Here is a 72089-nt window from a genome sequence, read left to right as displayed (position 1 = left end):
GGTTCAAAAGATTCGGTTGGAATATAAAACGAAGTGACAGTTTTATTTTAAAAGGCAAACAGACACAATTGTTCATCCTATGAAATAATGAGTAAACATATATGGATAGGATGATAGTGACTAACAGAAGGCAGGTGGACTTTAATGATACATTCTTAATTCTTTTTATATCTTCATGAACATCCTATCCAGCTTTCTGCAAGTCAGCCATGAACACTATTTCCAGAGACAGAATATGAGAACGGACGGACCGCGTTCACTCAGGGTGAACTTATGCCCCACGCTGCTCATCTCATTTAATCTAACCTCCAGCCACGGTTCTGTGGGTCTGACCCCAGGAATTCTCTGGGATGTCACCCAAACTGATAGTTATTTGATAACATGAATTACGTATGTTAAAGATGATAAATTATTAAATGATGGTGACAGAAAGATATGAGATAGATAAATTAAAAATAGCAAAAGCGACCCATTGAGGAACATGCACCTTTTCTAAGAGCAACTAATATTTGTTGTATTATTTGTAGTTAGATGAGCAAATTATATATATGTTGATTTTCATTGTCAAGTTTCAGAAAATTATAAACTTTTCCTTTTATATTTCTCCTGATGAGTATTTTGTTGATAACATAAGCTAGCAAATCCTTCTAGCTATTTTCTGGTTGTAAGTTAAGTACTTTTGCAGGCTATATTGATTTTTTTTTCAGGTCACCAGGGTACTATTTAACAAATGGAAACTCATTCCATAGTGTTCTAAATGGATTTAAGCATTATATATTTGGCAATGATTCAAAGGTATGAAAAGAATAATATCATGGAGATATATACATATAAATTATCCACTAGCACTTATCCACAAGGAAGTATACCTGCTAATCAAAGGAAGGTTCTACATCAAAGTACAATAAGCAGCCTCTCTGTATTGTCTTTGTAGACCGTTAATCGTGACACATAATCACCTCGTTAATAACAGTTAGTGAAAACTCACATGGCTTTCCCATGTTATTGAGGTGATATGATTGTTTAGGGAGCAGTACCCTGACACCCGTCCTTCTCAATTCCCTCCCCCAATTCCTTATTTTCTTTATAATTCATCATTCTTATTTTTATTCAATTACAGTTGTATGCCTTTTCTCCCCATCCCTCCACCCCACCCCAGCCAAACCCACCTCCCTCCCCCACCTCCACCCTCCCCTTTGATTTTGTCCATGTGTCCTTTATAGTAGTTCCTGTAATCCCCTCTCCCCACTGTCCCCTCCCCACTCCCCCCTGGCTATTGTTAGATTGTTCTTACCTTCACCCAATTCTTCCACTGCTGCCCTCTCTTTCCTTTAGGTTCTCTGGGCCAGACTTAACTAAAAAGAATGGGTCCTTGATTGCCACCCTCCTCTCAGACTACCCCCACCCCTCCATGCTAGGCAGGCTCTTCCTAGCATCTTGCTGAGGCATCTCATCTTCTACTTTCCTTCCCTTCTTTAAACCCCGCCCCCCCCCCCCCGTTTGTTTCCCCATTTACTCCGTGTTACTCCAGGCACTTACCCTCACTCGTATCCGACTGGAAGCCATCGCACCAGTCTTTCTCCTCACTGCAAAGTGCAGGCCAGAAGATCGTTAGGACTGGCTTCATAAAATAGAAGTACATTGGTATTTACTTATCTGTTCTCTTCTTCATGATTTCACAGGTAATGGTTAGTTTTATGTGGCAGCTTGGCTTAGCTACGATGCCCAGTTATTGTATCAAAACCTAATCTAAATCTTGCTGTGAATGTGTTGTGTGGATATAATTAGCATCCATAATCAGTCAACTTTAACTACTGGAGATTATTCTCAAAAATGTTAGTCGGCCTCATCCAATCAGTTGAAAGTCCTAAAAAACAAAAACAGAGGCTCTTTTTGAGAAGTAGAAATTTGGTCTCAGGACTACAACACCAACTCTTGCCTGGGTTGCCAGCTTACCTATGGATTTTGGATTTGCCAACCTTCTAAACCAGGGGACTCAATTCCTCAAAATCAACCACTCACGCACACTCTCTATTTACTGTTGGTTGTCTCTCTCTGTAGAACTGGAACTGAAGCACAGGGCCATGACTGTTGCCCACGGCTTCAGCCCTCCCTTCTCTCCCGGTTTCATAACTAGGTCTTAATGGTCTATTGCGCTTCTTTCGGCAGAGAACCCAAAGGAAACAGACTCGTGCCCAATTTGCTTCTCTCCACAACCTTCCCAGTCTGTTTCCCCTCCCATGGGCCAGTGGTGGTAAATGGTGACACCTACTCAGCTGCCACCCCAGACACCCTGCCTGTCTTTGACTCATCTGTGCATTGTCTACATGATTGCAATGACTCCCTCTTCTGTAGCATGGCTTCTGTTTTCCTGATTGAATCCAAATTAACACATTTCTCAAATCGTTCTCAGTTTGAGACAGATGCCCTTCTGTGGAATCTCATATCCCACATGCTTACGTCTATCATAGCAACAGTCACACTGGCTTACAACTGCACTAGTAAGAGTTTCTGTTACCCTAGTATGTTGTAAGCTTCGTATGTTGCTCATTTTGTATCTCCGAAGCCTAGCATAGTGCCTGGCATAGAAAAGCAACCCCAAATGAAAAATGGGCAATGAAAAATATTATGTAATATTAAGTAATAATTAAAGAACAGGTTATACATTTCAGTGAGCATCTGTGATAGCCACAGCTAGCTGCCCTCAAAATACATGTTGTCCATTCCTGATTAAAGATGCTGCTGAGAAGTGGCTGGCCAGACAGACTGTATTTCCTAGCTTTCCTTTCATATAGATGTAGAAACGCAACTAATTCTTCCAATGAGCAGAGGCTTTTGAGAAGTGGGTAAGACTTCTTCAGACTCTCTTTCTCCTTCTTGTGGTCCCGCAACTCTGGGTGGTGGCAGAGCTGTGTGTTGGAAGGAGCGCAGGTGTCTGAACCCTCACATGGAGGAAAGTACCCGCACACTTCATTGTATATGTACGTGAGCAACGAGCAAATGCAGGTGCTTGCTACAGCACAAAAGTACAGAGGGCCTGTTCGTCACAGCAGCAACTACTCTCTATAAATGTAGCAGTCCACCAAAATTTTAAAATCATGAATTTAGGATACGTGACTCAATGGCATTGAGGCCATAGAACTGTGTCCAAGGGCTTAGCCTTTGTACACGTTACCAGCTCAGTCACCTTTACCTAAATTGGCTTGGAAGGTTGAAAACCCCAGATTTTGGTGAGAGCATTTAAGTGTATTCCCATTCTTTCTCCATACGATGTGGCTGTCTTCATGTTGAGAATTAGCTCAGAGTTCAGCTGATTTCATTAAGCGTAGTTGAAAATTCATATTTTGTCATTATCAGAAGTTACCTTGTTTCTAACACGATAGTCACTATACTGATTGGCTGCCTTCTGAAGTGTCATTTTTAAAACTGTATTTGGAAATTGATTCTGAGATATTTTATGTAATTTTTCCATTGTTTTGAAAGTCACTCCTTTATTGAATCATTACCAAAAGCTAAAAATTAATTTTACAAAATTGAAATAAAAAATAATGAACTATTCAGAATGAGTAATTTATTGCAGAGATCATTAACTTCCTTTATCTCTCACATATTTTTCATATCTGGAATATCAAAGGCAGAAGACCAAAAAAATGTTGTCAACATAGTTTGTATGTGAAAAAGTTTGTATAGTCTACAGACACATTGCATTCAATATCTACAAGTGATTTTAATGGTTCTAGTGAACATTCAAACCATATAAAAAGATTTAAGAACAAAAATGTTAGTAGATTAGGAATGTCTTACTTTTTATATAAAAAATTACCATAATGTAATGAATAACTAGCGAATCATTCCGTCTCATCTTTAAACAAAGCTTTTTTTTAATGCCAAGAAAAATAAGAAAGCTTACACAAGTCTGTTTCTTTGAGTTAGTCAAAGATATTTTGTTCCAAATCAAGATGGCCTCATTTCGTCAGCAAAGCTCAGAGGTAGTTTTTAGTGGACAGGCACCCAAAAATACTGTATATGTTTTGGCTAAAACTACCCAACATACACGTTCAGGAAAAGGTCCTGATAACAGAGGGCCAGAAACTGCTCATTTTACAAATATCTCACTTTGCTCCTAACTGTGTGGCTGAAGCCACAAGTGACAGTTCTGATGGACATAGGCAGTTAACTAATGTATTGATGTAGGATAGACCAGGGACCCCGCGCTTCACCACGTTTCTATTGAATTTAAAAGATATAATGCATGTAAATCCCTTAAAACTCTTCTGGCAGCATAAGCGGTCAGTACTGGAAGAGGCCGTATATCATAGAGTTCAAGTGCACACGCTCTGGAGCCAGACTGCCTGAGTGAGTTCCACCACACCCTGGTGGGACTCGGAGCGCGTCCTTAACCTCTTTGTGCCTCTGCTCTTGTTTGGGGGGGGGGGGGGTGTTTGGTCCTTTTTTCACCTGTGGCCCGAGAATCTTAATCCAGCTACTTCATAGGGTGGTTTTGTTGATTAAAATAGTAAATAGATGTTAAGTGTTTAGACCAGCACCTGTCCCGCAGTAACAGCTCCATCAATATTAGCTGTTGTTATTTAGTGTGTGCGTGGTGCTTATAAAGGCTAGATTTTTTGTCCTATTGCAAAGAGGAGTCATTTTATTAATTACAAATGTAAATTCTTGTTTTTTAAAAAACACTTTAATATGCTTCAATGCCATTTTCACTTAGATATTTCCCACTGGTCTTATTTTTATCACAACTTAAAATAAATTGTTCTTTTCTATACATGAAAAATATCTTAAACCTCCTTACATTTAAAAGAAAACATTCCTATCTAGGATCTTAAAAAAAAAAACTGGTTAGATTTACTAATCACATTACATTTTTTAAAGCAGATTATTTCTCCTTAAGGATGATGATATAGAGAATTCATTTCGAGCCTTTAGGGTATAAACAAAGACACTATTCAACTTTCATAAATTCTTTTAACGTGCCAGATGTAAAATCAATTAGCTGTCATAGAAATATGGCCTCATATTTTAAGGACTGCAGCATTCTAATTGCTTGGTCTGCAGGTTTTTTTAATAGTAATATAAGGGGATTTGAACTTAAACATTTTTCATTTCTAGAATGCTCCTGGTTGACTTTTGAAAGTTCCCTAACATAAGTGCACCTAGAATCTTCTTTAGAAATTTAAAACAGGGAAACATGTCTGTAATTTCAAAAGGACATGTCAGGGCTGTCCCTTACCCATTAATAAATAATAAATAAAAGGGAATCAGCAGGATTCATCTATGCTCCCTAAATATTGTTATGAGTGTTTACAGTTGGAAATGTATACCTAGAGATGCTCTAAAACTTATGATGAAAACATTTTTAACAGACTGAACTTGTTCAGTTAGATCAGATGTTGCCCAGAAAAGGGAAGATGATATTATTAAAAACAGTCATAGGCAGTGCTGACGAGATCACAGAGCAGCTACCGAGCGGCAAAGTCCTAACATCAGAAAGGTCAGCTGGTTCTATTGGACAGAGCTTCACACACCCAGTCTGTGTGAACCTTAGTCACATGGTCAGAGAAATAAGATCTGAACAAATTGCTTAACTCATATGGGTACCTCACAACCAACATCTGTTAGTAAAGACTGTTCTAATAAGCAGGTATGTTAACACCAGCTATTTATCACCTCTTCACTATCCCATTCCAGCTCATTTTTAGGCAAAACTCAGAACACACCCTACCAAAGACACTTTTAACCATGTCTGTAAGCTAGAGCAAAAGCAGGACATATACCGGTATTTTTCTTGCTCACATCTAATAGAGCTTGCCAGTCACTTATCTGAAAATTTTAAGGCTAGCTTTGTTTAAAAGGTTGGGGCTTTCTATATTTTATAAATAAAATGTGATCCATATATAGTATACTTCATAATACCCCCATAAGGGGGTGAGGCAAGATATTGTAATTAAAAGCATTAATATGTGCCCTGTGTGGTGTGTGGCTCAGTGGACTGAGTGCCAGCCTGCAAATCAGAGGGTCGCTGGTTCCATTCCCAGTCAGGGCACGTGCCTGGGTTGCCAGCCAGGCCCCCAGTGGGGGGTGTGTGAGAGGCAACCACATATTGATGTTTCTCTTCCTCTCATTCTCCCTCCCTTCCCTTCTCTAAGAATGAATAAATAAAATCTTTACAAAATAAAAAGCATTAATATGACTTCAGCATAAATATATAGATATTCACACTAATTAGAGTAAATAAATAACATAAAGTAACAAAGTCACCAAATAAGTTAACTAACCATGTTTACTTTACAGAACATTGAAAATTTTGGAATTGTAGATAAAGTATTATGGATTAATAATATAAAAATTAATGGAAGTCATTCCTGATAATAAATTATGGTTATAAAACCAGAAATTTAATAAATCAATAATAGAAATACATGAGTCAGAATTTGGATTAGCTGGAACAGCTGGAAAAGAAAAAGGATAATGTCAGAAAACAGACAACAACAAAGAGTGAAGGGATTTCCCAAAAATATCTATATCTATTCAAACTCAAAGCTGATACCTGAGTGGTCTATGCATGGGATGAGACTTCAACCATTAAAAAAAAAAACAAGCAAACAAAAATAATAGCAAGAAAGGATAGGGCTGAAAAAAGATTAAAAAAAGCACACACTGCTGAGAAGACAGAGTTCAGATTTCAGTTTCACTGAGCTTGAGGAGTGTGAAAAATGGCTTTACAGTGAACTCTGGAAGAGACATGGGTAAGGAAAAACGACAATATCCCAAGACTAAGGATTCTGGCCCGACAATAAAGGCCCATTGAAATAGGCCTTCTCTAACAAAGCCTGAAGCAAGCCTTCACAGGAGTGCAGTAGCTGCCAGTAATGTAATGATTTGCTATCACAAAATTCATTTTTTTCAAAGATAATAGAATTCACAGTTTCTTTAATATAACATCCACAATGTTTAGTATATAATCAAAAATGGCTAGACATAGAAAAGAAACAGGAGAATTTAAGCCATAGACCAGAGAGAAGTGGGGTGAGGGGTAGAGATAGGAGCAGACCCAAAGATAACAAAGATGTTGAAATTAGCAGACAAAATAACTGATATGTTGAGATGAGAAGACAATATTTTATAATAACTAAGGTGAATATATTTAAAAATTCATGGGAATGATAATTAGATTGGGTGAAGAGATATAAATTTCTGGGTAGATACAGAAGCTGTAAAAAAAAAAAAAAGAAAGAAAGAAACAGAAATCCTAGAACAGAAAAATGTGATTTCATCTTATGGTTTTATAGCAGATTGTTTACACATACGCAAAGAATCAGTGACCTTGTAATACTGATCCATTAGAAATTATACAAATAAAAACACAAAAAGATCAGAAGACTAAAAAGGAAAATAAAACCTCAAGGAGCTATGAAATTGAATCAGGAGATCTAATACATGTGGAAATAAAGTCCAAATTATGTCAATGTCACTTAGAATATAATGGAAAGAAAAAATAAAAGTGCTATTAACATACTAGAATGATCAACCAAAAAAAGCATTTCATGCATTCATTAAAAACATCTATTGAGTACCTATGGTATACTAGTACTCTAGACTTTGGAGATACAGTGATGAGCAAGAAAGACCATGTATCTGATTTCATAAAATTTACATTCTAACTATGGAAAGTAAACACTGAACTATAATTTTTCATTTTAGTAATAAATTCTCTAATAAAAATTAAATAAGGAGATATCATGGGGAGTTGCCAGTTACTACTTTAAATAATATCCTGGAAGAGCTCTCTGAGGAGGAGACACTTCCACTGCAGAGCAGTCCTGTGACTAGAGGGATAGAGCAATTTGGAAAGAGAAAACAACTAATGGAAAGGTCAGGGTGGAGAGAAGTTTCATATGTGTGAGGCACATAAAGAGCAAGTGTGGTTGGAGAGCAATGAGTTAAAGGGACTTTCATGCACAGTGAGCATACAGAGGCCACGTCAGGGCAGGCCAGGGAGAGGAGCTTGGAATTATCTTTGGGTAAGGGGAAGACAGAAAGATTCCAGTGGCAGAGATGGGTACATGCCACGCCATGATTTATGCTTTTAAAAGATCAGTGTGGGAGGAAGAAATGTAACAGAGGGGAAAAAAGAAACAGGAAACAATGTTGACTGGACAAGGTCAGTAGCCTTGAAGTTCCAATGGGGGATATGGAAAAGTGGGCAGCAAGGGTGAGCTGAAGTTCAAGGCTTCAGCAACTGAGGAATGGTAAACATGAGACGCAGAAAACTGTGGTCTGAGTGGGTTCAGGATAGAAATTCAAAGCTCTGTTTCGGACCTGTTAAGTAAGGTTCAATTCCTGTCAAAATGTACAAAAGGAGATGTCAAGCAGGCAGCCAGTGTATGACAGTCCAGCCCAGGGAAAATGTGAGGACTGTATTTATACATTAAGGGGTCTGTAAGATAAGATGGTTCAATCCATGAATCTAGATAAATTATTTACGGAGAAACGATGGTTAAAGAAGGGACATAGCTCAGAATTGAGTCTTTGGGCACTGTAAAATTTAGAGGTGACGACGGGAGGCATGGGTAGTAAGGCAGAAGCAAAACCAAGAGCACACTGAAAGCCAAGAGAAGTGTTCACGATGGGTTCTTTCATTCGCCCACATGCTTACCAAGAGCTCTCTACGTGACGGTCAGTGACACAGGCACTGGGCATACAGGAGCGGCTACCAAAATGGATAAAAATCGCTGCTCTTGTGGCGGTTATATTCTACAGGGGGAGACAGGCAATAAAACAATAAATATAATCAATTTAAAAATCACATATTATAGAAGATGATTTTGTGTGTGTGGCAGAGTTTTAAAAGTAGAGCATGTGAGCAAGGATTTCCACTGCTGGGAGTAAGAGAAAAAGCAGTTTGTAATTTTAAATAGTGTGGCCAAAACAGGAAACTTTTAATTTTGTCAAAAAGTATCGAAAGGCTTAAAAAACCTGAGGACAGAGTACGGACTTCTGGATTTGAGGTCATTGGTAACTTTCAAAGAGTGGTTTGGGGGTGTAGTGTGGAGAGAGGAGGTTGAGGAAAAGTTTCAAAATGAGAAGGTAAAGATAATTACTGTAGAAAAATCTTTCCAAGATTAGCTTTGAAAGAGAATGAAAATTTGAAGACATTGTTGAAGAAGGATGTGAAGAAGGGAACACTCTGTGAGGTTGGCAGGTACTAAAGAAGGTGGGTGTGCTGATGAGATTACTCCAGTGTTCACAAAAAGAAAATGATGATGTAAATGGAGGACACGTCTGCTGGAGCTTTCCAGAGCATGGCTGCTGGAAAGTGGAGAGCAGATGGCGTCCCAGAGCATGGCGAAGCTGTGCGTGGGAGTTGGCACAAGTCAACACTGAACCATGTGGCACATCTGGGCAGGTTGGCAGGTATAGAATTTGGAGAGAAACGGGACAATTCCATTTATTTCTACGGACCCTACAGGCCATGAATGTAAGCTCTAAATTTGGTTTTGAAAGAATGTCGTGGGAGGTTCATTAGGTGCCAGTCATATATCCTCCTTTCTGGGTTCAAACCCAGAAAGAATAAAAAAAATTAGCCAAAGAGAAAATGAAGGATCAGCTTTATTTATTTGGGCAGGAGGAAAATCAGTGAGATCACACAGTATGTACAGTTAGATAATTGAGTCTAGAACGGAAAGAGAAGCCTGAGATAGAGACAAAGAATTCCTAGTCGGTGGCTGAGTAGTTAAAGATCTGGATTTGAATGAGGTCATCTGAGGAGAAGATCTGGTATGACAAAAAAGTAGACAACTGGAAATAGCTCCCTAAGGAAAGCCTGTATTTCAAGTGCAAGAAGAAAAAGATGCGCTAAGAAATAGCCAGAGTATTTAGTGACTCAGAACTCAACATACTGGATTATAGTTTCAAGTACAAGGAAACATCAATGAAGGTAAGAAGAGATAAATATATGGAAATAAGACGTTAGTGGACTAGGTCTAAATCTGAATTCTAATAAGTCTAATAGTCATGTGGAGGTTGGCCTACTGTTTCAAGAATCTTGACTGTACAGGGAAAGAGAGGGAAATGAGAGTAGCAGAGTGGACTCTTTGCTGCGTAAGTTTGATACACTTTTAATAGTAGAGACTAGTCCGGTTTATTTGCTGAGTGCAATGAAAACGTAGCAGTGGTGGGGGGGGGTGGTTACAGACAGAAAAAAAGAGAGAATCGGTAAAACGAGTACCTCAGAGGGGAACAGGCCCGGCAGCCTCAGCAGAAGGCGGCAGACAGTCTCAGACAGTCGTGCGCACAGCCTGGCAGGTGTTGGCAGAGGAAACAGGGAGCTCTCACCTGAAGTTCTCAGTTTTCTTAGTGAAATTGGAAGCAATGAGAAACAGCTTAACAGAAGGAAAGTAAAATCACATGAGAGTCTTTTCCCCAAGTGGTCTCCCCAGGCCTGGCCAAAACCCAGCACAAACAGGACCAAGAGGTGAACATGTGAATCCATGAAATGACACACTGAACAGAAAGTAACCTACAGAGATTAGGGAGCGTTTCAAGAGGAAAACTGTTACTCCATGGCTGAAAATTACTCCCTCAGCCCCAGCTCCGTGAAGAGTTCAATGCCAAAGATGCTCTGAGGAGAATTCCGACTCTCTAGAAAGCATTTGCAGAGCACAAGTTACGTGACGAACTACAGGCAGACGAATGAATGGCTCGTGGTCAAATAAACCATGCCTTCAGTAAGATTTTAAGAAGGAGAAGCAAAAGGAATTATTTTCCTTTCCTAATCACTAAGACAAGTCTCACCAGATTAGCCACAATTTCTAGCAAGATTCTAATATGGTAAATGCCACACACAAAGGACCACAGGCATTGGACGGTTCTCGTTGACCAACTGAGGAAGAGTGGATTTGATGACTAGCCTCATCCGGGGGAGTTGGTGACTGACCGGAAGACTGCCAATTGGTACTACCCAGTAGGAAAGTCTCTAATTGGGACATGGAAGAGTTTCATTTTCACCCTTACCTATTGCAAACATATTATCAATGACTCAGATGCCATAATATGTAACATGTTTATGGTGGAAACAGAAAGCTAACGAAAGTGTGTATAAGTAAGAAAGAAGGAGAGGAGGAGGGTAGGGAAGAGGAAAACAGATACGGAGAAAAGGTATTAGTAGGTAGAGAGATATATAGACAGAAATACATAGATGGGGATATAAATGCAGGTGTAGATGCAGAGATAGAGATAAATAGATGTAGATGTAGAAAGAGAAAGAGATGTAGATATATGAGGGGGGACCCCCCGAAATGGAATTACCTTCTGGAGGGTGGGCCCCTTGTAGTACAGGCTTCCCTCTCTAAGTCAGTGTTGTAGGAACCCATCTGTATCAGTGTGCCAGTTGGCATTGTTGTGAGAGGCTGCATTAAGCTTCAGTGAATTTCTTTGGAAGACTGTTTCAGTATGTTTGCCCATTTCATGATGGGTGAGTTACAAGCATACCTGCTCACACTGCACTGAGTGTTTATCAGCTTTTGACCAAAAACAGCATGACCCCCATGCCCCACCCTCCCTCTTCACCTGATCTCACCCTGAGAAACTTTTTTTGTTTGTTTCCTTGAATGAAAAAAGTCCTCAAAGGAAAACATTTTGCCGATGTGGACAAGGTGAAACAAAAAAACGGCAGAAGCACTAGAAGGCATCCATATCAGTGAGCTCAAAAACTGTTCTGAGCAGTGGAAAAAACATCGCAATAGGTGTATTGCATCAAATGGAAAGCACTTTAAAAGTGATTGAAGTTTAAACATGTGATAATAAATACACAATTTTTTATGTATTTGGTTTCCCCCTTGTAGACTGCGATAAGGATGGAGATGTATATATAGAATATAGAGACAGATTAGATAGATAGATAGATACATACATACATACATACATAGACAGACAGACAGACAAATAGATGATATTTAGGGTCAGACAGACACAGACAAACAGAATCTGTGTACCCATCTTCACGATTCATTTCCGTGGCCACCATCCTGATTTTCGCCACCACATTTTGTGTGTGAACCAGAGTGCTGTGATCCTATTTTCTTGCTCCCACTATTATGGCTCTTAATTTCGGATAAACGTAAACTCAGAAGGTAAACAGAAAAGGGCTGGTGGCCTAAGAAGGACTAAGGACAAGGTAGACTTAGGTCAACATGGTGGATTTTGGGGCCTCGCAGACACGGGCTTTCATTTTGACTCTCTAGTTACAACCAGTGTGACTTGGCCAATTTACTTAATCTTTCCATGCCTCATTTACCTTCTCTCAATGAAACATATGTCTACTGCAGATATCCCGACTGACAACTCGATGAGATTGCGTAGATGAAATGCCGTGTCATCTGTTCCTATGAAATCACAGCCACGGATACTGAAAAAGCTGTTGTAGGAACTGGCAGTGATTGGCCCCAGGAAGAGGGGATCCAGAGGGCAGGAGAACTGGCTTCAAAAAGCAGTTGTCCCAATACTTGATGACTCCTTGTTCCAAGATTTTTTTAATTTAGTTTACATACAAACATGGCCTATAGAAAATGGTTATTGTATCACAGCACAAAGATGTGGGGTCAGGATGAGAAACGTGTTATTCTGACAGATAGAACTGTGAGAAACACATAAACTGCCGGGAGGTGGTGAGATTCCAGTTATTGGGGACATTTCAGCAGAAGGCGGGAAAATGCCAGAGCTTCTGCCCCAGAGCCGCATGAATCAGGGGAAGACAGCACAGGCGGTGATAAAAGCCCTTCCCTCAACTGACTTTAAAAAAACTCTACAATTACAGTACAGAGGTGGGCAAACGTAGGTTTACAGTTGTATGTGAAACAGTTTATTCTAGTACTATTATTTATTACTTATTGTATTATTTTTCCACACGAACAACTATAAGCCTACTTTTGTACCATCCTATACAATCTTCCTCTCATTTTTGGTAATTCATAATAGACATTAAAATTTAAATTTTACTGTTTTTTTTCCATTGTAATTTGATCATGTACCTAAGACAAAGGGTTGACCGCAGGTACCTTAAACACTCGAGGAATTCTGATGCATTAAAATTTTTTAATATTTCCTCACCAAATACACGCATTTATAGGCACATACACATTAAAGTAATTATTTTAACTATTTGACATATACATCTTTTTCTCTGAAAAGACTGTTATATTGCTGATAAAATCATTAACAGTCCTTTGGCTCTGCTTCACGTTTGGGAAGCCTTAGAACAGATGATGCTACACACCACCTACCGCCTGGACTCTGAGGTCACAAAGAACGCTTGCACTCAGACTCCTACATTTAAAGCCTGTCAATACATATTTTGAAGAGAGTAGAAATTTACAAATCTCTACTTCTTTCTTTTTAAATTCGTTTTTCTTTTAAATTACTGGTCTCAGAGGGAAAAAAATCCCTGCTATGCTTGGCATTTCTGCTTGCTGATCCATAAAAGGAAATTGTGTTGAATTTTTTTTTTCCCAGGCTAAAGAATGGGCAAATCTATAGCTGGGTTTTTTTTCTGTTTACCTTTCTTTTATGACAAGAACGAAGATAATGACCGAAATATATGCAACCCTTAAATGTTGCCAGATAGTCGTCATATTTATATTCCTTGCCGACTGCGCTGTTCCTGGTGATTTAATACTACATTAAAGTCGAACCTGCGAGGACATCATAAACAGCTCTTGTTTAAAGGGCATTGTGAAGGAGAGCCTTTAATCTGATTGATGAAATAAATGGAAAGTAATCTATCCACTATTCAACAGCTTGTTGATGATATGAAAGAATTCCTACTCCAGCAAGCACGGCTTTAAAGAGAAAGACCTCTTTCATCCTGTCAGACTCTCACTTTTAGAAAAAAGTTAAGTTTTTCATCATGGTTCAGGGGAGTCCTTGTAAAACGTTCATTGAAAATTTAAGAGCAATTACAGTGTCAGACAGCTCGAAAAATTGCTTTTACTGAGTGAGAGTTCTCTGACAGATGCATTGTGGGAGAATTGATTCTTTCTGAGGGATAAGTGAATTGTCATTGTGAGGCTCCTCTCATGACATCTAGCTGGATGTCATCTGCTTTGTAACAGAAGATTTGAATCAGACAACTGTGCTCAACACTAGACAGTGTCTAGATTAGTTCTGCAAAGAAATAAGGCTTGCTCTGCATGGCATCCACTGAGCTTTTAAAGATTACAGATGAGCAAGGGGTTTCAAAAAAAAAAGTTAGAAAAATCAAAAACAAAGCTTTATAGCCACTTCAGAAAGCCTGGATGTTTAACTGGTAAGAAGTCTGTCAAACCCTTGGGGAAGCCATAGAGAGAAAAGATCAGTAGGGTGCCTCCTGGCTCCATTAACCTGAGGCAAAGGGGCGTGGGACGCTGCTCTGCCACCAGAGAAACGACACCATTCCGGGGATTATGCGGGATCAGTTCACTGCGCACAGAAGAAGAGAGAAACCAGCGGAGATTCTTGGTGGGCCAGGACTGGAGAGAAAGGGCTTGTCAGGTAATATAACTAGTGATACGAGAGTGGCTTATTGACTGGGAGGTGTCTCTAATAAGATGTCATTGGCCTAGGCGAAGGTGCCAGCTCCCCTCTGGAGGGGGGCTGGAGGACAGAGGTCCAGAAGCACACTGACACCAATCTGCTGCCAGCTCGCTCGAGCCGACGCAGGGGACGTAGCACTCACTCGTTATTTACACGGACTTTCAGGGTGACGGAATATATTTGCTGTGCAAAAGATGCATTTTAATCAATAAAATAACTCCATGTGTCATAAATTTTTACAGCTTCAGGCGTGTTAACCCTTGAATGAGGTCTAAAATAACGCAGCTATGTGATGAAAATATTTAGTGAGACTTGATGTTATAAAAGGAAAAAAGATAATAAAGTTTCGGTGTTCTTAGGTTAGTTCCAATTTGAATTTATTTTATTATTTTATATTTATGATTTATTATAACATTTTACATTTAAATAAATTTATTTTAACATTTATTTTTAACAAGCACTTTTTACATTTGCCTTTGAATATTTCCAATTAAACTTAGGCCGACATGAAGAACACTAATGGGTAGGTAAACCCTGGGTAATTTTGATTTGGAGGTGACAGTTGGCATTGGCCAAAATATATCAGGTTATTTATAGAATGGTTTTTAAAAAATCTTAAATTTTTGTATAATTGTGTTTCCAGTTCCCAGAAATAATTGTACACGTTAAGTCCAATAACTTTAAAATATTTATAGACATTTACCCCAGCTTTAGCAAAATAGCAAAAGATTAACTCTTATTTATCTTTTTTATGTCATTAAAAATTCTTTTAAAACTAACCACATAATTGAGAATGTGTAGAAACACGAACCGTCAACATAACGGAGAAAAGCTGTCTTCCCCAAACAGCAGTCTCCGTCCGTCCTCCTGCTCGGAGCGGGCCTGCCTTTTACGTCTCCCTGGAGCCCTTTATCAATGTTTATTTGAGTCCTCAAATGAATTGATAATGATTCAAAAGGGCAAACTCAAATTCCACGCGTAGAGTGCAGTTGAAATTAAACAACACACAAATCTGACTGCTTTCATTTCTGGTATTTTCCATTTAATATCCACGCACATTTGTTTCACTCAGGGTGGCAAAGTGCATTTAAGTAGTTTGCTAACAACTGAATTATTTCATGTGTCTCTACCCTAAGCAGTAATACATTATTCAGTGAGTTGCATACACGGAGAACAGTATGTTGTCTAGTCAATGATGTTACAATTCAAAGTGTTCGGCGTGACCAATATCACAATATACATTAGATTTAAAGGAACTTACTTGATTGCACGGAATTTTATAAGTGTAAATCTGACAGTGCGATAACGCGGTTAAACCGAATGCCACACACACACAAATGCCGCATCTATCAGATATTTAAAAACTAATGGGCAGACAAAATTCCCTTTTTTTTGCTTTCACGGAGAGTATTCCTATAAGGTGCTTGTATAATGAGATCACTTACAGTTAGCAAGTGGCAGAAATAAAGCGAATATAATATTTTACAATATATTACAAAGGATAAGCGAATTCAAACCTGCAGAAACAGAAACATACCACTGAAGAACGTTATTTGTCTTCTTTCAAATGGATTCAGACATACATAAGTGAATAGAGGTCCTGACTATTAAACACTTCATAAAGAAAAAAAAAAAACAATGTTAGTTGAAAAAATGAAACAAGTGTTTATTCTAATAGACCCATTTAAATTTTCAGAAAATATATAAAATTTGTTTTTAATCTATGACCCCGAATATGTAGAAAGCATCGATACTACCAGTTGAGGGTTTACTCCTTGTAAACGCAATCCCTGTGTCACAGCAGACACCTGAGCCACCCATGTTGTTCCTCACCATCGTTATCGACAACCTGTTGTGTCACACTTGGAAGAATCCTTTGCACTTTCTCAAAGGCGTGCCAGAAAAAGTGAAGTCCCTAACATTTATCGTGAGATTTTGATGGTGACTTCATGTTTAGAAAGACACAAAATAAATGCTGTGCGATATTTATGGTGGGAATGCGTGCCCTTCCTCTAGCCATCGGCAGCCCGAGCTGAATGTGAAGTCGGCCGCCTGTGTCTTTGTTTGTGGAAGCTGGCCGTCTGTGGCCAAGTGTGTTATCTGGTGTCACGTTATGAAAGTCTCAGCAGAGCAGACTTTTTTCTTCCCAATATGTAGAGAAGAATTACTTTAATCTTTTTCTTCTATGAGAAAAGATCAATGTTATCTTCTGTATATACCTGATGAAACACTTATCTATTTTGATAATTAATGAATCCATTTTAAGCACATGTTATACTATCCATCTTTTGCGGTTCAGAAATGGATGACAGTGTGATTATGTCTTTGTGAGATAAGCAAATGTGTGTATTCTTAGATCATCTGGCTTTTAAAATACCAGCAAAGGAAAACTGTGGCAAAGTAGTTATTTTTCTTATTCTGGGCTTCCAATTTGGTAATTCCATCTATGTTACTGAATGAACGGTCTATTATACCAGGGTCCCTCGGTGAATTGTGCAGAAGTTGAAGATACTAATGATTTGTTATTATTTTATCTATTTATATATTGTGTAAAATCTGTGACATAAAACAGTTCTCTGGGCAGGGTGGACGTAGATATGAGCAAAAGACCCAGTCAGCTGTACTTACTCATCTAGCAGAAAGTGCTCAGAATGGAAGACACGTGGGCCTCCGCAGAGAGCCAGTCTTGCCAGCGGTTCCAACGGGCACCGACTCACAGCCATCGACGTTTCCAGGCACACGGCCCTCCGCTCTGAGTGCAGCTAAAATCTCTCGTTGGCCAGCGCAGCTGGGACCTCCATTTTACAGAGGCACGAGGAGCTCTAAAGTGTGTTTAAGAGTTAGAATTATTTCATTCTGAAACTTAGAAACTTTTAAGATGCAGTACTATTTTCTATGCCTATATTTTTACCACACCATGAAGTGCCTAGGACATCTGTTTTGTATATTTAAGGGAATAAAGCCCCCAAAATATCATCCAAATGTACTCTCTCCCCGCCCCGTCCATTTAAGCACTGTCAGATCTAAGGGCTTGAAAACTCTTCTCTAAGGCCACAGAGATGTGTTATCCCTTCATGTGATGTGGCCTGTGCTTGAAGTCAAAAAATATTAACCACCAGAAAGCATTATTATAACAATGTTCCAAAATAGCGTAAAAGTAGATGGTCTAAGAGGTGAAAGTATGTTTAACTAAATATTGTACCAAGAACTGGATGTCAAGGTTTGAATAGGTTGGAGTTAAAATACGCTATTTTAAAAAATATTTTTTTGCCATCTTCTCATATTTTGCAGTGTGTAATCTGGAAACTTCACATTTCATGGTCACACCCAGGGTGTGACACTTGGGTCCACGTCGGCTAACAGAACAGTGTTCACACGAATCAGCTGAAGGCAAAGGCAGAAAGCAAAACACCGCCAGGCTGTCCCTTTGCCTTTCACGTATTATGGAAGTTTCAATGTCTTCCAGGTGGAGGGAGGAGAGGAGAGAACTCAATATACTCCAAGACAGTCACTTTGTTTTTGCTGTTTCAGTTTGGACCTGGTGATGGATTCCTTCCCCTTGAATCAATCAGTTTTTAGTGACATTCAGCCAGTGGAGTGGGAAGTGATTAGAGCAAAAGCAGCTGAAACTTGGAGTGTTCTCTGCTTGCCCCACTTTGTTATCGCCATGTCTCGGAAAGGCATGCTCCCGTCGGGACTTGCTTTCCCAAAGTGACTGAAGAAATGGAGAGATAGAAGGAAGGGGACAGGCCGCGGCGGTGATAGCAGGCTATCTCTGTGGGATATATTTAAAGCTGCAGTGACACTAAACTCTTCCCTTAAAAATGCACTGGTCTTTGTGATGGGTCTAACGGGCTTTAAGATCGTCAAACAGTGTACAATACCCAGAATTCCAAATATCATTGTGAGTTAACTTTTGCGATGAAAATGCATCTCTTATTAAACAGAGTTTTTGAGAGCTTTGCATCACGTGTATTATCATATCAGAGAATGTCAAATACCTATACATAAAGCTGATCACCAAAAACTTAGGTTACGTAGCGGTTCCCCAAGTCATGTGACTTAGACACTTTATTGAAAAAATGTCTGGTGAGACGATATTTTAATGGAACACATGTTGGGAAATAATATCGTGTTATAGGAGCAGATGACAAGGTCTAGCTCTTGCAAGAGGCACGTATACACAAAGCAGCGTGGGGCAGGGGGGCCACTGCATTAGATCCCACTGCAGATGGCTCTACACGTCAGAGAAAATGCAAAGCAAAAGAGCTTTCCAAGGGCTCCACCTTGCTGTGGAAAACATCCTAGAAGTTACTTCTGAAAGACCTGGCCAGCACGGTTTAAATTCTACATTTTATGAATACCAAGTGCCTCTGTGAAGAGGTACTCATATTGTCTCTTCTGCCACTTTTCCCCATCAGGCACTTAGCACCCTATGTGTTAAAACAGCCTCTTTGCTTCCTGTTACTCCCTCATCAAAAAGGTATCTTACCTCACACCTCATTAAACTTCTAATGAGACCGCGTACTTGAAGACAATATATGACCAAGGATTAAAACCAGTAGTGAAGACCCTGAGATCTCTAAGGAAAAGAGAAATCACTGTGGCCTAGAATGCCCAGCAAAAGTCCTTGGGAGAAGTGGAACTTGAGTGGCCGTGACACAGACATTCAAGTGAAAGAACAAGTGGTCAAAAACGTGTGTGAGGGACAGTCCTAGGGGCTCCACGGGCATAAATTAAAATGATGACAGAATGACCCCAGCGTTCTCTTTGGTGTCGATGTCTGATGTTCGCTCACTACAACAATGATGAAAATCTGAACATGGATGACGAGAGTGTCTCTCTGCCACCCGTTTCCCATCTGCCCCCTTTGTTCTAACACGATTCCCCTTCCTGCTTCCCTTGGTGAAAGATCATAATTGTTTTCTGTTACCCCGACCCCTAACTTGAGTCAGGAAGGTGACGTCCAGCGGAAACAATTCTTATCTCTCAGTCTGCAAATGCCTAGGCTTGGACTCCAAGTATGTTTTTACAGCTCTGCCTCTTTCGGCTCCCAGGTTCATGCAAAAGAGGTATGACCATGTGGGCCTGACCCTTTTCATCGGGAGAGATCTACAGAGCATCTCGGCTCATAGGGGGAACTGCCGGACCAACCCCTACCTCAACGAATTCTTTCCTAGTGGTCTGTGTATTTACCGTGTTGCTCTTTCACATGCTGCTCACGCCCCACTGCACCCTGCCGTTGGTTGTTCGAGTGTTGTTGATGAACTACTAGTCCACATTTATTTATGTATTGTTTTTATAATCACAGCATTGCTTTACAAACTACCAGCAATTAAACTGGGTTTAGGAGAACATATAAATTAAGATGGTAAATAGTTTCTTGGGATTTAATCAATTAATTAAGACCTCAGTCATCTTGGTCTTAAATCCCTAAATTTTCTCATTTAGGGAAATGAGAAAATTTTGCTATACCTATTATTTTTGCTATGCCTATTATTTGCTACACACACGTACGCACAAACACACACGCACACACGTACTAGCTGTGTGTGCTATGCCTATTATTCGCTACACACATGCACACACATGCACAAATACGCACACACACATACCAGCTGTGTGTGCTATGCCTATTATTTGCTAAACACACATACACACACATGCACAAACACTCACACACACACACATACTAGCTGTGTAGCTCTCAGACTTCAGAAATTCTCTGGTTTCCAGATTTAGTCTGACATGAAAACAGCAACTTAACGAGAGTTTTGATGGTGAAAGTGGTCCTAATCTATCCCATAATTACACATCTAGTTTCAAACTGGAGGAAAAAGAAAGGCTATAGTTAACAAACTCTGACACTTATTCTTATTTAATACTGGGGAACCTGGTGTTAGGTGGACATATCCACAGCTCATACACGAAAGCTTCACATTAGACGGAAATTTCAAGAGGCAGCAAGCAGCCCACCGGTGCGGTAAGTGATAGAGAAGAGAAACAGAGCGGCAGCTCCAACCACCGTGAAAATGATTTACAATAGGGTTGGTGGCAGCAATGGCAACAACTGTTTCTTATTCCAACCAGTGCCAGGCAGCAAACTGCAGACACTCTGACAATGGAAAGTGTTAAAAAGATAAAAGATAGAGCAGCTTGGCACTTAAGGAGATAAGTGGATGCTGGGAAGAAGGAGCCAATTGCAACCTGATACGTATTCCCTACAGAGCTGCAGTGCGTCACCCACGGGCTTGCCACTCACTGCAGCTCAGGAGCCCCGAAGACGCAGAACAGTGCGTGGAAGGCAACATCGAGCCTGGAAATGCAAAATTGGGAGGTCAGCTCAGTTACTTGACTGAGCTTCGTGGCTTTGGCCCCAAATCGCAAGCCTCAGTTTCCACATGGGTAAACTAGGAATAATCTATCTGCCTCCTATGCATATTTAAATGCAACCACACATGACTGGTACAAAGTAGAAAGCTCATAATAAGCGTTCATGTCTCTGCTTCTTGTTTCTCACCCATCACCAAGTACTGTATAAACTATGGCTCCAAAATGCATCTCAGAGAAAACCCCAAAGCACAAACCCATCCCCTGACACTAATGTGCTCCCGAGAGCCTCCCACGTGTCTAGATTGTTGGTAAAACACAAGCCCCCAGGATCTGATGAGCAAGGATGCAAAGACATGTTTTAGGAAACCACAGAAGCTTTGATCTGGAGACTTAGGATATTTATCTGATTTCTCAGAAGACTTTTTTTTCTTGTCTTTAGGTTTTTAGTTGTGTTCCACACAGGAAAGAATGTCAGGTGAATGACCCCCAGACAAGTGAATTATAACATCTACTTGTTTTGGTTTAATAAAAAAAAATTGCTTGTCTGAAAAATACAACATTGTTTGTTAATTCAGTTTTTCCGGTTATATTTGTATAGAAGGCTCAATAGTTTTGTAAGCATTTTTATACGTCCACTTATAGGTATGTTTTTCAGAGTGTTTTTGGGAGAAAGCAATTGGCGAAAAGTTCAGAGCATGCGGAGATCACTCAGACACTTGGGTAAATGATGGGATTCTTCAGACACATTCCATACATCTGAGTAAGGCCATGCAGTGTCGTTGTTTCCAAGACGCTCACCGGATTGTGCCATTGCCTTTCTGAAACTCTTATGAAAATGAAACATGGGAGGCCGGTTTCTTCATTACCCGGCCACACACAGATTACCGTCTCTCACACAACTGTCCTCGCACCCGCCCTGCAAACACCAAGCAAACACCCTACTCTGCGGCCCCAGCGAGTGCTTGGAGTCCCCTGAACACACTGGCAGCTTTATGTCTCAGTGCTGCTAACACACAGCTTCTTGTTCCTAGAATTCCTTCCCTTCTTCCACCTCTTTCCTTCCTGCCTGTGTTAGTTCCATCTGTGTGCTCCCAGCCCCTTCTACCTATCTTTGTCTATTTTCTGGTTGCCTTTTGACTCTTGCCTGCGATGTCACATTCCCCAAGAAGGCTTCCTAACCCATGTTCAATTGCTAATTGGGTTGAGTGACTTTCCTAGCTTCTCCCTTAATTTCTTACCATTTGCCTTCACTGTAACACTTAGAAGAATACAGTGTGGCTCTGCAGCTCTTCATCGGCCTCCTGCCTATTACACTGTGAGCGATCTGCAGTCCAGGGCCGGGTTTTCATATCTTTACATCCCTAAACCGACGTCTGCGAAGTAGTAGCTGTTCAATAAATGTCTGTTGATTGGAGGAGTGAATCAAGAAGAAAAGAGACTCTTGTTGAATGAAATTAAAGATGTCTCACTTCTTCCTTTTTATTCCTAACCCAATCACACTTACTGAACCAAGTGAAGATGTAAATTACTGCCTGCATTTTCTATTTTATTCGGATAGGCAAATAGGCATTGCCTAAGCACCAGTGTCGCCTCTCTCCTTTTTAACGTGTTCTCATTTCTGTAAGTATGAAGGAGTTTCCAAGACAGTGTGCCCTTGCTCCAACAGTGGGCTGGATGCTTCCAAGTCTGAGGAAGCATACATTATATCTACGGAAGGCGTCACAGCCGAAATAAGAGGCAAAGAGTGTAAAATATAATTATGCTAACCTCATGGACAAAGCTAGGGCCAAATAAAGTAATAACTAATATAAGCAGCTGTAAGTATGTGTCCATCCATCTTTCTATTTTTTTCTATGAAAAGAAAATTACCTTTTAATGAAAAGGGGTAAAATGGTGTTTATTGGAATATAGTGAATGTGTTCCCAGAGATTTTTTAAATCAAAAAAATAATACATGTTTTAAACCACAGATATATGTGTAACTTCATCAACAATACTGAGAGAAGCTCTGAGGTAGGTTTTAAAATAGTGTTTCTGAGCACAGAGCAGGAACTATGGCTGCTGGGAGTCAGCAGAGGGGAAATGGATTGCTAGAGTCACTGTTACCCAGGTAGAGAAAGAGACTTCCATCGATTTAACGTGTCAGGATTCTTACAATACACGTGGCAACATCCTGGATAAAGTCTTCAGTAATGAAAAGTCACGCATGTGGTCTGGGCGAGAGAACATTTGATACGTTGAAAGCAAGACCGTATCAAGGAACGCTTACTTGCTGTAACGGGCAACAGCGTGCAAGAGCCCACACCCAATCTCGTCCTGCTCAATGTCGTAAGGATGGATTGGTTAAGAGTGTGCATTGATTTTGCTTTTCGACCCTTTTTTATCATGAAGGTAGAAGAGAAAACAAAACTATCTATACAGACTTGAAAGTAGACAGACTTGGGGGATTTTAGTGTAGTGTGAACCTAATATGAGGCAACGAAGGAAGGGGATTTCCAAAATAGCTAAACAAAACTGGGTTTGTGATGCTCCCCCTGAGTTAGTTGTCAAGCCCTGTGCTACACTCGTTAAGACTTTCAAACACTGGGGCACACTTACAGGTGGTGATCAGAATGGGAACAGAGTCAAATTTGAAGAAAACAAAAAAGTATTTCCTGGCTCTAGAAGCAGAACAATTGCCTCCCATGCATGAGGAACGGTCTCCAGGAAGGAGGTAGGCAATTGTTCTGTGACAGCCCCACTTGGCCAAACTGAACCCAGTGAGTGAAGGTCACGACAGCCACATGGAGGGAATACATAGAACACACACACACACACACACACACACACACACACACCCCTTTGTAGCTATCAGAACTGTCCAAAGATAAAATGAACTTTCATGGGAATTAGAGAATTCCCACTTAGGGCAGGTTTCAAGTAAAATTGGATAATCATGTATCAGGGACATCGCAGAAGAAATTTAAATATTCGATGGGGTAGAAAATAGAAGAGTTGACTTAGAAGTGCCCTTCAGCCTAGGAAGATCGTGTCTCTCCACAAATCACCGCACTAAGCACACAACTCCTCGTAGTAGCAGCAGTGACCGTTGTAGCCACCGCTTCCACAAAGGGACTCGTTTCTATTTTCCAAGCTCTGCGTCTAGCATTGTGTAATCCTCACAGCTGGCCTACGAGGCCAACAGTATTGTTGCATTTAATTCATGGAAGAGGAGGTGGCGGTTCAGGACGATTTTCTAACTTGCCCTACAACACGTTGAAAGAGTGAGCCAAGATGTAAGCCAGGCGCGCACGACTACAGACAGCCCCTCCCACCCAGGTCTCGGTGCAGCAGAGCTGCGCTAGCTGGAGCTGCGTGGCACAGTAATGCAAAGTCAGAGTCTGTGCAGGAGGGAAACACTCACCTGGCTCTGCCCAGGAAAAAATCCTAGTTTCTCATCAGGCTTCCACGCTGACCTCAGCTCTGCTGCACTCACGAGGGAGCAGGGCCAATGATTGCCCCGGATGCGGACATGAACACGTTATTTACTTGTGTAAGTTCAGCTCCTTTGCAAGTCTATTAATTAACTCCAAGAGTCTTTATAAAAATAACTAGTGAATTGTTACTAGAATATACTACTAAGACCAATGTGGATTGTAAAATTTAATTTTTCTCCTTAATAAAGCTTAGTTCTATTTCAAAGTAATTGTTACAATGGAAGAAGAATCTGTTTCCCTCCTTAACCCCCGCTTTTCCACACATGCCCCAAAGGAAGTACTTCATTATAATAATCATCAAATTTTATCTGCATGGTAATCAGAAAATATTATTTGAGGGATGCAAAGACAGAAATATGGAGAAATTAACTGGTATTCCCTACTTCACAAAGCAAATATTTAACATGTTCAGGAATAACATCCAGGTGTGTGTATGTATTCAACAAGATTTTATGAAATGTCCTCTGTGCTAAAGGATGTGTGATAACCAAGAACTCGAATGTACTCACCTCTGGCAGTGAACCAAGAGAAGCACACACGTGCACAGACACACACACAGGTGAGCCAAGCAAGAGAACGGTAGCGCATACATATGTTACAAATGCATTCGGAGTCATTGGCCTTAAGTAAGAGAATAAGAAAAGATTCTTTAAGAGGATGATTTTAAAGATTTTCTCCATATCTGAAGAAGGAAGGCATCATTGTGGGTGGGACAATAATGAAGTTTTCTAGACCAAGGAAATTAAATAAGCAAATAGTCTAAAAAGTTGAAGATGGTACAAAATGAAATGAAATTAGTTGCATGGTACAGAAGGCCTGATCCCTGATTTTTTTACATTCTATTCCCATTCTTATAAAATTTACTACTATTCATCATGTCCATGATGCACATTGCCCTGGATTACCCACACTTTTATCCTCTTAGCCACTCACAGTCCTGAAAAGAATTCAGCAGTGCTTTTACGTGCAACTTAGTCATGAATGCTTATTCAAACAACAAAAGCATGAAAAAGTAGGACAAATATCATATATTAATATTTTTATTTCCCGGAAAAATATTTTTAAAAGATGAAGAGGGTAAAAAATGAAATGAGGTTAGTTGCATGACAAAGAAAGATCTTAGGTAACTTAGACTTCCAGAGTACTAAAGGAAGTTTATCATTATGCCGATAATTTCTCACCCAGTACTGTAAGATGCACTGAAGCTATCACAGTCATTTTCCTGACCCTCCCTGCTTCCAACTCACATGCTTCTTCAAAAGTGAGAAGTTTGATTTCTGCATTCTGAAACGATTCCTCTCCAGGTACTCTTGGAGAAGTGGAAAGTCCCCCTGAATCACAAATTCTGGAAGTTTACTTCACCATGGCAATACACTGTTAGAGTTCCCCTTTCCACGTCTCACCAGACTGGTTCCAAGTGGCCGCTTTCCAGAAATTCCCTGCCGAGACAGGACCCCTCCCTCTCAAGTCAGGACACACAACTCCAGAACCAAAGTTGCTCAGGAGAAATAATTATTCGGCATCAGCCTCAGACAGACAAGATTGAGCCGTGTCTTTTAGGTTAAGAAAAGAAAGTAACTAGAGAGAAAAGCAACCAAGTGCTTTCAAACCCAAATGATGTCTGAGCCATTCCATGTGCCAGGAAGTAGAGGGGGGCCTGAGGGGCCCAGAGAGGAAATCTCCCAAAAAAGAAAACCTGAAATAAGGGAGTGTCCATGATGGCCCGGATGGGAAAAGGCAGTAACAGAGTGGAAGCCCCCGGGAGCAAAGGGAAAGAAAGTCGATCCTTAGCCAAGGAACTTGGACTGGCCTTCTTTTTTTTTAAGAGTTTATTTATTTATTTTTAGAAAGAAGGGAAGGGAAAGAGAGAGAGGAAGAGAAACATCACTGTGTGGTTGCCTCTCTCGCATGCCCCTTAATGGGGACCTGGCCAGCAACCCAGGCATGTGCCCTGACTGGGAGTCGAACCACGACCCTTTGATTCACAGGCCCGTGCTCAATCCACTAAGCTACACCAGCCAGGGCTGGACTGGACATCTTAACAGATGGGCAGCTGCCCACATTGCTGGAAACAGACCTTGACTGTCCTGCTTCTGTGCTGTTCCTTTCAGCATCTCTGAACTCCTTTCTGTTCCAGGAGTGGGCCACACTTGCTCTTCTCTGGGCATTTGCTGTCTCCTGAGTCTGGAAACGGGCCACTTTCTTCTGGCCTTTGGACTAGTCACCAACGTCACATGTTTAAATTCCACTTTTAGCCGAGAGCTCTCTGGACACCTGCTGCCACCTTCCAAATCTAGGTTTGGGGTTCTGCCGCCGTACCCTGTGCATCCTCTGTAAAGCACCCTGTGAGGGTCACGCAGGGGTCTGTATCTTCTAGTAGACAAAGGCCCGTGACGTCAGAGCCAGCGTCCATTCACCTGCCTTTGTACCTTCACTGCTTAGGACGGCACCCAGTGTAGGGTCACTGCTCAGTAAATAGGAAGCGAATGAATGAGGGAGTATAGGAGCTCCCTTAACCTGGAAGGCTGTGAATGGCTCAGTGATAAAAACAATTATAATGATAATGGCAATGGTACCGAATACTCATTACATTTCTATTGTGTGCCAGGCACCATGTTAAGCACATTAAATGTATTCTGATTGACCCCCAAAACTGTACATGAAAGACCATTATCGTCTCTGTGTTATAGATGAGATCATTGAGATTTAGGGAGTTAGGAGAAATTCCCAATACACACCGATAATAAATTTGGAAGCTAGTGTTTGGGTAAAGGTCAGTATAATTCAGAGGTGGAATCCAATCTTTATTTAATACTAGCTTGAATAGGTGTGCACGCACCTTTGTTCCCGGGCGGTACCTGCTGTGTTCCCTCGGTGGTTTGGTTCCCCATTATGCTGTCAGGGCCCATTTTCATCAGTGGGCCATGAGACCATGAGGGTGAGAATCAAAACCAGTTCACCCCGTGAACAAATGAAAACGTAAACTCTCGTGCACTAAAGTTTAATTGAAGATCAAACCTACAACTTTCTGGGTGTTTTTACTAGTGAGAGGAAGACATCTAGTATGGCTCCTTCGGTGACCAGCTCCCGAGAGCACTCAAGTGGTGAGGACAGAAGGAATCGTACAAGGGTAGACTTGCAGCCAAATCGGAGTGCGAAGGTGAGGAAAACACCTATCATCCGCATGCAACGTTCACCCCGCTGTCGGGAGGGCGCCTGAGATCGGGGCGGGGGGTCTCTGCTGCACCCCTGTCCCTGCCCCCGCCCCCGCCCAGCTCAAGGCTGCTCTTTCAGGGCTGTGGTCAGAGGGGAAGGGCCGGCTCATGGCCCATCTGCCACCTGTCGCCCGCCTGGTAAGTGATAGCCAGAGCCTCCGGACTCCGATTACTGACTCTCTTTGACAAGGAGCATTGTGAACAGAACTTTTTTGTTGTCTTTACAAAGAGATCCGTTCTGGTGATTCTTACTGAAACATACAGAAGAGCTTGGGTATCAGGCTTTCTAAGAAACAGAATCTTCAGGGCTGGACGAAATAGGTAAGGAAAGGAAGAAGAAGCCAGAGGGGAAGTATCTCAGAAAGCAAGTCTCCCATTCCAACCCTCGAGGTTTATGCGCCCGACTATCACTAGCTGTGCTGGCCAATGCCGTGGAGTCTACCCACACGGAGCTCTTGAAAATTCGAAAGTGGCTTGTCCTAATTGAGATGCACTTTAAGAGTAAAATATGCACTAGATTCTGAAGTCTTAGTATGAAAGAAGAATGAAGTATTCATAAATAATTTTTTTTGATTACATATGGAAATAGTGTTTCAGGTATGCTGGGTTAAATAGAATGTGTTGTTAAAATTCATTTCACCCCTTTCTCTTTTATATGGCCACTGTGCACTTTAAATTTACATACATGGGTTTCATTTGTGTCTCGCGTTATGTATGTTAAACAGCTGTGGTTTGTAGGGTTGTTGCATGGATCGGTTTTATGTAATCCTCTTTAATCTCTAAATTTTTGAGGTAAGGAACTTTTAAATCTTTAACGAATTGGAAATAATGCTATCAATCCTCAAAAAAACTAGTTTTATACTTCAAAATATTACACATTTTGTATTTTAATATTCATGTAAAATTTTAACAACTGGATTTGGCAATTGTGAGCTAAAGAGTGGGCACTTGATAGTATCCAGCGTGAAAAAATTCTAGAAGTAACAGTGGCTCCTGATAGCAGCCGCTCCATGTTCTCTGTGAAGGGAACAGTCTCAGACGGAACCAAGACGGAGGTGGAAACAGAAATCTCTGAAGCCACCAGTCTACCCTTTGGCATTGCTGTGATTTCCTCATAAGGTACACTTCGTCCGAGAAGGTGCACGTTAGTGACATAAGTCACCGAGAAATGAAGGGTTTGTGAATATTTACATGTAATGTACATTTAGTTTATAAACGTATGCATGGACCATGTAGTCTCCAGATTCTTAATATTATCATCACATAACTATCTTTTTCAGGGCTGTTGACACTCCTAACTTACTTGAACAGTCCTGGCTTTGCTGGAAGCAGAATTTTCCCTGGATGGTTTAAATCCAGGAGATTTAATGAAGAGCAAGGCTAAGAACAAAATGGAACAAGATAGAAACGCTAGCAGCAGAAAAGGCGTTCTCACCACAGCCAGGCCGATGGAGTAAGTGTGCCAACTAGTTTGACACACGTGCAAAAAGAGCTTGAGCAGAGGAAGAAAATGACCTTGAACTTCCTGTGGTCGGACATGCAGTGCCAGGTAGGGGAGCAGCAGGAAGGGGCACCATGACTCACTCTCCCCACCTTACAATCGGCTCTCTCAGTCGAGCCCAGTTGGAAGCCCCCTGCCTTCAGGAGCAAGGACACAGAGAAGCTGGGCACCGCATGGCAGACAGGGACCGAAGAGGGAAGGATTAGCACATTTACGAACCACTTTTTATCCAGGACCATTCTGTCTAAGGTCTAAATCAGCGTGAGTAGGCATAATGACCACGGGGGAAAACGAAGTGGTACAATCAATCCTAACAGAAGGGCAGTTCATTAAACACGAGACGCTGCATCAGAATGAAGAGCATGAACCCGGAATCAGTTATGTGGTGGCAATGTAATGGAGATCCATGGTAGTCACAACGGCAGAGAAGGGCAGAGCAATAAACGGTAGGTGGAGGGAAACTGTAGTACTTAAGATTCTCTTTGATTACTTTATGAATACAAAAAAATTACAATGTATCACAATGGATGGTAATTAAATTAAAAAACAATTAAGTCTTAATTATATACCTACAAAATGGGAAATGGATAACTTGGTAGAAATTGCCAAAAGATTAGAGTTTAATAATTAGCGAACGGTATTTTCAGCTTTTGACATTTGACATCTATTTTAATTATGTAAGTGATTATTTTGGTTAGTTACAACTCTAGAGGAAGTTTTAAATCTCAAGTATAAAATAGCAGATAATTCTTTCATTACTTCATCACATACTAGTACCCTAAGTAACCTAACTTTATAGACAAATAAAAATAGATTCAAAATGAATTCAAATAGATTCAAAGAAATATATGCATAATACTGTGTTTAATACTAGCCTCTGAGCTCTTCTCCCACTGAATGAGAATGGCCACGCCCTCCCATCCCTCACAGTAAATCGGCGCCCGCCCATTCCACAGAGTCTGCCCTCACTAGGCTCCCCCCACTCCTTCCAACTTTCAGGTGGGTGTAAGAACAGCATCTTAGATTCACATGCGTCCTAGATTGTTGGACTAAAATAAGTGTTTAGATACAGGCTCACATTTATAAATAAGTCATAGGGATGTAAAGTGCACAAGTGTGACTCTAGTTAATAATACTGTATCGCATGTTTAAAAGTTGCGGAGAGAGTAGATCTTAAAATTTATTATCACAAGAAAAATTTTGCAGCTACGTATAGTGATGCATGGTAACCAGACTTATTGTGGCAATTATGTCACAGTAAATACAAATATCGAATCATCATGTTGTCCACCTGAAACTAATATAATATTGTATGTCAATTATATGATGACAAAATTTTTTAATTAAAAAATACAATGAAAACTTAGAGAAGTAGACAGATAACATACCCCTTCTGCCAGTGTTTGGTGGAGGTTTTGTTATCGGTTACAGTTCCTGACCCAGAGAATTATAAGGGAATATACACACCATTTTGGAAAGAAAAGAAAACAGTGGATGGAGAGCTAACGCTCTATTTTGAAAGGTCTAATTTTTGTTCTCACTCTGCTGGAAGGTCCCCATTTTTATCATGGTTTCTTTCAGCTGCCCAGACAGGTACTCGTCAGACCCCGAATTCCCATCTGTTGAGCGCCAGAAGGCTATTTTAACTTGGACGATGTCAGTGTATGGACCAGCGAGTCCCCATCACTCATAGAAGACCTCAGCCGTGCTGTACAGTGTATCTGGTGTAAAACGTCACGGATGTCTGAGGTGCCCACCAGCTGTGAAATGGAACCCTAAATAATACAACAAACCGACCCCTTGTATGAAGGTGTTTAGGATAAGAGTTTTTGCCATTTCTCATATCTATTTTTTAAAAGTCTCTTTAGTTATTTATTCATATCTATAGCCATATTATTTGGCTATATTTTTCATTCAATTTTCTCCAGACTTAACTAACCTTAAAACATTCCAAAAATACATAATACTTCCTAAAAATAAATTTGTGACCATGAGCCAAGCATCTCGAGATTCTTATCTGGCAGGTCTAAAGGGGAGTCCAAGACTCTGTATTTCTAAGAAACCCACCTGACCCCAATCCAGGGGACCCCCATGATCAGGCAAGCCTGGGGAAAGCTAGTTTAGTTAAACAACATATGCCAATATTTGAGTTATATAATTTTAAAGATATACTCTGAGCCACTTCCTTTTACTATTTCTTAAAGAGATCACTTTCTGAAATATGATTTGTGACATATGTACCACGTTCCTGGAAATAAGTATATGCCATTTTCAAAATATGATTGTATAAATGTGCACTCAGTAAGATGAAATTCTTGACCTAACATTTTTGTGTTTATAAACAACATTCTTAGAAGAACAATTTTAAATATTTTTCTTGCATATCACGGAAAAACCTGCAACCGTTCAGAATAGCCACCATTTTATTAAACATGGGCCATATGTAAGATATTCTTACACAATTCTATTTATTCCTCATAAAAAAGTGTGTGAGGTTGTGCTTATTTTACAATGAGGAAAATAATTTCAAAAGTTTAAGTAACATGTCCAAAATCTCACATTAGTCTAGATCAGACACTTCCTGGGCATCGCCCTGCCTCACAGGGAAAAATACCGTAACAAATTAATTTACATATAAACCCAAATCAGTAAGGGATTTTTTCTTAATCTGTGCCTTTCTCTGGGCATGCATTTTCATTATTTAACCATAGTGAATTTGATATTTAACTTAGTTGTATAAATACATAGTTTATGTCTAGGAATAATGACCACTTAGCTTTTCAAAAAGCCTCAGTCATCAGTAAAGAAAAAATTCTGATGGTATCACTGATTATGAATGGCTATTAGGATGGACACACCATAGAGAAAAATACATACTTAAATTGATTCTCGTGGGGACAATGTTACATTCTCTTTCTAAACAAAATAAGAAAGTCCCCAGGGTCCGTAACCAAATCAATGAATTCACAATCATCTATCAAGATGTTTAGAAATACAAGGAAGGAACCACACTGTTTAAATAGTGTCAATTTTAAAAATTGCCATGCTTCTCAGATTTGCTTCTGCTAGTTACGTAACCATTCCCTCCTCAATCAAGTGAACAGAGAGATAGTTTTAATGAACTTAACCTGACAGCAAAAATACTTCCAAAGGCATGGGCTGACTGACATAGTCAGGCTTTCTTGGGGAGGGGGGGGGGAGATGCAGTAAATTTGAGTCTAAAATAATTCTTGAAATTTACCAATTTAATTGTTCTGTTATTGATTTGGAAGATCTTCCTTAGGACTGGAAAACATATTATTGGCATCTAAAATAGCTAATTCTTCTGTATGAGAAATTTCTGGCTAATTTTATACAAAGTGCAAAAGAAAGTCAGTCTTCCTAACTTTTCTCTTCCCTTTCCTTCTCTCCTCTCCTCTTTATTCTGTTTCCAATAAAACATATAAAACTTAGAGAGTTTATTTTGTGGGTTAATTAGGCAGCATTACTAAATCAAATGTGTTTTTTAAAATTTTTTCAATATAAGTGAAATTGCTGGATAAAACACGACTATAAACTATGTCTGTACTCCTTCTAGAGCCAAAGAATTTCAGACACAGAAGAGACTTAAGCATCAAATTAGCTTAATCCTCAGTGAATGTTTACTCCCAAGACATAGAAGCTATCAGTTTCTATAGTTTAACAGGGTTAGTCTTCAGAACACAGTTGATTCTAATACCCTTAATAATTTCAAGAAAATGGACAATTTTAAAGAAAATTATACAAATAGCCAAAACTAATTCAACAAAGACTTAAACATAAAAGTTTTAATAAAATAAAATTATTGGAAAGTGTCAAAAACAGCACAAACAAAAAGCGTTTCAGAGACAGATGGTTTTACAGCTGACTTTCTCTCACTTTTCAAGACATAGATAATATCTGTGCTGCAGAAATTACTGAAAACATAGATAGAAAAGGAAAGTTGCCAAATGTGCTTTAAAAAGCAGGGACTGTTCTGAAAATAAAAGCTGACAAGACAAATGGAAAAGAAATATGTATTATCCAATTCTTTATGACTGTAGACAGGCAAAATCCTAAAGAAACTACAACAAAATGGTCTTTAGTCCAAGAATAAAAATATCCATTATTATGAAATCTATTAATAAAATTTATCACATAGACAAGTTGAATACAAAAATAATATAGTCTTTCCAATTGGATACCCAAAAAGGCTAAAACAAAAACCCAAGAACCATTAACTAGTATAAGTTTTCAATATACAGAAATAAAAATGCTTCCTCAGCCTGATGAAGATGATCAAGCTTGGTCCAACAGACAACGTGAGGCTTAATCCAAAGCTTAGGAAGACACCATTGCCGCTGAACACCGTCCCCAGTCTAACTGGTAAGACTTGGAAAGGAGAATGGCAAATAATTATTTGCTGATGATATGATATTAAATCTGGAAAGCCCAAGCGTTAAAGATGTAAAGCAATGTAACACTTGAACTTCACTTAAAATGGAACATGCATAGAAAAACTTAGAATTGCAGTGTCTACTTTTCTGCCACTTTTTGCTGATTTCCCAAATTTTGTAACGCATGTATACTGCCTAAGCAATGTAAACCAACAGTAACAAAACTGTCTGTACACAATAATGCTAAAGCATACTGGCCAAAGGAGGAAAACTCATCTCCATGATACTGAAACCATTACAGCCTTGTGCACAAACTTGTACGTGTGTATGATGTACACACACACACCTATCTATTCAAACATCTCCGTGTGTGAATTCATACCATATATTATCGTGTTTTTCAGCTTGGAATGTTATAAGCTTCAGACAACATGGGCATCATTTTATATAAATACATATATTTATCTAAATCATTTCAGCAGCCTGGTGTATAGTAGTTTCTTGCATGGAATTGCCACAGATTTCTTAACTGCTGCTTTATGTATGGAATTTAAATGTCCCAGGTTTTAATTTTTACAGGTAGTGCTTCCGTAGGCATTCTCGTCTACACGCACTTCTGTGAGCATTACAGTAATCTATTGCTGCTTAACGAGCTACCACAGAATTCAGCTGCTTAAAATAGGAATTTATTTTATCTCAAAGTTTTGTGTGTCAGGAGTTCACAGGTGATTCCTCTGTTTCACGTGGCACAAACGAAAGTCACTCTGTGGTATTTGGGTGTCAGACGTGCTGGTCTGGGTTCAAAGCAAAGTCCCTCTTATGAATGATGGCACTAGGATGAGGCAATTGGAGGGCTGGGCTCAGTGGGGACTGCTGACAACAGAGCGAGGTCTCCACAGAACTGGGCACCTCTCATAGAGACTCAGAGGTCAAGAAAGGGTGTTCCAAGAGACCCAGGTGGAAGGTGCAGTGAGCGTTATGAACTAAGCTTTGAAGGTCCATCACATCCCATTTGCCATTTTCTGCTGCTCAGGGGAATCCGCAAGAGCCATCCCAAAGTTAAAGGGAGGGGAATTAGACTCTCCCTCTCAATAGAAGTACATAACTGCAGTCACCTTTAAATTAACATGGCGAGGAAATCTACGGTCCTTGAAGTGTAATTGCAAAGTGTAATTGCATGGTCAAAGGGTATGTGCATTTTAAATCCCTTTCCAAAAAGTGTATACCAAACACATTTTAAAGAAGTTGTAGTGTGTACTTTCAAATAGACATGTACATCGACAAATTCCTTGTCTCTGAGTGGCCCTCAGGGGCATTTACTATGTTTTCTTAAGTTGCTCATAAAGAGTCAATGGGTGATGAGAACACACAGCTCAGCCAATGAAACATGACTTCTGATATAAAGTGTCAGAAAATCAGGAAACATCTCTAAGGCAAACAATTAGGGTTTCTCCTTTATCTGCAAAGCTCATTTAAACTCTAAACACAGCTTTTTAGATGGTTGGTAATATGGTTCAAGACTCAATCAAAGGCAGAAAATTGACCTACCCTTCTGAAAGGTAAAGCTTCTACTGGTAGGATTAACCATATTATAATTAGACCGTATGCTGAGACAGTAAATCTCCTTAGTTTTGAATCATCTTTAAATTTTCTCCATGGATTGCTTTGTGGATTGCCACTGTTTTTCCTTCCCTAAAGCTAATAGGTAAGAAGAATTTGGAATCTTCCTCCACTTAGGTGGAGATGCCTAAAACTCTCTATCACGAAGTGTTATTTAGAAATAGCATCTGCTATAAGCAATAGAGAACTCAACTAACAATGACTTAAAACATCACAGTCATTGTTAACAACAGACCTACAATTATGTATTCTCAAGATAGGTCAGCGGTTCCATGATATTTCCAAGGATTCAGTTTCTTTCTATCTTTCCACCCACTATTCTTAGCAGTTGGCTTATTGTCCTCATGGTTACTACTTCACGGGGGGAAATGGTTGTTTTCACTTGAGATAATATTCATATTCAAAACCTTTTAAATATGGAGAATGAGCTCTCTTCTCATATTATTCCTCTTCATAGGAGAGCAAACAACCTCCTTAGAAGCTCCCTGTAGGTATCCCATGGGTTGTACTTGGTTACCCCTTGCTCTCAAGGAGCCTGGAAAGACATTTCCTGACTTCTCAGTCTCAACTTGGGTTGTTAAAGAAGAAAGATTAGTGGGCATGGCTTTCTTTTTATAGCCCACAGTTCTGCCAGACAAAACAGAAAGTGAGTTGAGTCTTGGGATAAAGTTGAAGAAGTCAACTCAAGGGTACTTCTGGAATAAAAACAAGAAGTCTTTGTTGGTTACATATGGTCCAGCCTAATTTCCCAGGATGGGTCCAGCAAGTAATGAAAACTAGTCCTTATTCAAGGTCATCTTTCTTGGAAGTCTAACCAGGGTGGATTTTGGTGAGCTTGCTAGGGGTATGGGAATTTAGAATATTCTCTCTTCCCTGCCCTCATTTCCTCCTCCTCTACATCTGGCCTTGGTATCTGCACTCCATTTGTAAACTTTATAGTTTTTATTGTTGGAGGAAAGGACAAAGAAAACTGTCAGACAGGGAAGCAACACAATGTGGAGGGAAAAACAAGAACTTGGCAGGCTCTGGGAAAGGAATGAAAGCTTATTCCTGGACCTTGCTCTAATTCTGAACTCTGTGGCTCCTGCTTAGTTTATTTAAATCATAGTGTCTGCATCTGTAAGTGAAGAAGTGGCAAAAAAAATTACATTCAGAGCTGTATTATTTCATTATGACTTTGTCACACAGTAGCCAATGAATAATTAAGTTTAAGGAAAGCTGGCTTGTTACTAACTGGAGTTCATTATCATCATCATTATCATCACCATCTTCATCATCACCTTGACTGAGCACACAGTGCCAGGCAAGACGTGAAGTGCTGTGTGTGGAGTATGTCATAAAATCCAATCTTTACAATAACCCAATGCTGTACATTGTATTTTAATCTCCATCTTTACAGATGACACAGTCGAGACTAGCACAGCTTATTTTCCCAGAATTGCTTGGGAATTTACACGGGCAGGAATTAAACAAAGTTGTATTTGATTACAGAGGCTAAATACTCATTACACCATTGATCGACAGAGGAAGATCTCAATGAGCTATGAGATTAGTGTAATTGTTCTGATTTTCAAATAGAACATGTGCGTTAGAATAGTGCCGAAATAAGAATGCACAGGCTCTCCGTATTCTGCTGGCACGCTCTGGCCAGCACGATCTAACTTCTGGGTCTGTGGTCACTCTGAATGTTCGTAAGCAGTTCCCACAGGTGTAGCAGAGACAAGGGCACTCAAGAATGGCCATTCACCAAGTCGCCTAAATATTGATGAGTAATATGGACTAATTTTTTGATAGTTTTCTAACCCCAGTAGTGAGAGAGAAACTGTAAAACAGGAAAAGAGTGGTGAGCCAGCCTGGAATAAAGTCACTGAAAGTTTGTTATAGTCCCCTCCTGCACCAAGTAGACTAAGAGGTGGCCCTAGTCAGGGCAGAATAACAGGCAACAAGTCACATAGAGCAGATACAAGAGGAGGCTTGTAATAGCCTTGGGTTGAGAAAGAAACAGATCCTTTGCCAAAGCAAACTCCTGCCAACGCTGCTTCTACACAAATGGGTTGGCAGGCGGCCTGCACTGCGCTGTTTGGGGCCAGGCTCCCGGGAGGGGACAGTGTGGAACCGCCACTCACATGCTCAGAACATAGAAAAGGCAAGCCTGCTTTTTTCCCTTTTGTTGCTATAGCTGGATAGGAAAATATTTTTGTTTTGTGCACGAGTCTTGGAAGGGTGCTCCAGGCAGCTGTGCAGAGACATTCGCACCTGGACAAGAAGGAAACTGGTCCCAAAGAGGGAAGGGGGCCTGTGAGAAGGAAAGTGTACCCCCGGTTTAATGGCAACGCGGTTTCTTCTGAGGCGGGGCCCCCTGGGAGCAGCTGCATGGAGAAGGACACACCTGAAGCCCAGGGAGCAAACCAGGGAAGGGAACAATTGGTGAATAAAGGTTTGCTTTCCTTCGTGAAACTAGATTGGCAAATATTTGTATTTTCCATGAAAAAACCTGCATTTATTGAATGGTATTTTGAAACATACTGGGTAGGATTATAAGTTTAAAAGCCTTTTACACCCTTCTCTGTGAACACAGCCGTCCTTTTACAGAGAGAACGGGAGGTCTTTCCTAACTTTGAATCAGAGGAGGAGAAAATAAGCAGAGAATGAAAATGACGGTCTCCACGGGCATAAGCACAGTGCAGAACCGGGCAACACCGGCCTTTTGGGGCTGGGTCTCAGCACTGATTTCCCTGGCAAAGCCTTCCTGAAATGAGGCGTGTGGGCCTGTGGCTCAAGCAGCCACAGGTGGGCCTGCAGCAGCCCAGAGAGGAGATGGCAATGCGGAGAGAAACCTGCAGAAAGGTGAGAACGGGCTCTTGCTCCTCAAGGTCCTCTCAATGGTTTGTGTTAGCTTACTCGGAATCTCCTAGTTGGAAAGAGAAATAAGAAATGAGGAGAGAGAGCTCGCTTTCTGGAACGACGACAGCAGTTCTCTCCAGTGACCGAGCTGCTCCTGCCACTGCCGAGGGGGCAAGGGCTGCAGGACCTGCCTGTCCCGTGTGAAGGGCGGCTGTGCCACACTCTGGAAAGGTGAGGCGTGTTGGCGACCCCGGGGTGGGGGGCAGGGGTAACCTGAATGGGTGATTTCCTGAAATGGAGCTCCTACAAACCAGGGTGACGTAGATAATTTCCAGTGCTACTTAATATTTTACAAGCCACATTGACGTTTTCTAGTACTTGTATTTTACAACCCTATTGGGGATCTGAGGTGATTTCTTTTTCAAAAATGAAATCCATACATTTTCAAACAACTCTGAGTTTCTTAGCTTTTTTTCCAACTATTAAAACACATTATTTATTTGGTGGCAATGACCCCATGTCTCCTGCTTATTGGAACGTCTCCACTGGAGAACCCAAACCCGGAGCCAGCGTCTTGTAGATATGAGACCGGTGTTGACCTAAGAAGTTCGATTTGAGGGATGCCAGAGCCAGCCCCCCCCTATTAAGAAATGTTGCTCTCTATAATGCCGAGTGTCTATTATTGGGTGCTTCCCTCATTCCCACAATCCTCCCCCGCCCCCCAATGTCCTGTTTTGCAAGACAAATACTATTCCTGAGACAGGTAGAGCCTTGGCCTAAAAGAACTTATGGCGATGACTTTCCCTGTGTGGTCACTACAGACGTGGCGGGCGTCTCTCCCGGGACTCCAGCAGACAAGCTCACATCGGCCGTTCAGTGTCCACTTCAATCACATGACTCCAGTATTTCCACCTCCAGGGAAAACGATTGCCCCTTCTCCTGGGCTCGCATCAGTCTCTGTGTGAGTTCAGTCAAAATGTGGCGTGTTTATACCATGCCTACTTGCTGAGCAAAATTTAAGAAAAAACATACTCCGAAGTTAGTCAAAATGCAGTTGTGTACCAAAAGGGCAGGGATGGAATCTGTCTACCTGGGACCTATCCGCTGAGAGATTGCTTTATCCAAACGAACGTTTAAAACAAATAATAAGCCATCTAAGTACAAGTCTGCCTCTCATTATTCTTACGTGCTGGTAACTCGAAAGCATCTCAGTGATAAAATATTCCTTCCTACCAAGAGAGATTATGCCCTCCCCCCCCCTACTACACCACTGCCAACATTTATTCTTACGTTCAAATGCCTGGTCTAATTCCTCAACCTCATCACCAATACAGTAATCACAGAATAGGCCTTGGAGTGTTTTATTGGAGCTTCTGTTTCACCAGGTGTAGAATTGGGTTGGGAGATGCCTTGAATCTCTATTGATCTTAAAGTGATCTTACAAGGCTCTGTTTTCTGCTACAAATTGAGTTAATTATATAATTAATTAGGAAATACAAGTTAAATTTGTTCTCACTTGGTTGCATTAAATTGCCCATTAGTGTGAGTCAGTTGAATTCCATTAAATTCAACTCATTAGTTGGTTATGAGTCCAACATTTCTTCAATGATATTTTTGATTTATAATCCATCTCAATTTTTTTCTGTTTGGCATTAACACTGTGTAAGTCTTATTTATAGTGGCAAAAAAAATCTATGAATGAACAGAAAGAAGTGAGAATAGGAAATTCTTGTCATTAGTAGTGATTCCAACTTGTACAGTCACTCCACCAAGGTGGACACCCTACAAGAAAATGTGCAAAATATTTCGAGGACCTACATATACCTGTCCCTGGTCTATGTGTTTAAAGGAGAAAACATCAGTGGCTGTTGACCTTCAAAAATGTACAGCTTGACAAAATGGATAGAGAACATGCATCGGTCAAGTAATCTCAAGACAAAATTTGAATGAAGGGAGTCTGTATGGCTTACAGGAATTGCCAAGCTAAAGTCGCCCAGGCAATTGTCCGGTTGCCAGCAAACAATGTGTCACGAGATGATTTTGCCATTTTCTCCGACAGGAACCTTATGGGTTGGAGACCTCTTCTTTCTTTGCAAGCCCTTCCTGTATTTTTTTTCTTCAAAAAGTAGTTCAAACACTGTGGCAGGTTAATGTTTTGATATATTCGCCAGAAGGATTTGTCCTCAAGAGTATGTGTACTTCATGACTTGCCCCAGAGCTCCTGCAGCTAGGGGCTTCCAAGTTCATTTCTCAGTAAAGGGACAGGATGAGAGAAATCCAGAGCCAAGGGAAGAGGCTGACCACTGGCCTTTGATGAAGCCTGACTTTGCCAATGGGAGTGAGAGGCGTGAGTTCAGAAACCTCAGAGAAGTAGGACTCAGAGACGAGTTTGGTCCAGCGGGAGTGGAGGGCTTTCTGTGCATCGACTGCGTGGTCAGTCAGCATCAGCACCTGTGTTTGGAGGCCGATGCAGGTAGATTCGGATCCAGGGGAAAATGAGAAATAACATCCAATGCAAAAAGAACAGTGTGTTTGTTTAAACAAATTATCTAGTTCTGTAGAAGTGCTTGTTCTTGGCCAGCTCTCCCTCCTAAAATCTTTTGGAGCGATCCTGTCACAAATGCAACTGTGACCAAATGCTGGAGTGAGGGGAGAGTTCAGACACATCCCAAACAGAGAGCCTTGCTGGGGCGCACGTTGGGTTTGTCCTGGACACATGGGAAGGTCTGAGAGTGGGCATCTGAGAAAAGGCCCTACATCAGCGAGGGCAGGTTGTCTCTGCTGATGAAGGTGTCCTGGAGAGCAGCTAGTGATGGCTGAGGACAAGCTTTACCTGTTTGTACCTGTAAACAGGGTGGCCCCTCTCCCAGATGCCTCCGCCTGGAGGTACAATTTGCCACCAGTCCAAGGATGAGAGAATCCCACTTAATTACACACTGATGGTTCATCCACTAGCCCACAAAGGACCACCACAGTTTGAAAAGAACAGGAGGTTCTTTTCACGTCAAGAGGCTTTAGATCAATGTGTTAACACAGGGCCTCTGGAATCTCGTTGCCAGGCTCGGAATTGTACCCCTTCTCCAGAATCACAGCGCTGTGATATAAGCCAATCAATTAACTTGTGTCTCGGTTTTCTCATCTGTGAAAGTTTATAGTGTCATTTTGAGGATTAGAAATATGAGCACGTGGGAAGTGCTTAGGACTTGGGGACATATGGGTGTGAGCTCCTGTTGTTCAAGTTGTCACAACGTAGCCCTTGGCCGACACAAATGAATGAACAGTGAAACAGCACAAGCTCTTCTAGCAGAGTCTGCATCCCGCCCCCTAAATATGTCTCTGTCCTTATCCTCAGAGGGAAAAAAAGGCTTCATCCATCTGATACTTGTTAGACTTTTCTTACTTTTAAATCGTTACTGCCCTAATTAGGGGCCTGGTGTTCTAGCCTATGTTAATATCAAGTTAAATGCTTGTGATTAAAAAAAATTTTTATTCTGGGTGTTGGGAGGCCATTTAGAGTTAATTAAATATAATTTACACAAAATTCTTAAAATGTAAATCTTTGTGTTTTTTTTTTCTTTTTGGAAGTCTGGAATTTGAACAATTCAAAGAAAGCATTATAAATAATTTCAGAAGCCACCCTGACTTGCCAGCCCCTAAATCAGGCCTAGTTTTACTTCAGATTAAAATTACACCCAGATTCAAGTATCTAGGGTGTTACATTTAAAAATTAGTGCAATTTTCACCAAATTAAATCATTTATTTGCTGTTTAAACGCATCTCTTTTGTATGTCCCGCCTCCAGCCTCTAGAGAAGAGAAAACCCCGTCCTTTGTCCCATGGTCCCCACTGCTGCTCTCAATGCTAACTACATCCTGGGCCCGGTCTCACAGGCCCTTCCTCTCCCTTCCGTTTCATCGTCTCAAAACGATACAAATCCCGTGGGGCATTTCATCGTGTTCTTCATTAATTCTGCCTCTACTTCGGAAGCATCTGCTCTGTGCCCTCCACTGCTAGCGGCTGAGAGCCATGGTGATGTTCATACTCCCGTCTCTGTCAGTCATTCCCCGGCGTTGGGTGGGAGGGTTGCCCAGGATATGTTTCTCTGTTTGTTTGTCTGTTTTTAATTCACAAACTACATCCTGGTAGGGCCACTATCAAAGCAGATTCAGATATTTTTTCCTCCACTGATTTCCATACCTATTTCTACTCTCATCTTATTTCTCTATCTCCTCTTGTTCCATCACTACAAGGTCTTTTCTGATATCAAGGTTTGGTTGCCACCGAATTAAATACAATTCTAAAACTTCACCAGCTCTAAGGGGAGACTGCTCACCATAGGGACGGGGCCTGCCCGGGGAGGAACCTCCGCAGCTTGGTGGATCAGGTGCCCATCCTGCCCCCAATGCCCACCCGCGACCGCACAGGCCAGCGGGGGCTGAAAGAGGCACACAGAACCTGGGAGAGCCCGTGGGACACCTTTCCGCCCACTTTTCTTGAACTTGCTAAGTGTAAAGAAAAGGAGAGATACACGAAGTCATTTTAGAACATAAAGAGAACAATTACATCTTTTTTAAGGAAACCAAGCAGGAGAACGCTGGGGCCACAGGCGCTCTTCTGAGCTGCACTCTCAGCATCCGAGAACGCCCTAAATTTTCTAACATTTATTAAGGGGGTAATTTTGGGTGATGGACATTTTTGTACTGATACCTGTTTTCACTCAGGAGAAGTTGACAGGTCATTACCATTTTTGACTCAGACAGGGTGTTAGTCTTGCGGTTCTGCAGCAAGCAACATGCAAAGACACCCGAGCGCGATGTTCAGCTCACCTGCAGGAACATGTCTGAGGGCGTCACTTCTGACTGAAATAATCACTTCACCTGAAGCATTCAGTGGCAACAGAAATCAGGTAGATAATTCATGTATTTGCTGAGACCACCCACAACTACTTCTCTGGTTGTTTTGTAGACAAAGCGGCAGGGACCAGTGCAGGATATGAATGCATCGTCAGGTAGTGTTAGGAAGCAAGTTAATGGAGTTCAAGAAAAGGATGTTAACTGGAAATATATGGGATTTTTGTTAAGGTCCCAGTTAGCAAAAGGTATGAAAATTATCTGATTCTCTTCCTGCAGCAAAAAAAAAAAAAAGAGTAAACCATCAAAGAATTGACCAGTGTGAGAAAACAAGAAAGATCCCAGTTAAATAAACAGAAATTATAAAAATAGATTTTGTCTATTTAAGGCAGTGTCTAAGCACGTGTTCAGTCCATAATGACCGATGCCTTTCAAAAAGTAAAGCTTTAGAGGCATATGAGGGACTAAAAAAGGGGATAGTAACAAGTTTTATAAATGAATAATAATAGTCACATGCTGAAGAAGTTTGAAGGCTGAAAAGTAAACAATATTGTAATTTAAGTTATTTATGATTCAAAAACATCTGCATATCCTCTGATGAGTAATAAACAGCCAAGTCAATATTTGGTTCACTGAACTCATTCAGCCGCGTGAAACTGCCACCTCTAAGAAGTGTGTGAAATGGAATCGGAAGGCACACACAGGACACATGTTCTTTAACTTTTCCAAAGATACACATGCAAGGAAAATATAAACATAGACTTAGACTTCCTTTGGACTGAAAATGGCTGATTTAAAAAAAAAGAAAGAAAGAAAAGAAAAAGAAAAACCAGAAAGAGGCTGAGTAGGTGCAAAGCTATTTTTTCTTTTTCTCCTAAAGCAGATTAACTACTTGGGCATTCCTTTTGAGTAGCTTAAAAGGTTCACGTTATACCTGGCGGAGTGAATAGGTAATGATATATGCCTCATTCACCAAAGAAACAAATGTTTTGTTCCACAACTCTAATTCTGTATTTTGTAGTAAGCTAGAGTGATATAATATACACTAGTATTATTGTAAAACAAGAGTTTATTACTCGGCTAAGTAAGTTGATCTTTGCAAAAGTGTACAAGTGCTTTGAAATAAAATAAAAACGACTTAATCCAATCTTCCTTCATACAATTTCTTTCAAGGAGAACAGACACAGCCTGTTAAAATAACAAAGAATGTAGAGTTTCCATTCATGGACAAAGTGTCCTCATTCAAACTCCCACTCTAAAGCTACCTGCTCTCTTCTCAACTTTCTTTGCAGTGGGGAAACGTGATTCCATGGAACCTCCGGGATTTTGTTTTCTGTTAACTGGCCAAGCTTTTCACGCGTCACAGACCTGGTGACACCTCAATGACACCCACTTCGGATTGTCTGGTTGTGGAAAAGGCAGATAAAGGGAGGAGGAGAAACCTCAAACAGGTGAGCAAGGGCGACGGGGCAGTCACAGCGGGCTCTGCTCTCCGGGCCAAGCACAGGATCACCAGGGAGATAAAACAAGCACTTCAGTGAAATGATTTCACAAGAAGTGTTAAATTACAAACCGAGTTCTGAGAATTCTCCAAAATCTGGCAGCCCTGGACTGAAGCTTTACAAAGGAGAAACTTAAATCTTCATAATCTCTAGCCAGGGTGTGAGCAGAGACTAACTTAATTTAAATGTGATTAGTACACTATGTCTGGCTTGCAAAGTGACTGTGGAATTGGGTCACATTTTACACAAGATGGGGACATGTGGATGCCAACATTTGCAGCTGTTCTAGGGAATAACATGGAATATTTGGAAAGGACTTCTATTTGACCACTTGTCTATGTCACGGCTAGAATTCAGCTATAGATGTTTACTTGGTGCCCTGTATCTATTTACATTCTTTATAAGAAATCACAAACGATGCATATTTTCTAGTTTCAGACTGATTCAACAATAGACTTTATACTAATTTGATCAAAATATTTATATACCTCTGACTTTCTGTCATGATAGCAGTATGTCTTTAATGTATTTATTCCCCAAAGACTTTTTTAAAGTGTCTTCGAATAAAAAAAATTATAAAAGGTTGAGATGTGATTTTCATAAGATTCCAAAATGTAAAACAAATGTCAAAGTAAATTTTTACAATTGCTTTTGATTACAGCATTTTGAGATTCTTAGAGCATTTTAAGAAATTCTTACACCAGCCTTTTTTTTTAACTAAACATAACCTCCCTTGAACCTAACCACATTTCTTTCCCCCCTGTCAGTCAGCCCCTTGTACTTCTTTTGAATTGCTATTTGTAGGACAGGCCCCTAGGGCAGAAAGCATTTGTTGGGCTGGGTCCCCTGATAAAAAGACCTTTCCGAGGCAGGGATCCTCTTCAGCACTGGGAAAGGAAGGCCTCTTCTTGCAGGTCTATTTTATCAAGATCCCTTGTTCCCACTGTCAAAGCTCGTAGCTCACAACTTCTCAGAAAAAAAGAATGAAATCAAGTGTGAACCAAGGGTACAAACCAGAGCTTTTATAGTCACTGAGAATATTTATTTCCTTCTCGGGAAGTTCAGTGGGGGCTTGAGTTACTAATGGGACTGCTCATTACCAAAACATATCTGTATCATTGGCTGTTATTTCTCCCCCAGTTCTGAACACAAGTGTATTATTCTACAACAATAAAATGCCTCCTTTCAGCTAATGAGTTCAAAACTGAATCCAATCTCGGTAGTTATATGAGTCAAGCAGCAGGGCTCATTCCCATTTAGGAGAGCGTTTCTGTGTATCACAAAAGGAAGGCCAGGTGGGAATAAAATGCACACCTACCAAATCCCTATTCAGGATTCAAGCTCTGAGAAAGCACCAGCGCCATCAAGCTCCACTCAATTGGCTGCTGATTTGACACCATGATTATATACATAAAGTTATAACTTTCTGTTTATCAAACACCAGAGATTCATGAGGATTGTAATTTTGAACTTGATCTATTTGTGCCAAATTGCCTGAAAATAATAATTAGAGAAAATTTAACATAATAAGTATGGTAGTTTCAGAGAAATTACTCCTACAGAACATTAATTGTATTCATTAAATAGAAAAGGATAAAATTCGAAGGTCATATCTATTGTGGTTTTATTTTTAGAAATCATCTCCAATTTCTTTCTTTTTAGTTCACAAGACAATAATTTAGACAGAATTAAGAGATATTTAGCTAGTAAAATGATTACATTTATATGTCATTTTAATTAAAATTCCATTTAAATTCACCAAAAATCAATTTTTAGTTATAGTAGAAAGCTGTTCCTTTTTATGTTGCTGTGAGTTTAAAATCATTTTAATATGTAAGCAATAAAATATTCAAATTTGAATTTTTTCCAGTTTTCTAATTTTATCATCCTAAATGAATGAGCATAAAAGTAAATATATTGAGAAAAGTGTACTGAATTCTACATTGAGAAGTCTAGCTAGACCATGAGTTTGGAAATTAATGATTAGTACTATTTAAATAGAATAAATGTCCTTGGACATCATGAAGTGAATTTACTCTTTTTTATCAATGTAATTATGGATCCTGAGGGATTTACCAAAGTTTAATCAGGGGCAGGGTAAATCCTTAATAATTGGATTGAAATGTGATTTTTACAGAGAAAAATGTGAACTGTAGCTCTTTTGAGCTGAGGTCAGTCAGTGTCGGCACAACTCAGAGAGGTAGTATGTGTTATAAATGTAGTATGTTTGTATGTGTTATAAATGTAGTATGTTTGTATGTGTTATAAATTTAGTGTGTTTTATGTGTTATAAATTTAGTATGTTTGTATGTGTTATAAATTTAGTGTGTTTTATGTGTTATACATTTAGTATGTTTGTATGTGTTATAAATTTAGTATGTTTGTATGTTATAAATTTAGTATGTTTTATATGTTATAAATTTAGTATGTTTTTATGTGTTATGCATTTAGTATGTTTGTGTGTGTTATAAATTTAGTATGGTGGCACTAGAAAAGCTTAGGATGTTTGGTGATGAAGCGGGACTGAGATTCATGCTTTCCTTAAAGAAAAACTCATCAAACCATGAGATTCCATTTTCTCAAATTCCAGGTTCAGTGTATAGCCTTTTAATTGCTAATTAGGCTGTTCCTAACTATACTAAAAAGCAATATCTTGGGGGTGTCCCTCCTCTAGTTTCAGCTTTAGTTTTCAACCCATTCTTATGAATTGGGTTACTACCTATTGAAACAGTCTTATCGACTCATTAAAGTGTTCAAATCAAATTTCTGTACTTGCAAACTTGCACCATTTTAACTCCATCAAAATGCCCCCTTGCTTCTAGTCTAAATACCCGTATTTTGCCATGTATAGTGTGCAGTTTTTTGCCCAAGTTTTTAAGAGAAAATAAGGATACACATTATACTTGGGTATAGTGATCACATGCCATGGGTGTACCATGGGCGTACATTATACACAGCAAAATATGGCATTTCTAGTTGCTTAACTAATAGGTATCACAAACTAAAACTAATATGGCAAAAATAGAAATTTTGACTTTTAACTCCAAATTTATCTCTTTATATAAGAAAATGGCACAACCATCCAGCCAATTTTTCTAACAAAAAACAAATGAACCAACACAAGAACCAACTCTTGATTTCTGCTTTTTCTCACTGTTGACATGCAGTCAAGCAGTCCTGAGTAACTCACCCTGAAAACACAAAACTCTGTCCATAGTTCACACCACCAACACCCATTGCCTGGGCTCCTTCTACAGCCAACCAGTTAGTCTCCGAGTCCCCTTCTTGTCTTTCACTCAACATGCTCTAAGCAATGATTCTTTTATATTATAAGGTACGTTTCCTCCATTCAAAACTTCCTCCAGTAGCTCCCATGTCACCCAAAGCAAGCACAAGTCCTGCAAGGCCTCATAGGGTGATGGCTCTCGCTCTGACTCCAATGTCACCATCTTTCTGGTTCTCCATGCTCTGGAAACCCTTGCACCCTGCTCTTGCTCCAGTGATGCAACCACACGTGTGCTTCAAGGCTCTGTCGTTGCCACTTCTGCAGTCAAGAATGTTCTTCCCCCACACAGTCGTATCTTCCTCCCTCAGCTTATTCAGGTTTCCACTCAGATTTTCACCTCCTCAGGAAGCCTTCCATGATCACCCCAGGTGAAACAGCAATTCTCCTCCCCTGCCCTCTCTCTAGTCCTGTACTCTGCCTTGGTTGTCCTCGTAGCACATATCACTACCTCAAAGAGGAAGGAAGAATTCATTTGCTTGTTTTGGATCTGCCTTCCAAATTAGACCATGAGGATCATTCTCAATCCTCAGTATCCAGAAGTTAAGACAGCACCAAAGATAGAGTATAGATGCTATAAATATTTGTTCAGTGAACAAAGAATAATGTGTTCAAATGGACCCAGTGAGTCTGAACTGGCAGAAGAAATACATTTCTAACTTCTTGATACTACTTGGCCTCCATAGTATTTTTTTTCTGCTTTTCCATACTGTTCAGAATAGAATGGAAGGATGGACCCTTGTTTAGGTCTAATGCTTTGCTCAGGCCAGGCTGAGTGATATGTGTCCCCTTACTCCTGGTGTGGTTTTGGTCCTTGGAGAACCTCAGGAAGTACTCCACCTGCCTCAACATCTTCCCCAATCTGGTCCCCCCAACTGATGCCTCCCTAGTTATCTTTTGAAACCAAATTCAATAGATTTCCCTTAAGTAAAATTGGTAACTCCTCTTTGTAGCTTTATAATATCTATTCATAGCTTTTCATACCATCCAGAATATTTATTGCTCTTCTTTGTTTACTGGTGCATCTCTTTCTACTAGACTGTAAGTTTCTGGAGATGAGATTCCGTGTGTTGGTCTTCTTTGTGTCCTTCAGATCCAAAAAGTCCTTTATTCGTTCCATAAATAATCATTATGCAATATGTTCTGAGCATGTGTGCGGTGTATTTAAGTGACAGAAGGAAGGCCAGTGTGGCAGGAGAGGAGACCAAAGGGCAGAGGTGGTAGGAGATGGGACAGAACAGGAACCCATCACGCTGGGTGTTGGAGACATTAAGAAGTTTGCATTTCATTGTTCTAAGTGAAGTGAGAAGGCACGGGAAGCTTAAGAAGGGGAAGATATGAACTGATTTTTTTTTTAAAGATCTTGCTGACTGCTGTGTAGAAAAATGGGCTTTAAAGGAGTATGAGCTTAGCAGTTCTGATAGAAAGTTCCTGAAGAAATGAAGCCAAGAGATCCAGCAGCTTAGACCAGAGTAGCAGTAGAAGAGATGAAGAGAAGTTGGATTTACATGTTTTGGGAGAAATATAGCAAATATATAAGATAAGGGGAAGACAGGAACCTCAGATCACTGCCAGGGTTTTCGACTCAAGCAACTGACTGTTCTGTGGTGTCATTTACAGGGAAAGGAAACATAGGAGGAAGGGGTTGGGCTGCGTGTATGGAACCAAAAGGTCTTTTTGTTTTATTTTGTTTTGTTTTGTTTTGTTTTTGCTGCATTTAACTTTAACTGCCTTTTAAACTTCTAAATGAAGCTATCAAGCAGGCAGTTGGATATTCAACTATAGAACTCAAGATTGATGAATGATTAATGAATGAACACTTTATGGAAGGTTTTCAAATTAGTTTTTGTTAGAGCACCATGACCTTATGATTGCACATATTAAATGACTATAGTCTTTATCTAATAAATGGAATAAATACCAAGACAAGAATTTCATCAAGTGTAAATTTTATCCTAGTATATTTTTTTCATAAATTTCCATGTATCTATAGTAAAGTTGGAGATTATGTACAAAGGTATCATTTAATGCTGTTAGTATATGTTTAATGTTTATCGCTTTATGACTTCTTACCAAGATGGTAGTGTCTTGCAAGTGATAAACTACTTGAAAACATGTGAGGACCAGTGTGCTTAGGATTTGAAAAGATGTCCCAGACACTCAGCTGTGATAATCTCCAAGATTCTTCTGCCATTCTACTTTGTATTTATTCTCTTTAGAGACTGTGGGAGCAAGTCAAAGGTAAAAATGTTTCTACAAATAGTCACCACTTCCAAGAATATGTAGGAATTATCAGCTCCTGTATAACCAACTTTGTCCTTCTTAATGATCCTGAAGAGGAAATTATGGAGACTTTCCACCAAATTTCAGAATGTCTCCAACTGATGTTACCATTAGAAAGTCATTGTTCAATCACTAGAATCCCACTAACCACGTGTTCCCATCAAGATAGAAGAATTATTTACCGAATTAGAAATGAAGAAAGGATTTTTATAAAGGAAAAAATGTTGCCCAAAGTAAAAATGAAATAGATAAATTTTTTATTGGCTCATTTAACAGCACATTGTTAATTCTAAACAAAGCTGGTCCCCACTCATAATGCTCACACCTGGTGCTGTAAAAAATTCATAGTGTTTTGTGCACTGCAGCTGCTGGGCTGTCAATAATTGTGACTCATAAGTTGTTGATGTTTGTGTTTGAATATAATTTAGGGGACATTTATGTATTATCCAGCAATTTTTATTTTCCACTTGAGTTTTCCAATGGCTTTAGACTATTTTTAATTTCCTTGTTGGGAAATTTCTAAAAACTGTTCTCTGAAAAACAAATTTTTCAAAAAGCTGCTGGACATTGACACTGCTCTCTTTTGCCTCAGTAAGAGAAAATAAATACAGGTTGTTTGATCTTTAAATCCACAGAAAACAATTTAGAAGCTATATTAACAAAAAAGACCAGAATGATGGATGACAAATACAAGCATCCTTCACACGGACTCCTGGCTAACACACGCGCATGGGAGAGGCCCAGAGCCTTCCTGAGCAGAATAATAATTTCTCTTGATCGATTTCAAATTATGAAAACAGTTTGATGCTCATTAACAATTGTGTGTCTATTAAAATAATTTAAACAATAAAGAATTATGAAGATCAATAGAAATGTCACTTTCAACACATAAGCTCATTCTTTTCTCCAAAAGTAATCACTCAATATTTTTGTAGGCAATTTGCCAAGTTAGGTGTGTGTGTGTGTGTGTGTGTGTGTGTGTGTATATATATAAAACATATATAGTTTGAAGCATATATATAGTTTATAGTTTACACTATATAGTTTAAAGCATATCCATATAGTTTATATGTGTGTGTGTTATATATATTGTATGTTATATAATACATTACATATTTTTATATAGAGACTGTATATGCCCTGTATACAAATGAGGCACCCCTGTTTTCAGTTGAACAAAATATACTTTCAATCTTTCTCTGCGTACTTCGCTCTTTCCGTTTTACACGACGTAGCAAATGCAGTATGTGAAGGACACACAGGCTTCTGCAAACAGTTGTGATTTCAGACTCCGGTGATGTGCAGTAAACAAGCTGCTGCCTTTAAATCCCTGCGCTTTCTGAACTATGGACACAGACTTGGGAAGAAATACAGGTGATGCTCCAGACAAATGCATGTGGACAAATGGATGGACAGATATACCAATAGTCAGGTGGCCATTGGGATTTAACAGTTGCCATGACTTTGTTTTAAAACATTTCTGGAAAAAGTGGGATTTACAAAGAGTAACCCCAGTTTTTGATATTCAGTCAGGTGTTTGCCTGCACGGTTGCACTGTTTCTCTGGATCTGCCCAGGAAAAAGTGATTAATTAATACTTGGGCCAAACATTTACACTCGTCATGACAAGCCCAGTTTCTAACCCCCCTTCTGAAGGAAACACCTGTCTTGCATAAATGTCATGGTCAACAGCTAGCTACCCGGGAGAGCAGAATTTCTCTCGGCCACTCTGCAGTGTCGGACACATAGTGTGTGCTGATTCAGGTCAGGTGCCGTCTAGTAGGGGCTCCTGGGTAGGGGTAAGCCATGGGAGCTTATTCACCAAGGAAACTCTCTGATTCAATCTTACTCCCAGAGCAGGACTCTGTAAATAAAAATTTAATCCAATAATTGTTACCCAACCATTCCCTACAAATTGTGTAAACAGACCTAAAATGAGCAAACCAAGCAGGATGGAGGAGCCTCTTCTGTCTCCAGGCACAAGCAATGGTGAACAAATCAGGTTGAAAACAAAGGATGAGGTATTAGGTTAACAATGTGAAATAAAGCAAGCATTGTCATCGGGATGCCGTATTTGTGCAGAATGGTGTACTCTTCCTTCCTATTTCTTATTTAAAAGTAGGTAGGAAGCCATTTAGGAATGCACTGGGGACAAAATAATATTGTGTCATTATGGTATGAATGTTTTTAGCTTGAAAATACCTTCCATTGTTGTTCCATAGTGACATAGCAATCCTGGCCATAATATCAATATTAATGTAAGATTCTTCAGGGCAAGAACTATGAAAACAATATAGATGAGAATAGTTTATGTGTATTGTGAATGACAAAATCAAGTTAAGCCATTCACACCAAATGGGAGGTGACAAAAAAACACAGCTGATTCCATGATTTCTCAGTTAGAATGGTGACAATTTAATATTATGGGTCACTGAGAGTATTAAAGATATAAAAACAAGAAAGGGACTTTAACTTTCACAAAAAGATGGGTAAAGCAGGTGAATTCTGAGTTTCTGAAGAAACTTGGAATTTCTTTCCTGAGTAGTATGTAAGAATATGGTGACTAACTGTTTGTAATAAGTATTTTTACAGCATCTTTGCCTGTGAATGCCACTTCTCACTTTTCCATTCTTTTTCCTATGATTTTTGTCCTTGGTGTAGGTCCTCTCAAGCTAGCAACAGTGCTTTCTTTTATCTTTCCTATTTTATTGCAGTCCCGATTTCTGAGTTCCTAACTAGGCAGTGGCATAGGTTTCCAGCAATGTCCTTGTGAGAGAGAGTGGAAATGCTAGAAGTTCAGACACTGAGTTCATGCTGGTTTTGCTAAATGAGTTGGGAGAAAGAGGAACTGTTTTATAGGGAATGTTCAAAGTCAAAAGGCTGAGTTAACATCATCATGCCAATGTTTCTCGTATTAGAATCCACGGATTATATTTCCTAAAACTCCTGACAGTTAGTTACCTTTGAACCATTAACTGACATTCTCCGAATATCCTTAAGAACTGCCCATCTACATGCTGTCCTAATCCACGATCAGAAGGATCATGTTACAAGATGATGTGGCTAAAAGCCAATTTATATTCTTCTTGTGTCCTGAGAACTGCAGATGCACACCTGAGTAAGGAACTGAGGAGGCAGTTAAAACATTAGACGGCCCACAGATGCATAGAGCATTTTTGGAAGAATGTCTTGTAAACACAGACGAGTATCATCTCACATGCTACATAGTCACACTGCATTTGCACAAGGTCACGAACATCTGCAGGCTGTTAATCAGGTGTTTGGTTGTAATCTGGGAGGATTCCAGACTCAGTCTGAATCAATGCAGTTTTATAAGTTTAATGTATTTATCTCAAGGTTTAGAAGCTAGGGCCATCTTGTTTTTTATGCTCCCAATATCAAATAGTATGGTATTCTATAAACACCGCGTGTTCAATAAACCCATATGGCACTAAAATGGCTTTAGTTGAATGTAAGAATGTAAGTAATATACACCTTTGTTTATCATAAACATGAGTGTTATCAGTTCCCAACCTTTTAGCACACGTATTTTCTTCACTGTTTCTCAGATGTCTGACATATATATTTGTCATAGGTCAGATGTCCTGGGAAGAGCGCACACAGGAAGAGTATAGAGAGCACTATGCAGAGCAACAGCAACATGGGGGGAGGGGCAGTCAGGTGAGATTGGGTAGGAGGGGTAGTTGGTTCACAGGAATTGTCACAAAGACCTCATTGTGTCCACTGATAGCTGCAGAGCGGGGATGGTCCCTCACAGTTGTCCAACCCTAAGGCAAGGAAGTTGGTCTTCGTACATCCTCATTGGCCCATTTTAGATTCAACCTGCCTCCAGAGGAGGGGATGTGACCTCAGGTGAACAGGCAGTCTTTAGCCAAGGGCAAGTCTGGGGGAGTCACTCAGCTAAGAGCTGCCAGCCACCAACATTTCCAGGACGGAAAGAAATGAGAACGCCACTCCAGAAAGGCATCGGGGTGGTACGCTCCCTCACCCACTACACTGTTTTATCGTAGACGTTTGTAAAGTGACTTATTCACTCAATACTTTGAAAAAAAATTTTTTTTAAACATCACTGTTTGAATTTTGTGACCTTCAACATTCCTAAGTTATAAAAGTGAGCAATGAGATCTTGAAAAATTTTCCACCCTTGTTTTACAAACTTAATTGATTTTCTTCCTACTCCATTGCTACCTCATCTCTTTTCTCTTAAATTCTTTCTGTCAGAATACCCATCCTCTTCAGTTAAATTCTCAGAGCACATGTAGACTATATCAAGTCAATGTCCTCAATTTTTCGGCGTTTCTTTTCTCTCCCAACATAGATTGTATTATTTTTATTTGAATGTCTCTCTTCATTACTCCAAAGGAAAAAGTAAGCCACTTTAAAAACAACAAACCAATGTTATTTTATCAGTAGTAAAACCAGTGTTCTTTTCTACTGTTACTATTACTTGATGTTATAAGTAATGTCAGCTCATGCTTTTGTTTTTCCCCTTAAATGAGCTATTTCTCAAATATCTTCATGTTCTCCAATGGACCTTGTATCCCCGGTACAGCTAATCTCACGCCCAAATCCGTTTGGTTTTCCCCTTGTATCCAATAACCAACCTTGTATATTAATTATTTGTTTATAATTAATCTCTTCTTTGTTGTGTACCATTCCCTTTTGTTCTCAAGTTGCTGTAAATTGGTGTAACACACTCTCAGGTGTCATTTTCTCTTAAACCTTGGCAGCTTTTGAGCATTCTGTATTCCCAAACCATAGCTTGGAGGATGAATCTTCCTACAACACATCTTTAGCATAACTTTTACTTCCGAAAACTCCCACCCACTTCCCGAAGTCAAGAAAGCCCAATTCTAAGTTTTTAAACTAACTCTCAGGGCTTTCAAAAAGCATCCCCCCAAAACTGTTTAATAAATATCGATCCAGCAGCAATGTTGCATGAGCTCTTCTAGGTGGTGAGCAATGTGGATGAAAATCAATGCTCACATCTAGTGAGGAGATGTAAATAAGTGAATTATAAATAATTTAATTAAGTTATGCTTTATGTAAATGAGAAGTGGTAAGAATGAACACTAAATCAGGGAAAGGATGTTGGGTGAAGGGATGCGATTTTGTCTACAGTGGGACGGACTGGAACAGTGAGTGCTGAGCAAAGGCCTGAAGGAACTAGTCAAACGAATATCTGGAGGGAAAGAGCTACAGGTAGAGGGAACAGCGACCGTGACAGGTCCTGCTGAGGGATCTTGTAGGTATGTTTGGGGGGAAATGCAAGGAAAACAGTGGGATGGGAGTAGAATGAGTGAGGGGAAAATACTAAGTGATAAGGCCAGAGAGGTGAAGGATGCTAAGTTGCTAGGACTCTGTGGGTCATTGTGAAGATTTAGCAGGGGGTGAAATGGAAGTCATTGGAAAATTTTGAGCAGAGTGTGACATGAGCTGACTTGTATTTTCAAAGCTGCTCTGCTGAGACTGCACTAACAGGTGGAAGCAGGTGGAAGCAGGTTGGGGGAGGAGCCCAGAGTCAGCTAGGTGAGAAGTGGGCCCTCTGAATATACTGTGAGGTAGACCCAACAAGATTCGCGATGGATTGAATGTGCCAACGAGACAAAATGGAAGTCACGAATGAATCCAGTTTGCTGAATGATTAATAATAGAACTATAATTTAATAAGTTGGGGATACTACAAGAGAAGGAGGCATTGGCAATGGGAGGTAAACAGCAGAATTTCAGAGTGGGACATGTTTAGTTTTGTCTGCTTTATTAAAGACACAAGATATGATATCAAATAAACAGATAACTTAATATGAAATTTCACACGTAGAGGATAGAGGATATAAGTTTGGGAGATATCGGTTTGGGTACAACATATAAAGCTGTGTAATTAAAACCATATCACCTCTGAAGTAAGTATAGAGAGTCTGTTAAGGAGTATCCAAAAGGAAGAAGAAAATGCAGGCACGTGTAGTGTCCTGGAAGCCGATGATGAATTCGCTGCAAAGAGGAAGAAGGGATCAGCTGTAGCAATGGCTGGTGACAGGTCAGGTACGAAGATGACAGTACACTGATCCCTTAATTTGGATGATGGAAGTTACTGGGGACCATTAATGACAAGCCTGATCACTCCTTCCAAATAATTATTTCATAAACATTTACATATGCAGTTGTTTTTAGTCCGATTTGCCTGCTCAGCTTCTTATAAAAATAACTTACTTATTTGTGCTCTTTTCTGTACTCCTAGACATTCTCTGATTAAAATAGTTACCTTTCTGCCTATTCAAAAGCTGTGCATCTTTAAAATTCTGACTTTATCATCCATCAATGATTCTTTCCAGTATACTTTATATTCAACATCCCGAACAACAGAAAGCTTATTATTAAAATCACATATTTATAAATTACCATAGAAAATATTGCTTGGAATATATATTTATGAAGAATTTTAATTAGCAAACTTCAAGGACATTTAAACAGGATTCTTGCATGCTGATGACCTTGGAGTCATTTTTAAAATTTGTTTTGTTTAGAATTTCTAAATTTGAAGAAGTTCTCCTTTTTATGTCATGCCCTGTCTCCTCTGCACTTAATCCACCATTGCTAGTGAGTCTGTTTGTGACCCCCCCACACAAAAAATACAACCCCTCTTTATTTTGTTGGTCCTGTAAATGTTTAAAGATAGATGGCTATCATGTTCCTCCAACCGGTCCACAGCGCCATCATTCTTTCCTTCTGCAGACTAAACATTCCAGTTTTTTCTAAACATTCCTGATGTGACACCATGTCTAGCCCTTTTACTATCTTGGTTGCCCTATGTATTAGGTTCAATTTGTCAATGTCTCTGTTACAGAATGGCAAACAAAACCGAACCCCGTGCTCCAGCGTGCCTGCGGTCGGAGTGTACCCAAGTGGGGCTCTTCACCTCCGTGTTCCAATCACTCCGATTGGTTAAGGGAGCCTGAGATTTATTTTACCATTGGTTTGCTAATAACTTATCACTGCATCTGTCCACTAGCACAATGACCTCATTGTAATAGAGATAAATTGAATTTGTAAGCATAGGTGGAAGGAACTAAACACGTACCTGTGATTAAATCTCCCCTTATTCCATCTTGACCCTGCAGGGTTTAATTACAGTTATTAGTTATTTATAAATTCACTGAGTCAAAAATATCAAAAGCATTGTAAACTGAAAGTAGTTAAAAGACACATTAAGTTAATCATTCTTAAAGCCATACAATGAAAGGTCAACATAAAAATAGTTTCTTAAAGAGGAGCCTTAAAAATGTCTCGATGATAATATGTAATACCCATAATTTAAGTTCAAGTTCAAAGTCTTTTAGGTGGTGAAAAGAGAAGAAAAGGATATAAAAATATGCAAAATTTTATCTTCCAATAAATGAAAAGCTCAATATCGGTATGTATAAATACATTACAAGTAAGCTGGACATTTTAACTCCAAAGTAATAGCAATATTAATAATAATAATGCTAATTATAAAACTCTAGAAATTTACTAAGAATCATTAAAATGTACACTTAATGAGTAAATTACAGGACAATAAAGTTATTTTAAAAACATTTCTGACAAGGAAATTGTATCTAAAATATATAAAGGACTCTCAAAATTTATAATAAGAAAGCAATCCAATTTTAGAAATGAGTGAGAGATTTGAACAGACCAAAGTGGGTATACCAATGTCAAATGAGCACATCAGATGAAGCAGTCATTTATCATCACAGAAGTAAAACTCAGCTGAGAGGACCCAGATGCAACAGTAACCCTGGAGCAACTAGCTCACCCAGCACCCTGACTTTGGTTTCAAATACCATTCTCCAGTTAAAGGAACCAGGGTTCCTTGGGAGCTGGATCTAAAAGCGGATGGGGGATATACAAAATGAACTGGGAGCATTTCATAGTGCCAGAAAGCAAGGAAATACTAGGAAGGAAAGAAGGAAGGAAAGAAGGAAGGAAGGAAGGAAGGAAGGAAGGAAGGAAGGAAGGAAGGAAAATAAGCATCCAAGAATTGGGTATGTCAAAGTAACACCAGAGCCAACCAAAAAAGTTCCTAATGGCTTAGGCTGGGGCAAGATGAGCAGCAAGATAATGTAGTATTGGAATATAACACAAAGTATAAAATAAATATTCATGAGTCCATATTGATATAAATAAATGATTGGATAAATAAATGGGGGGAAACAGACAAATCTCCTGGACAAAAATAAATCCCTAAATAGTTTATGTAGATACTTCCCTATCAAAGAGGCTAAGCATACTTCTTACCCCTGAAACACGGGCTGTACGTGGTGACTCCCTTCCAAGGAGTGTAGCATAGAAAGCAGAAAAACAGAAAATTTTATAGTGAAGAAACTCAACCAGCACGAGCTCAGGCAGGTGATCAACAGTGATGCCGTGCTAATAATCTGTAACCATGGCAAGGTACAGTGAGAAATGACACTTGGCCCCTGTAGCGTTCCTCCGTAAAACACCCTGCTGTCTAGTCATGGCAGAAATATCATACAACCAACGCTGAAAGACATTCCATAAAACATCTGCCCAGTGCACCTCAGCACTCAAGGTTACCAAAAGCAAGGAGCCTGAATACCTGCCATGGTCCAGAGGGGACTCGGAGACAGGACCAAAGGTGATGTGATGAGACCGTGGGTCAAGAGAAGGACATCAGGTGAAAAGTAAAGCAGGAGTTGGACAGCGGGGAGAGGCTCGTGACTAAGTTATTATCCTTTCAGCTTTTTGAAATTATGGTTACGACTGGTGTTTCTGGAACCTCTTTGCCATGGTGGCGAGTGGAGGGTGATTGTGAGAAACTGCAAGTCATTCCTCACCAGAAACATTTTCATAGGCAAGTTTTAGAAAGTCAACCCCTATGTTTTCTTCAACTGTGTCCAATCAGAATAGTTTTCTCAAGGGAATATATATATTTCAAAATCCTGTTAAAGTAATTGGGGCTACGTTGGTTAGTAAGATTATATAGGTTTCAAGCATACATTTCTATGATCCATTTCTATGGCCTGTCTATCGCATTGTGCACCCACCACCCAAAGTCCAATCACCTTTAAGGTAACCTGCGTAAAGCACTTATACCCCAGCTGCTAGGAGAGAAGATAAAGAGTTGTCGGGCATCCTTCTCAAGCCAGTGCGCTAGCGCGATTACAAGTCACAGTGCATCCTCGGGATTTCCGAGTTCCCCCGTGCACTCAGTTTCACGAGTCTCCTACAGTTGCAATGCTCGTGATTTCAGAATGGAAACACTGAATATTTTCTGAGTTCACTGAAACATGACAGGGAATAGGTTATTTTATTCCTCTCAGTGTAAAAACATGCCCTTATCGATGTTTAAGAAATTTTGGTTTAGTGAAACAAACCATTTCTGTTTGACTCCTGTATGGGGGAAAAAAGCAAAACACAATCTTTAAGTTCTTCAAAAATTCTAGATGACATTATGATATAGGACAATAGTTGAACAGCATTAACCAGAAGCAACAGATCTGAAAAGGTGATTAGTCTAATTCTCACCACTGTGGAGAATTCCTGACCCCAAGGTCACCTCCACAGCCAGCCGTGGGACTGCCTGACTCGCGGGGCGCTGGGTTCCCAGGCCTCGGGACTGAGAAAGCACGCCAGTCCACGTGGTCACGGCGCTGCACTCACTAAGCTCATCAATACGTCGCTTCTAGAGCCCTCCCAGGCCAGCACTAACCTTGCACATGTTTTTCAAATCAAGAAGTGTGTATCTTTGTCTGGGACATTCAGCGTTCGCTGTGATTGGCAGAAGTGGTGTTAACGCTAACGGCCTGTGGTCCGACCATCAGAACTGCTGCCAGGAGCAAGCAGAGACCCGAATGGTGCAAATGGGGAGAAAATGGCTTTTCTCCAAGTAGCAAATTTCCTTTAAACACGCTCTCTCAGAGCGTATGAAAAAGAACTAGCATGTCTGGTTAGTGTTTAGATCACCTTATAAGCTCTCACGTGCAGGCTTCAGGTTGTGTGCACAATAGTAGCTGAAGGATAAATCCTCCCGAGATTTTGATCTCGCTAAGATCCATTGCTTCACCCATCATGCGAGGGGGCTCACTCGATTTCCTTTTTAAGGCCACGGTGGGGCCTCGTCACTCCTACACGGGCACAGGAGTGAAACTGCAATTTAAAAGCCAGGGCGCTGCACGTATGTGATAATCTTCTATTCAAAACCTTGGAAAGCACACCCATCCATCATGACGGGTAACTGGCAGACAGGCACCTAAAACCTTCCGCATTTTATTACTCCGTCGTTATTAGTGATGCTAGTTACATTTAGAAAGTATTCTGTGAAACCGGTTCATTTTGTAAATATGAGTCATAAAATATTCATCGAATCAGTGTGTATTTTGATAAAGTAGTGAATTGTCACCGGGATAAAATAAATAATCCTTTAATTCTTTTAAATCTATCTATTTCGGTGTCTTAGCATTTTCCCCACCTGCCAAAGATAGGGGAAATTTCTCACTCCTTTCCAAATTAATTGTTAATGACTTTTTTTCCCGGATCTTTAAGTGAAATTAGTTACACACCTTCATACATTTTAGTATAAGTTTTAGATAAGTTCTGATCTCACTGGGTTCTTACCAAAATCTACAAATCTTCACAAGTGTGTGCATCCCCACACTTTGACGTGAATTGGGACTTGCAGCCAGGAGCAGCAGAGGACAAGAGTAAAATAAATTATAATACCTAACAGTTATTACCCTGCAAAGAACGGTTGAAAAGCTGGGCCTGAAGCCAGGAAGCTTTTAGACACTGTGCTGTAAGCACAAATCATGGTCTGTGTTTTAAGCATGGACTGCAGAGCTCACAGGTAACTCCCCTGAAGAGCTGAGGCAAGGCTGGCGTATCTCTGACGAGGACCCAGCAGAAAGCACTGTTTCATCTGCCAGTCCTCATTGTATTTCAGGATGCCCTACATTGGCGATCATTCACTCCGAAGGACCTCACATTGTGTCTACAATGTGTCCAGAATAACACAAGCATCTCATCCAAAACCATTTGAGTAACAATAAGTAGTTATTTACATTTGGAGTATCTACTTTCAATACAAGTATTTTTTGTGGACAGGGGTACTGGTTGGGTATCATACAATTACAACTTGGAACAGTTAAGCAAATTAATTTATAAATAAAAAATACTACATAAATGATTTGCATGAAGACTCAATAATACAGTCAGATGTGAATACTTTTTCCCCTTGAACTAAGAACAGTAAACACTGTAATTTTTATACCATAATCCAATTTGTAATGATATTTTAAGAGTTGTGTATGTGAATGAAAAGTGAAGAACATCTTAGTAATTGTACCTTTGAGATGTTAATACGGGGACATGGGGAGTGTTTCTTTTTTCACCTGCTATCTTCAGCACAATTGGAATATTTAAGTATTTCATACAAATACTGAATTTATTTCATATTTACTATTTAAGAACATCTTAAACTGAATCATAATTTTCCCCACCTTTTCATTTCCTAGTATAGACAAATATTTTAATATTGCAAATACCGAAGCATGTGGAATCTGTTCAAAATCAGTCTTTGTTTTGCATTTTCTCATATAATATCTATATGCTTTTAAAAATATAGTTTCTCTCCACATTGCTTTGTATGCAATTTCATTTGATTTCATTTGAAATTTCATTTCATTTGTATGCAGTTTCATTTGATTTCATATAGTTTCTCTCCACATTGCTTTGTATGCAATTTCATTTGATTTCTATTGTAAAATAAAACATGACCTACACAGATGCATAATTTTAACATTACAGATTATTTTTCTGTATTAGTTGTTAACTTTGCAACTGGTATTTTGGGACAACTTTGCAATTCAGAAGAGTTTATCTTTTTTAATTGAATCTTGGGCTGACACAGGTTCACAAACCCATCAGGTTTCAAGTGTACAGCTCAACAAATCATCTGCTCCCTGCATCGTGCGCCCATTGCCCAAAGCAGTCTCTTTCCGTACCATTTTCTCACTTTGTTCATCTCTACCTCAGTCCACCCTTTCCCTCTGTCTATCCTCACACTGTTGTCTGTGTCTCTGTGTTGCATATATGTATATCACACACATACACACATCATATATGTGGGGGTTTTTTTGCTTAATCCCTTCACCTACTTTCATCCATCCTCCCAAACAGCCCTCCCCTCTGAGATCGTTCAGTCTGTTCCATGCATCCATGCCTCTGTTTCTATTTTGTTTGTTAGTTTATTTTGTTCTTTAGATTCTACATATAAGTGAGATCATATGGTATTTGTCTTTCTCTGACTGGCTTACTTCCCTTAGCATAATACTCTCCAGGTCCATCCATGCCGTTGCAGAAGATAAGATTTCCTTATTTTTCACAGCTGAGTAGTGTTTCGTTGTGTGAATGTACCACAGTGAGCTTTCTTATCCACGTGTCTACTGATGGGCACTTGGGCTGCTTCCAGATTATAGCTGTTACAATAATGCTGCAATGAACATAGAGGTACATATATTCTTTTGAATCAGTTTTTCAGGTTTCTTCAGATATATTTCCAAAAATGGGATCGCTGAGTCTTAAGACAGTTCTACTGTTAATTTTTTGAGGTTTCTCCATACTGCTGTCCACAGTGGCTGCAACGGTCTGCTTTCCCAGCAACAGTGCATGAGGGTTCTCTTTTTACCACATCCTCATTAGCACTTGTTATTTGTTGATTTATTGATGGTAGTCATTCTGACAGGTGTGAGGTGGTATCTCATTGTAGTTTTAATTTGCATTTTCTGATGATTAGTGACATTGAGCACCTTCTCATATGTCTATTGGCCATCAGTATGTCCTCTTTGGAGAATTTTCTATTCAAGTCCTTTGCCCATTTTTAGTTGGGCTGTTTGTCTGGTTGGTTTTGAGTAGTATAAGTTCTTTATATATTTTGGAAATTAAACTCTTATCAGATGTATCTTTGGCAAATATGTCATCTCATTCAGTAGGTTTCCTTTTCATTGTGTTGATGGTTTCCTTTGCTGTGCAAAAGCTTTTTAGTTTGATGAAGTCCCATTTGTTTTGTTGTTGTTGTTTCCTTTGTCAGAGGAGATATAGCAGCAAAAATATTGTTATGAGAAATGTCTGAAATTTCACTGCTTATGGGGTTTTTTTTGCATTTTTATGGTTTCATGACTTACATTTAAGTCCTTAATCCATTTTGAGTTTATCCTTCCGTATGGTGTAAATTGGTGGTCTAGTTTCATTTTTTTGCATGTATCTGTCCAGTTCTCCCAACACCATTTACTGAAGAGACTGTCTTTACACCATTGTATGTTTTTCCTCCTTTGTCAAATGTTAATTGACCTCAGAGGTGTGCGTTTCTTTTTGTGCTCTCTAATCTCAGAACAGCATTTCCTAATATCAGAACTTCATACATACAAACTTTAAAGGAACTAAATTTCAAATAACTAAATCTATCTAATAATTGAGTATATTTATATTTCAAAGCATTTTCCCTAGGTTTATCTTGTCAAATAAGGGTCATTTTGCTCACATCAAGGTCATTGATATTCATTATGGAATAATTACAGTATTAATTGAACATAAGATTGAATACATTGATACACGCATTCCTCTGACCAAGGTCCAGTCACACGCATGTGGCTGCCCTAAATTTGTTATAGGTTACAGACTGTGTTTTCATATTATCTTCAGCTTCCAGTCCCGGTGGGAACTTTTTTGCACAGAATGGTCCGCTTGCTTATGCAAAACACAACCTAGTTTAGTCTTCAAATGCTGCCATGCAGTGCGTCTTTACGCAAGTGTCTGCTTGTGGTCTTAATGACTATTTTATGGCATTAGAAACTAAGGTAAAGTAAAATAGTAAGCAAAGGTTATTTTTTTAAGTTTCAGGATGAGAGCTATGTGGTAGATGATGGCAACATGATGCATAGCCACACTCTGTAGCAGGTGAATGGCCAGACAGCCCGTGGGAAAATGTACCCCATGGAAAGGGGGACAACGGGAGCTCAGTGCTCATTCACTCTGTGATTTAACTTCCTCCTAATGAATATTCATAACCATAGCTGTTGTGTGAATTGTAAAACCTGTACATCGATAATCACAGGACACTTTTTACAACATCTCTGTTTAAAATTAGAATGTATAAGTAATAGCATTAGAGGTAAATTGTATTTCTTTTGAGAAATATAATCTCTTCTAGGGAATAAAGATTCTCTGAAGTGTATCTGGAAACCCTAATCAATACTTGTGTGGATTCCAGTGGTTAAATAACTACAAATAATGAGGTTAATTATCTTGAATGAGATAATAGCATTTTAGGTTTTCCTCAATATTCACATTGGAAACCAGTTTCTTGGACTCAGCTCCACAAAAAACAATTTGATACCTAAAGCTGCTTTTGATAACTTTCTAATCTTTTCCCCATTTCCTAAATACTCAGTGTTAGATTTATATCTGCAAATTACTAGCTACTTCTTGGAGCATTAGACAAATTTTAACTGCCCATTGCTACAAGCACCAGAAGAATATGCAATATGCAAAGCATCCTTTGTAAATGCTTCTCGATTTTAATTTTAGAACAGATTTTTATTATATTTTGTTCAAATTTTAAATTATTTTATTGTTGTTCAGTTACAGTTATCTGCATTTTCTCCCCACTTCTCTACCCCACCCCCACCAAACCCACCTCCCTCCCCTGCTTCCACCCTCCCCCTTGGTTTTGTCCATATGTCCTTTATAGTAGTTCCTGAAAACCCTTCTCCCCACTATCCCTTTCCCCCTCCCCTCTGGCTATTGTTAGATTGTTCTTAATGTCAATGACTCTGGTTATATTTTGTTTGCTTTTTTCTTTTGTTGATTAGGTTCCAGTTAAAGGTGAGATCAGATGGTATTTGTCCCTCACCTCCTGACTTATTTCACTTAGCATAATGCTCTCCAGTTCCATCCATGCTGTCGCAAAGGGTAGGAGCTCCTTCTTTCTCTCTGTTGCATAGAATTCCATTGTGTAAATATACCATAGTTTTCGGATCCATTTATTTGCTGATGGGCACTTAGGTTGCCTCCAGTACTTGGCTATTGTAAATTGTCCTGCTATGAACATTGGGGTGCATAGGTTCTTTTGGATTGGTGTTTCAGGGTTCTTAGGGTATAATCCCAGCAGCGGAATTGCTGGGTCAAAAGGCAGTTCCATTTTTAGTTTTCTGAGGAAATTCCATACTGTTTTCCACAGTGGCCTCACCAGTCTGCATTCCCACCAACAGCGCACTAGGGTTCCCTTTTCTCCGCATCCTCTCCAACATTTATTTGTGGATTTGTTTATGTTGGCCACTCTGACTGGTGTGAGATCGTATCTCATTGTGGTTTTAATTTGCATCTCTCTGATGGCTAGTGATGCTGAGCATCTTTTCATATGTCTCTGGGCCCTCTGTATGTCTTCCTTGGAGAAGTGTCTGTTCAAGTCCTTTGCCCACTTTTTAATTGGGTTGTTTGCCTTCCTGGAGTGGACTCATGTGAGTTCTTTATATATTTTGGAGATCAGGCCCTTGTCTGAGTATCATTGGCAAATATGTTTTCCCATACTGTTGGTTCTCTTTGTATTTTAATGCTGTTTTCTTTAGTCACGCAGAAGCTTTTTATTTTGATGATGTCCCATTTGTTTATTCTTTCCTTTATGTCCCTTGCTTTAAGGGACATGTCTGTGAGGATGTTGCTGCATGGAATGTCTGAGATTTTCCTTTCAATGTTTTCCTTTAGGACTTTTATGGTGTTACAACTTATATTTAAGTCTTTTATCCACCTTGAATTTATTTTTGTGTATGGTGTAAGTTGGGAATCGAGTTTCATTTTTTTTTGCATATAGCTGTCCATATCTCCCAACACCATCTGTTGAAGAGGCTATTTTTACTCCATTTTATGCTTCTGCCTCCTTTGTCAAATATTAATTGACCATAGAGACTTGGGTTTATTTCTGGGCTCTCTGTTCTGTTCCATTGGTCTATATGCCTGTTTTTATGCCAGTACCAGGCTATTTTGATGACAGAGGCCTTGTAATACAGTTTGATATCAGGTATTGTGATCCCTCCTGTGTTGTTCTTCTTTCTCAAAATTGCTGCAGCTATTCGGGGTCGTTTATGGTTCCACATAAATTTCTGAAATGTTTGGAACAGATTTTTAAATTTAATTTGCTCTCAATTCATTACAAAAAAATAAGATGTGATTTAAAAGTTTTTTCATCTGTCCGGGTGTTAAAGATCATACATTTGGAAATATGCATGAATCCCCCTAAAACCTTAATACAATGAGGTCAGCCCACGCACCATGCAGTGTGGAGACCCTGACAAGATGCTGGGATGGAAAACAGTGACATTGAACAGCTTGGCCTCAGCTGTCGGATACTTTGAGTTAGAATACCAGTTCCTCCACCTCCGAGACACCCCGCGAGCCGCAGCGTCCTTCCCATGCACTGATTACCATTGAGTGGTGCTATGTGCCAGACATCTCATTACGCTCCCCTCGCAAGTTTATTGGAAGGGTTGGATGTCATGAAGGTCACTGGCGAACACTTCCTGGGGTCTGGGTCCCCGTCAGCATTGTGTGGTGGCCGCTGCGATTTGATTGTGGAAAGGGATGTCATCCTTTTTGTAATCCACATTGATAATTCTACATGTCTGCAAAACCCACCTCCAGTTCTTTTACTAATAATTTCACCCAGACCTGTTTTGGGGCATAAATGTATCTAAACATGTTTAAGTTATTCCGTTTTCAGTCCATAGAGTCTTTTTGAGCCACGAATACAAGTTTATCACTCACTGTAGATGGAGATGCATTAGTTCCCCATGACCCACCACAGAGTGTCATTGTGTGCTTAGAATAAGTGAATTCAAGGTCAATCGACAGTTTGTATGCAGTACCACATGCCTCTCTGAACACTCACACCTTCTATGTACTGTGTTGCAGAGACTTAAAACTGCCCTGTGTGAGTGGGGCAAGACCTCAGATGGAGCATCAGGGCAATAACCTCACAGGAGCTCACACTTTTGATGAGTTCTCTCGTTATCCTGGCCCCCAACTTCCACCTGCTGCACTTTGAAAGTACACAGAAACCCTGATCCGAGCCGATGAGAGTAAAGACAGCTTTAGAGAATGGCAAGTTCTTGTGTAACTGGGAATAACTGTTGGCAGGATCCTAACTGGGAATCTCACTCATCATGTCAGAAAAACATTGCAACGTGTGTCCAAAATTGGACTGGATATCGAGGGATCTAAGTTCTAGGACTGACCACCTGTGCCTTTCCCTGTCTGATCCAGAGACTTTACATCTGTGATGAGAAGGCTTGAGACTAGCTGAATTTGAAAATCTCATTCAGATAAAAATAATTAAATTTGCATGGTAAGCCCAGCTGGTCCCTGAACACTAGCAAGCAGCTAGAACAATCTGCAGACCTGGCTTCTTAAACTGTGCCTAGGCTCCCTCAAGATTTCTGAGCAGAGGCAGAACCACTGTTTAACCCAAACCTACCAACTGTCAAAATCTCAGAGTGTGATGCTTATAAATGACATATATCATAAATACAGCTCTTACTAATTGTGCCACCTACTCGTCTATGTACTTTATAACTGTCCATTCATTGAATTCCCACAATAACTCTGTGAAGTCAGTACTACTCTAGTCCCCATTTTACAGATGAGAAAACTGACGTAGTAACTCGCCCAAGGTCGCACAACTAGCAGAGCAGGACTTCAAAGTCAGGCGGTGCGGCTCTGCCTGCGTGCCACACAGCTGTCTCAGACTCAACGAGAAATAATCACCCTTCCTTTAGCCACCATATTAAACCAGAATCCTCATCCACAGATTTTGGCGGCTACAGAAATCTTTCACATTCCACAGCAGGTTTACAGTCATTTAACCACTGAGCAGGAACTCGGAGACACTTTCTGAGATCTGTGAACCCCCAACAGAGGGGACAGGACTTGCCCTCCCTTTGTAACAAGTTTTTGTAACAAGTTTTAAGGACAGACTGGAACTGATGGACAGGAGATGTGTGAGGTCTGCCATGCCGATGAGTGTGGAAGACAGAACAGGGTCGCTTGGGGGCAGCCAGGGGACTCCAGAGCCAGCAGACTGGGCCAGAGACCCGTGAGCACATGGGCCGCCTGTGTGCATCTCCGCAGGTGCGAGTCCCTGCCTGCGGCTCAGTTTTCTCATCTCTACGTGGGAATCACTGTATCACCCAGGGCTGATGTGAAAATAAGTAAAATATTGTTATTGAAAATAAGTAAAATATTGTTACCACCATACTCAGAAAAACGGTAACAGTTCACTGGTTACCAGTTACTGTGATTACAGAAGGTTGTTGTGAAGAGTACTTTAAAAAGCTTATCTAAACGCTTCTACTGAAATAAAATCAAAATTCTGCCTTCGTGCACATCCCCCACGGCCATTCTAAAACCGCATCACCATCCACTTCAACTGAGCTGGCAAAATCCACTTCCGACCACTCCTGCTTCCTCACAAGTCTTTCTCCTAAGTCCGGTCCCTACGTAGTGACCAACCAACAGGACTTCTTAAAATCCTTCTCACTGCTCCCAGGACAAGTGGCAAATTCCTCCTACTAGCCTCTAAAACGCTTTGTTCTGTGTGCAGAAAACTAACCTGCTCCCCGCCTTAGGGTCCTCACACTTAGCTGGTCGCTTCGCCTAGAACCGTCCTACCTGAGGTGCCCATTATACGTGACCTGGCTCCTTGGTGGTCACATCATCTCAGTAGAAACCATCTCTCCTCCTCCCTTCCCTTACAGTCTCGCAGGAGCTAGTCTTATTCCATCACTGCCCCGGCGACGCACTTACTTGTTTAGAGACTACGCTGTTATCTCTCCTGTCCTTCATGACAGGAGCAATTGTGTCCCAAATGTTCACCTCTGCTGGGCCGTTCTCACCAGTTTACACACACACTCTTATTTCAACTGTGAAAAAAAAATTCTCTTGATCCTTTTCTCTCTGTTTGTGAAAAAACTCGAGAGAAAATTCAAACTTACAGTCTTAAGTATCTCTCCTTCTATTTCACTTTCTTATTTTTAATTTATTTTTATTATAAGTTATTGTTTATGCAATTACAGTTGTTCCCACTTTTCCCCCTATTAATGTATTTGAACTGGACCTTTTCCACATGATACCACTGAACCCGCTTTTACCGAGGTCTCTAATGATCCCCGCATCCCCTCATCCTCACAGTACCCCTTTACTTCTAGGATAACACACCACTCACCTGGTTTTCTTTCTGCCTTCCTGGAATAGCTCGTCTCTGCTTCAATTGCCGGTCCCTTCTCACCACCCTAAACTCTGTGTGTGGGCGATGCCTGTGAAGCAGTTAGTAAGCCTCCCCTCTTTTTTATCTACTGGCACAACCTTGGCGGGCTCATCCAAACAAGGCGTTAAATGTCACTCTCAGGATAAGAATTGTTATATGTTGTAGCCCAGGTGATCTGTCTAAATTCCATAGTAGCATCCAGCTATCTCAACTTGAAATTAGCACACCAAAGTGGAGCTATGATCTTCACGCCTAAAACGATTCTCTCGTAGTTTTCCTCATTTCAGAAAAGGAGAAATGTATGCGTTTAGCTGCTCAGGCCAAGGTCTTTGGAAGCTCCCTTTCCTCCTCTGTTTCTGGGAAATCCCACATCAAACGGTCGTCCTGTCCAGTCGCTGTTTTACCTTCTGAATACATCCTGATACCAGTCTCTTCTCTTTCCTCTGGTCCTCTTCACCAATACCTCTGCATGAATTATTAGAATTTACCTGCTAAATAGGCTTCCTGGTCTCACCATTCCCTTTTCAATCTGTTCTTGACCCAGCAGCCAGAATGACCCACTAAAATAAAACTCACATCCTATTCCGCACCACCCCAAGCCTTTCAATGGCTACCCATTTCCCTCTGAGGAAAAGCCCAGTCTTTGTAGTGGCTGGGAAGCTCTAAGGAAGCACCTTCCTCATCATGTACCCCAATCTGTCTCTGATGATTCCCTAAGATACAACACACATTCTCCTGTGTCGTATTGGTCACCATGTGACACCTGCTCTGGGGGGCCTTTGCCCTTGCTGCTCCATCTTCCTCCATCGTGAATGCACGTCCTCCCTGTATCTTCACGGCTCGCTGCCCAATCACATCTCTTCTCAGGCCTTTCTCCAGACATCACCTTCTACATGAAAACTGCCCCAGCCACACCATCAGAGCTTGAAGACCCACCACAGCAGCCATACACAATCCCCATGCTCATTCCCTATAATACATTTTTCTTTTTAAGTGAGCACTGAGGACCATCCAAGTACCTTAGATTTTAAGTTAACATCTTGTCCATTTTCTGCCTTCTATTCCCATCACACACACACACACACACACACACACACACACACACAGAGTCCATTAGGGCTGAGGTTTCTCACTTTTCCCTGCCCATCATAGCCCTAGCAATGTCAGGCATATGCAAGGTGCTTTATAAATATTCATTGAATAATAAAATGTCTTCTCCAACACTATGTAGCTAGTACCTCGAGTAGAACATACAATTTGGGAGGCAACAAATAAATTCCTGTTGAATAATTACAGTTATCCAAGATTACATGTATGCTGAAAAATAAAGGCAGTAATGTAAACCTTGATTCAAACTGCAAAATCAAAATAGAAGTACTGATTTGTCACAAACCTAAATTTGAAGTTTAGTTACAGTAGTTGATAAAATTTTATGATGTGTCAGCTCAGTTTTAATTTAGTTTTAATTCAGTTTTAATTTATATTACCATTGGTTACCAAACTGTTTTAAAGATACGTGTGGCTCTTTTTAAGTGTGCTTGAGGTTCTATATCCTATTCATAGGTAAATTTTATTTGACCATATCAGTGTTCCATTTACTATAAATTTCTTAATGGAAGGAAAAAAATCTCTTTATAACATATGTATGAATCATTTTGAATGAATGTATTCTGCCCAATGAAAGAATTCCAGGAAATTTAACAAGCATGTTGATTGCAATTACTCCAGTTTGGGTTGCATCCTAAAAGTGGAGATAATACATAAATCTATTTTTTCTTAATGTCCCCTGTAGCTCAATTTTAGTGCACTCTCCAACTTGAACTAGACAGAAGGAGAAGAAATATATGGGCCCTCATGATACATTATAATTGCCAACTTTTAACTTTTAGAGATGGCCCATGAATAGACTACTCTTCAAAATGATTCCACTCGGGAGGAGTATTTTAAGACCCTCTAAATATATTCATGACAACTGAATCCTCTTAGATACTAAGGACCCTCACACCACACAGCCAGACAGGAACCTGCATTTTAAAGTATTTAACAGGGAATCAAATAGCACAAAACAAATGGAGTATCACTTTCATGGATTAGGCAGTTATAATGCGTACTCAAGTAAGCTTGATTTACTACTTCAAGGCTTATGCCTGAAAGCTTTTAAAGGAGACTCATATATTTTTTAAAAATCAAAATGCTCAGGACAGGGACATCTAAGTGAGATTCTCCTGAACACAGAGACAAGTTACACAGTTGGAAATATATGGCTCTATGACCACACAGCTTCCCGGGCTGAAAAGATTCTGCTCGTTCTTAATCCACTTGTCTTCCTCTTGCTATATAAAGAACAAATCTGATTTTGAGGTCCCATATGAATTATTCTTTGTTGTATTAAGTTACCATTATTTTCTTATTTACAATGTTTATAGGTTGTCAAAATTATTCTGCAATGTGCATTTCAAGTAATAAAGAGAATTTTCTAGAATCAAGCAGAATTTTGAAAAAACTACAAACAATATCAGATTTTCTAGTAGCTATGTAAATCTGTAAAATCAGATGGTGTTTTCAATATTTTCAACATTTATAATACAATCTGAAAATCGTATATATATTTAGAGTATGCATTAGCCACATCAAATAATTTTTTTATTTGTTGATTCATTTATTCAAAAAATATTTAGGAATTATATCCTTCCCACATTCACCACTGAATTTTAACTTAAGTTGTTTTGGAAGTAAATGAGGAATAAATTAAATGTTAATTAATTATATATGCACCAGCAGCTTCTAGTAGCAAGATTTAAATATAAATGCATTTTGCCATTTAATGAAACCAACAAAAAAAGATATTGTAGGCTTAAATAAGTCACTCAAGTGA

This window comes from Desmodus rotundus, chromosome 1 (assembly GCF_022682495.2).
Source record: "Desmodus rotundus isolate HL8 chromosome 1, HLdesRot8A.1, whole genome shotgun sequence".
Taxonomy (NCBI): Eukaryota; Metazoa; Chordata; class Mammalia; order Chiroptera; family Phyllostomidae; genus Desmodus; species Desmodus rotundus.
Note: the sequence above shows the minus strand (reverse complement) of the source record.